Source organism: Stomoxys calcitrans, chromosome 5, assembly GCF_963082655.1.
Source record: "Stomoxys calcitrans chromosome 5, idStoCalc2.1, whole genome shotgun sequence".
In the NCBI taxonomy this organism is placed as follows: domain Eukaryota; kingdom Metazoa; phylum Arthropoda; class Insecta; order Diptera; family Muscidae; genus Stomoxys; species Stomoxys calcitrans.
In genome coordinates, this window is record NC_081556.1 from 6,092,621 (window position 1) to 6,158,437 (window position 65,817).

Here is a 65,817-nt window from a genome sequence, read left to right on the forward strand (position 1 = left end):
AATGTAGCCTCATTATTTAATAGATTCGCAAAAGTTTCGATGCATTCAAAAAATTTGAAATTTTGCAGATTTTTGAAAATTTCAACCACTTATAGCCTTGGCTAAAAAATTGTCGAAAAAACTTTTTTTCGATTTTCTTAAAAAACTTTGGCGAATATTATTCGTCTTCAGAAACGGAATTTAGAGCGTATTTTGGATTTTCGAAATTTCCATTTTTGACTAAAAATCGCGGCGTTTTCGTTGCAGAAACATTCGATATTTGAAATCTGATAAAAGATTTCGAAATGTTGCCTCAATATTTAATAGTTTCGCAAAAGTTTCGATGTATTCAAAAATTTTTAAACTTTGCAGATTTTTGAAAACTTCAACCACTTATAGCCTTGGCTAAAAAATTGTCGAAAAAACTTTTTTTCGATTTTCTTAAAAAACTTTGGCGAATATTATTCGTCTTCGAAAACTGAATTAAGAGCGTATTTTGGATTTTCGAAATCTCCATTTTTGACTAAAAAACGCGGCGTTTTCGTTGCAGAAACATTCGATATTTGAAATCTGATAAAAGATTTCGAAATGTTGCCTCATTATTTAATAGATTCGCAAAAGTTTCGATGCATTCAAAAAATTTGAAATTTTGCAGATTTTTGAAAATTTCAACCACTTATAGCCTTGGCTAAAAAATCGTCAAAAAAACTTTTTTTCGATTTTCTTAAAAAACTTTGGCGAATATTATTGGTCTTCGAAAACTGAATTAAGAGCGTATTTTGGATTTTCGAAATCTCCATTTTTGACTAAAAAACGCGGCGTTTTCGTTGCAGAAACATTCGATATTTGAAATCTGATAAAAGATTTCGAAATGTTGCCTCATTATTTAATAGATTCGCAAAAGTTTCGATGCATTCAAAAAATTTGAAATTTTGCAGATTTTTGAAAATTTCAACCACTTATAGCCTTGGCTAAAAAATTGTCGAAAAAACTTTTTTTCGATTTTCTTAAAAAACTTTGGCGAATATTATTCGTCTTCGAAAACTGAATTAAGAGCGTATTTTGGATTTTCGAAATCTCCATTTTTGACTAAAAAACGCGGCGTTTTCGTTGCAAAAACATTCGATATTTGAAATCTGATAAAAGATCTCGAAATGTTGCCTCATTATTTAATAGATTCGCAAAAGTTTCGATGCATTCAAAAAATTTGAAATTTTGCAGATTTTTGAAAATTTCAACCACTTATAGCCTTGGCTAAAAAATTGTCGAAAAAACTTTTTTTCGATTTTCTTAAAAAACTTTGGCGAATATTATTCGTCTTCAGAAACTGAATTTAGAGCGTATTTTGGATTTTCGAAATTTCCATTTTTGACTAAAAATCGCGGCGTTTTCGTTGCAGAAACATTCGATATTTGAAATCTGATAAAAGATTTCGAAATGTTGCCTCAATATTTAATAGTTTCGCAAAAGTTTCGATGTATTCAAAAATTTTTAAACTTTGCAGATTTTTGAAAACTTCAACCACTTATAGCCTTGGCTAAAAAATTGTCGAAAAAACTTTTTTTTGATTTTCTTAAAAAACTTTGGCGAATATTATTCGTCTTCGAAAACTGAATTAAGAGCGTATTTTGGATTTTCGAAATCTCCATTTTTGACTAAAAAACGCGGCGTTTTCGTTGCAAAAACATTCGATATTTGAAATCTGATAAAAGATCTCGAAATGTTGCCTCATTATTTAATAGATTCGCAAAAGTTTCGATGCATTCAAAAAATTTGAAATTTTGCAGATTTTTGAAAATTTCAACCACTTATAGCCTTGGCTAAAAAATCGTCAAAAAAAACTTTTTTTCGATTTTCTTAAAAAACTTTGGCGAATATTATTCGTCTTCGAAAACTGAATTAAGAGCGTATTTTGGATTTTCGAAATTTCCATTTTTGACTAAAAATCGCGGCGTTTTCGTTGCAGAAACATTCGATATTTGAAATCTGATAAAAGATTTCGAAATGTTGCCTCAATATTTAATAGTTTCGCAAAAGTTTCGATGTATTCAAAAATTTTTAAACTTTGCAGATTTTTGAAAACTTCAACCACTTATAGCCTTGGCTAAAAAATTGTCGAAAAAACTTTTTTTCGATTTTCTTAAAAAACTTTGGCGAATATTATTCGTCTTCGAAAACTGAATTAAGAGCGTATTTTGGATTTTCGAAATCTCCATTTTTGACTAAAAAACGCGGCGTTTTCGTTGCAGAAACATTCGATATTTGAAATCTGATAAAAGATTTCGAAATGTTGCCTCATTATTTAATAGATTCGCAAAAGTTTCGATGCATTCAAAAAATTTGAAATTTTGCAGATTTTTGAAAATTTCAACCACTTATAGCCTTGGCTAAAAAATCGTCAAAAAAACTTTTTTTCGATTTTCTTAAAAAACTTTGGCGAATATTATTGGTCTTCGAAAACTGAATTAAGAGCGTATTTTGGATTTTCGAAATCTCCATTTTTGACTAAAAAACGCGGCGTTTTCGTTGCAGAAACATTCGATATTTGAAATCTGATAAAAGATTTCGAAATGTTGCCTCATTATTTAATAGATTCGCAAAAGTTTCGATGCATTCAAAAAATTTGAAATTTTGCAGATTTTTGAAAATTTCAACCACTTATAGCCTTGGCTAAAAAATTGTCGAAAAAACTTTTTTTCGATTTTCTTAAAAAACTTTGGCGAATATTATTCGTCTTCGAAAACTGAATTAAGAGCGTATTTTGGATTTTCGAAATCTCCATTTTTGACTAAAAAACGCGGCGTTTTCGTTGCAAAAACATTCGATATTTGAAATCTGATAAAAGATCTCGAAATGTTGCCTCATTATTTAATAGATTCGCAAAAGTTTCGATGCATTCAAAAAATTTGAAATTTTGCAGATTTTTGAAAATTTCAACCACTTATAGCCTTGGCTAAAAAATTGTCGAAAAAACTTTTTTTCGATTTTCTTAAAAAACTTTGGCGAATATTATTCGTCTTCAGAAACTGAATTTAGAGCGTATTTTGGATTTTCGAAATTTCCATTTTTGACTAAAAATCGCGGCGTTTTCGTTGCAGAAACATTCGATATTTGAAATCTGATAAAAGATTTCGAAATGTTGCCTCAATATTTAATAGTTTCGCAAAAGTTTCGATGTATTCAAAAAATTTGAAATTTTGCAGATTTTTGAAAATTTCAACCACTTATAGCCTTGGCTAAAAAATCGTCAAAAAAACTTTTTTTCGATTTTCTTAAAAAACTTTGGCGAATATTATTCGTATTCAGACACTGAATTTAGAGCGTATTTTGGATCTTCGAAATTTTCATTTTTGACTAAAAAACGCGGCGTTTTCGTTGCAAAAATATAAGATTTTTGAGATTTGATAAGAGATTTTGAAATGTAGCCTCATTATTTAATAGATTCGCAAAAGTTTCGATGCATTCAAAAAATTTAAAATTTTGCAGATTTTTGGAAATTTCAACCACTTATAGCCTTGGCTAAAAAATTGTCTAAAAAACTTTTTTTCGATTTTCTTAAAAAACTTTGGCGAATATTATTCGTCTTCGAAAACTGAATTAAGAGCGTATTTTGGATTTTCGAAATCTCCATTTTTGACTAAAAAACGCGGCGTTTTCGTTGCAAAAACATTCGATATTTGAAATCTGATAAAAGATCTCGAAATGTTGCCTCATTATTTAATAGATTCGCAAAAGTTTCGATGCATTCAAAAAATTTGAAATTTTGCAGATTTTTGAAAATTTCAACCACTTATAGCCTTGGCTAAAAAATTGTCGAAAAAACTTTTTTTCGATTTTCTTAAAAAACTTTGGCGAATATTATTCGTCTTCGAAAACTGAATTTAGAGCGTATTTTGGATCTTCGAAATTTTCATTCTTGACTAAAAAACGCGGCGTTTTCGTTGCAGAAACATTCGATATTTGAAATCTGATAAAAGATTTCGAAATGTTGCCTCAATATTTAATTGTTTCGCAAAAGTTTCGATGCATTCAAAAAATTTGAAATTTTGCAGATTTTTGAAAATTTCAACCACTTATAGCCTTGGCTAAAAAATTGTCGAAAAAACTTTTTTTCGATTTTCTTAAAAAACTTTGGCGAATATTATTCGTCTTCGAAAACTGAATTAAGAGCGTATTTTGGATTTTCGAAATCTCCATTTTTGACTAAAAAACGCGGCGTTTTCGTTGCAAAAATATAAGATTTTTGAGATTTGATAAGAGATTTTGAAATGTAGCCTCATTATTTAATAGATTCGCAAAAGTTTCGATGCATTCAAAAAATTTGAAATTTTGCAGATTTTTGGAAATTTCAACCACTTATAGCCTTGGCTAAAAAATTGTCGAAAAAACTTTTTTTCGATTTTCTTAAAAAACTTTGGCGAATATTATTCGTCTTCGAAAACTGAATTAAGTGCGTATTTTGGATTTTCGAAATTTTCATTTTTGACTAAAAATCGCGGCGTTTTCGTTGCAAAAATATAAGATTTTTGAGATTTGATAAGAGATTTTGAAATGTAGCCTCATTATTTAATAGATTCGCAAAAGTTTCGATGCATTCAAAAAATTTAAAATTTTGCAGATTTTTGGAAATTTCAACCACTTATAGCCTTGGCTAAAAAATTGTCGAAAAAACTTTTTTTCGATTTTCTTAAAAAACTTTGGCGAATATTATTCGTCTTCGAAAACTGAATTAAGAGCGTTTTCGTTGCAAAAATATAAGATTTTTGAGATTTGATAAGAGATTTTGAAATGTAGCCTCATTATTTAATAGATTCGCAAAAGTTTCGATGCATTCAAAAAATTTTAAATTTTGCAGATTTTTGAAAATTTCAACCACTTATAGCCTTGGCTAAAAAATTGTCGAAAAAACTTTTTTTCGATTTTCTTAAAAAACTTTGGCGAATATTATTCGTCTTCGAAAACTGAATTAAGAGCGTATTTTGACTAAAAAACGCGGCGTTTTCGTTGCAAAAACATTCGATATTTGAAATCTGATAAAATATCTCGAAATGTAGCCTCATTATTTAATAGATTCGCAAAAGTTTCGATGCATTCAAAAAATTTGAAATTTTGCAGATTTTTGAAAATTTCAACCACTTGGCTAAAAAATTGTTGAAAAAACTTTTTTTCGATTTTCTTAAAAAACTTTGGCGAATATTATTCGTCTTCAGAAACTGAATTTAGAGCGTATTTTGGATTTTCGAAATTTCCATTTTTGACTAAAAAACGCGGCGTTTTCGTTGCAAAAACATTCGATATTTGAAATCTGATAAAAGATCTCGAAATGTTGCCTCATTATTTAATAGATTCGCAAAAGTTTCGATGCATTCAAAAAATTTGAAATTTTGCAGATTTTTGAAAATTTCAACCACTTATAGCCTTGGCTAAAAAATTGTCGAAAAAACTTTTTTTCGATTTTCTTAAAAAACTTTGGCGAATATTATTCGTCTTCGAAAACTGAATTAAGTGCGTATTTTGGATTTTCGAAATTTCCATTTTTGACTAAAAAAAGCGGCGTTTTCGTTGCAAAAATATAAGATTTTTGAGATTTGATAAGAGATTTCGAAATGTAGCCTCATTATTTAATAGATTCGCAAAAGTATCGATGCATTCAAAAAATTTGAAATTTTGCAGATTTTTGAAAATTTCAACCACTTATAGCCTTGGCTAAAAAATTGTCGAAAAAACTTTTTTTCGATTTTCTTAAAAAACTTTGGCGAATATTATTCGTCTTCGAAAACTGAATTAAGTGCGTATTTTGGATTTTCGAAATTTTCATTTTTGACTAAAAATCGCGGCGTTTTCGTTGCAAAAATATAAGATTTTTGAGATTTGATAAGAGATTTTGAAATGTAGCCTCATTATTTAATAGATTCGCAAAAGTTTCGATGCATTCAAAAAATTTGAAATTTTGCAGATTTTTGGAAATTTCAACCACTTATAGCCTTGGCTAAAAAATTGTCGAAAAAACTTTTTTTCGATTTTCTTAAAAAACTTTGGCGAATATTATTCGTCTTCGAAAACTGAATTAAGAGCGTATTTTGGATTTTCGAAATCTCCATTTTTGACTAAAAAACGCGGCGTTTTCGTTGCAAAAATATAAGATTTTTGAGATTTGATAAGAGATTTTGAAATGTAGCCTCATTAGTTAATAGATTCGCAAAAGTTTCGATGCATTCAAAAAATTTGAAATTTTGCAGATTTTTGGAAATTTCAACCACTTATAGCCTTGGCTAAAAAATTGTCGAAAAAACTTTTTTTCGATTTTCTTAAAAAACTTTGGCGAATATTATTCGTCTTCGAAAACTGAATTTAGAGCGTATTTTGGATTTTCGAAATTTCCATTTTTGACTAAAAAACGCGGCGTTTTCGTTGCAAAAATATAAGATTTTTGAGATTTGATAAGAGATTTTGAAATGTAGCCTCATTATTTAATAGATTCGCAAAAGTTTCGATGCATTCAAAAAATTTTAAATTTTGCAGATTTTTGAAAATTTCAACCACTTATAGCCTTGGCTAAAAAATTGTCGAAAAAACTTTTTTTCGATTTTCTTAAAAAACTTTGGCGAATATTATTCGTCTTCGAAAACTGAATTAAGAGCGTATTTTGGATTTTCGAAATCTCCATTTTTGACTAAAAAACGCGGCGTTTTCGTTGCAAAAACATTCGATATTTGAAATCTGATAAAAGATCTCGAAATGTTGCCTCATTATTTAATAGATTCGCAAAAGTTTCGATGCATTCAAAAAATTTGAAATTTTGCAGATTTTTGAAAATTTCAACCACTTATAGCCTTGGCTAAAAAATTGTCGAAAAAACTTTTTTTCGATTTTCTTAAAAAACTTTGGCGAATATTATTCGTCTTCGAAAACTGAATTAAGAGCGTATTTTGGATTTTCGAAATCTCCATTTTTGACTAAAAAACGCGGCGTTTTCGTTGCAAAAACATTCGATATTTGAAATCTGATAAAAGATCTCGAAATGTAGCCTCATTATTTAATAGATTCGCAAAAGTTTCGATGCATTCAAAAAATTTGAAATTTTGCAGATTTTTGAAAATTTCAACCACTTATAGCCTTGGCTAAAAAATTGTCGAAAAAACTTTTTTCCGATTTTCTTAAAAAACTTTGGCGAATATTATTCGTCTTCAGAAACTGAATTTAGAGCGTATTTTGGATTTTCGAAATTTCCATTTTTGACTAAAAATCGCGGCGTTTTCGTTGCAAAAACATTCGATATTTGAAATCTGATAAAAGATCTCGAAATGTTGCCTCATTATTTAATAGATTCGCAAAAGTTTCGATGCATTCAAAAAATTTGAAATTTTGCAGATTTTTGAAAATTTCAACCACTTATAGCCTTGGCTAAAAAATTGTCGAAAAAACTTTTTTTCGATTTTCTTAAAAAACTTTGGCGAATATTATTCGTCTTCGAAAACTGAATTAAGAGCGTATTTTGGATTTTCGAAATCTCCATTTTTGACTAAAAAACGCGGCGTTTTCGTTGCAAAAATATAAGATTTTTGAGATTTGATAAGAGATTTTGAAATGTAGCCTCATTATTTAATAGATTCGCAAAAGTTTCGATGCATTCAAAAAATTTGAAATTTTGCAGATTTTTGGAAATTTCAACCACTTATAGCCTTGGCTAAAAAATTGTCGAAAAAACTTTTTTTCGATTTTCTTAAAAAACTTTGGCGAATATTATTCGTCTTCGAAAACTGAATTAAGTGCGTATTTTGGATTTTCGAAATTTTCATTTTTGACTAAAAATCGCGGCGTTTTCGTTGCAAAAATATAAGATTTTTGAGATTTGATAAGAGATTTTGAAATGTAGCCTCATTATTTAATAGATTCGCAAAAGTTTCGATGCATTCAAAAAATTTGAAATTTTGCAGATTTTTGGAAATTTCAACCACTTATAGCCTTGGCTAAAAAATTGTCGAAAAAACTTTTTTTCGATTTTCTTAAAAAACTTTGGCGAATATTATTCGTCTTCGAAAACTGAATTAAGAGCGTATTTTGGATTTTCGAAATCTCCATTTTTGACTAAAAAACGCGGCGTTTTCGTTGCAAAAATATAAGATTTTTGAGATTTGATAAGAGATTTTGAAATGTAGCCTCATTAGTTAATAGATTCGCAAAAGTTTCGATGCATTCAAAAAATTTGAAATTTTGCAGATTTTTGGAAATTTCAACCACTTATAGCCTTGGCTAAAAAATTGTCGAAAAAACTTTTTTTCGATTTTCTTAAAAAACTTTGGCGAATATTATATTTCTTCGAAAACTGAATTAAGAGCGTATTTTGGATTTTCGAAATTTCCATTTTTGACTAAAAAACGCGGCGTTTTCGTTGCAAAAATATAAGATTTTTGAGATTTGATAAGAGATTTTGAAATGTAGCCTCATTATTTAATAGATTCGCAAAAGTTTCGATGCATTCAAAAAATTTTAAATTTTGCAGATTTTTGAAAATTTCAACCACTTATAGCCTTGGCTAAAAAATTGTCGAAAAAACTTTTTTTCGATTTTCTTAAAAAACTTTGGCGAATATTATTCGTCTTCGAAAACTGAATTAAGAGCGTATTTTGGATTTTCGAAATCTCCATTTTTGACTAAAAAACGCGGCGTTTTCGTTGCAAAAACATTCGATATTTGAAATCTGATAAAAGATCTCGAAATGTTGCCTCATTATTTAATAGATTCGCAAAAGTTTCGATGCATTCAAAAAATTTGAAATTTTGCAGATTTTTGAAAATTTCAACCACTTATAGCCTTGGCTAAAAAATTGTCGAAAAAACTTTTTTTCGATTTTCTTAAAAAACTTTGGCGAATATTATTCGTCTTCGAAAACTGAATTTAGAGCGTATTTTGGATTTTCGAAATTTCCATTTTTGACTAAAAAACGCGGCGTTTTCGTTGCAAAAACATTCGATATTTGAAATCTGATAAAAGATCTCGAAATGTAGCCTCATTATTTAATAGATTCGCAAAAGTTTCGATGTATTCAAAAATTTTTAAACTTTGCAGATTTTTGAAAACTTCAACCACTTATAGCCTTGGCTAAAAAATTGTCGAAAAAACTTTTTTTCGATTTTCTTAAAAAACTTTGGCGAATATTATTCGTCTTCGAAAACTGAATTAAGAGCGTATTTTGGATTTTCGAAATCTCCATTTTTGACTAAAAAACGCGGCGTTTTCGTTGCAAAAATATAAGATTTTTGAGATTTGATAAGAGATTTTGAAATGTAGCCTCATTAGTTAATAGATTCGCAAAAGTTTCGATGCATTCAAAAAATTTGAAATTTTGCAGATTTTTGGAAATTTCAACCACTTATAGCCTTGGCTAAAAAATTGTCGAAAAAACTTTTTTTCGATTTTCTTAAAAAACTTTGGCGAATATTATATTTCTTCGAAAACTGAATTTAGAGCGTATTTTGGATTTTCGAAATTTCCATTTTTGACTAAAAAACGCGGCGTTTTCGTTGCAAAAATATAAGATTTTTGAGATTTGATAAAAGATTTCGAAATGTTGCCTCAATATTTAATAGTTTCGCAAAAGTTTCGATGTATTCAAAAATTTTTAAACTTTGCAGATTTTTGAAAACTTCAACCACTTATAGCCTTGGCTAAAAAATTGTCGAAAAAACTTTTTTTCGATTTTCTTAAAAAACTTTGGCGAATATTATTCGTCTTCGAAAACTGAATTAAGAGCGTATTTTGGATTTTCGAAATCTCCATTTTTGACTAAAAAACGCGGCGTTTTCGTTGCAAAAATATAAGATTTTTGAGATTTGATAAGAGATTTTGAAATGTAGCCTCATTATTTAATAGATTCGCAAAAGTTTCGATGCATTCAAAAAATTTGAAATTTTGCAGATTTTTGGAAATTTCAACCACTTATAGCCTTGGCTAAAAAATTGTCGAAAAAAACTTTTTTTCGATTTTCTTAAAAAACTTTGGCGAATATTATTCGTCTTCGAAAACTGAATTAAGTGCGTATTTTGGATTTTCGAAATTTTCATTTTTGACTAAAAATCGCGGCGTTTTCGTTGCAAAAATATAAGATTTTTGAGATTTGATAAGAGATTTTGAAATGTAGCCTCATTATTTAATAGATTCGCAAAAGTTTCGATGCATTCAAAAAATTTGAAATTTTGCAGATTTTTGGAAATTTCAACCACTTATAGCCTTGGCTAAAAAATTGTCGAAAAAACTTTTTTTCGATTTTCTTAAAAAACTTTGGCGAATATTATTCGTCTTCGAAAACTGAATTAAGAGCGTATTTTGGATTTTCGAAATCTCCATTTTTGACTAAAAAACGCGGCGTTTTCGTTGCAAAAACATTCGATATTTGAAATCTGATAAAAGATCTCGAAATGTAGCCTCATTATTTAATAGATTCGCAAAAGTTTCGATGCATTCAAAAAATTTGAAATTTTGCAGATTTTTGAAAATTTCAACCACTTATAGCCTTTGCTAAAAAATGATCACTATTTGTTCAACCAAAACCTTTGAAATAAAAATGCCAAATGCTTTGTTTTATTCAAATTGCGATTTCTTTTTTTGTAATTTATTTTATGACTTGAATAGTTGATGTGTTTGTTGTTGATTGACTTTTTAAATTGTAGTAAAATTGTAACATTTTAAGAGATAGTTTTTTTTTCTTAAGACTTACAGCTAAATTGCATTTTTTCAATCAAGAGATCGTTTGGTTTTGTGGCATTATACCGTCGATATTATGACCCCTATTCTTCTAACAAAAGTAGGAGTAGGTTACAATGAAAGCAGCAAGTGTATAATAAGCTTCCTTCTTAAAAAGTCGTAGAAATAAATAACTTTTAAATTGACAAACTATGTAGAAATTGACAATATTTGGCTTTGTTTTGGGAAATAAATATTAAAATTGGGAAATGGGGGTGTTTGGGGCTGTGGGCTTGTCCTAAATATCTAACTAGATTGCACATAAAAATAAATATTTTAACATTTTTACATTTAATGCCTCGGTATGAGGTCGGGTCGTTATCACTAAGGCTAGCTAAAATGCTTGCAAGAATAGGAGTCTCATTATGAATTTTATTATTTAGTTAATTATTTTATGTAATTATTATTATTAAGCATTATTTTTTAGGCTTTGTTGATTGTTAAGACTTAGGTTTAGAGCAATTCAAGCATAGTTTTTGTTTTTCGTTAAATCACTTTATCTTAGTTTTTATTCCGTTTTGCTTTTGTTTAAGACTGACTGTCAAAGCTAAAATATGTGGCTATAAATTAGGTACCATCTACATATGTATGATTTATTTCTCCTTGATCATTGATTTGAAAATGTTCAGTTTTGTTGTTGTTGTTGTATATGCGTATTGTAAATATATGTGTATTTTATTTATTTTCTGAGAATTGCACTTTTAAATTTTTTTCGATTTTTTTTGATATTTTGCAGCTACATCCATAGAGAGCGGATGTAGCGATCTTTCCTCTTTCTTAATAAATCACAAACACACAAATCTTAGACAAGTGAAAAAAGTTAAGTAAATAAAATGTGCGCTAAAATTTTCAAATAAAATCGACATAGTGTTAAAATTGTTATTTAGTTTTGTTGGTGGTGTTGCTGTTGATGGTAGAAGGTGCCGTAATTTAATAATTCTAAGAGATTCACATTGGACAAGTTGCAAGTTCTTGTATAATTTGTATATGTATGTATATGTACTATGTATGCAATATAAATAAAATGTATATAAGATCATATGGAACATTCCACCATATTTCTTTCTTTCTCTCTAAAAAAAGCAAACTAAAGATGAACGATGCTGGAGGCTGTAGCATTTGTCCAGACTATCGACTGCTGTAGAACTGATTAATGCCCAAAACATGTTTTTCCTCGTGGTATTTCTGTAGTATGTGTGTTATAACAGACGTGGTATCATTATCTCCACCCCAAACACGTATAGTATGTTCGTTTTCCAATATTGCTAAAAAGGCTGAGAGACAAGGAATAAGTAACTAGTAACTTCTACTGTCCCCTTTGATGCTTTTTAACTACTTACCCAGAAATATTTTGGGATTGCTTAAATTGAGTTGAACTTGTGGTAATTGTAATATTGTTTTAAGTATAGGAGAATCTTGAGACAAGCCCTCGCGTAATTCTACTAAACTACCAGTGCGATTGCCACATAACCATTCACAAGCTGCCGCCTTATTGTTACAAGTCTTTTTTAAAGCCTGTATGACATCGGATTCCTGAAAACCCATCTCCACTAAAGTTTCCACAGCATCCGGAGTAGGCGGAATGTCACGATAACTATATATGCGCACTATTTCTAGTAAAGCAGCAATGTTTTCCACAGTACTCTGAAAATAAAAATTTAAATAATTGCATATGTTAGGCTAGGACAAAGAGGGTCCGACAGCGGACCCTTTTAGACATTTACGCTTTAAAAAACTAAACAATTTGTAAATGTTCACATTCATAGCGGAAGCACAAAAAGGAACTGCTTCTGTTTGCCGGTGTAGGACACATATCAATAGTTTCCTCCTGGGCAAAACTTGGGGTACAGACAAAGAGACATTATTAACCACTTATAAGCGATTTGTTGACCAGTATTGGAATATGCGGCGCCAACGTGGACAACAGGAGTGAGTCGTACACAATGGAGAATACTACAGACCTGTCAGAAAGCAGCCCCAAAGATCATCACGTTAACCAGATGACAAATATCGACCATGTACAATATCCTCAAAGATCACAGTATTTTACGGTTCCTGGTTAAAATCGGGACATACATCTTGAACGTCGGCATCAAACCTTGCCCTGAAGGAGTTGAGGCGGCAGCATCTGCCGGAACGTAATTGACGGGGAAGGTCAATTTCTTCATGTGCAATGGGAGGCGGTCGTTCTCCAAGGATTACATTCACCCGGTAGTCATTTAACGCATCTGCTATAGTGTTTGCATGAATGTTGTTTAGACCTGCTTGATATGCTGCTGGAAATCTTTTGTTGTTGTTGTAGCAGTGTGTTGTATACTGAGGCGTCAGCCCTTGCCGATGAAGGACTTCATCGGGTCCATCCGGTACGTACAACCGTGCCATGGGATTGTACCTATATGTAAACTTATAGCGAGTGTGGCTGCAACAACAACAACAAGAGGTTAACCTCCCCTGATCTAAAACTCTTTTATTTTGATCTTTAAAATACTTTCGTGATTTTTCGATCGTATTGCAGATCAAGATCATTTAAATTCAGCGCTTTCATATAAAAGTTTAGCAAGAGTATGCTGGTGGCATGGTGGTCGCGATTTCTGATACGCCATGTATCTTAACCAATTGTCTATTGCGCTTGTGAGGGCTAGGTGACTTATTGAGCCCTGTTTCAGAATAAATGATATTTCCTCGAAAAATAATGAAACTATCTAAAACTTTAAAAACGAAGTGCCTCTCTGTCTATTTCTTCGTGGAAAAAACTTGTGAGTTCCTCTGGTCGTATTCAAATTATCAAAGTGTTGATCCAGCTACCGTTATTCATTACCCTTATCCATACTTACATCACTCGATAGTATTCCTGAAGGCGAGGCCATTGAGTTTGTTCGCGGTATACCCATGACTGCTTCCTCAAGTGGTGTATCCTCACTTTGACGCTGTATAAGCCATTCAAGTGCCGATGAGTACACATTATTGTGCAATTTCAAAGCATATTCAGCCTTTTCCTTCTTAAAGCCCATATCAACAAGGCACTGTGTTGTATCGTTCTGATAATTTCGTTTGTTAATAAGTTTTTGCTTAAGCATAGCTATTAAACGTTTGGCATAGGGCCCAGAACCAATGACAATGGCCGAGGATTGAGCCAAGGATATAAGCACTTTGCGTACATCAAATTGTAGCTGAAAATAGAAAAAAGCGATACAACATAATGAACATGGTTCATAGAAAGCGTTTAAAAACATACATTTGATTGTTGAAAAATTTCGTTTATATCTACCATGGGTACATCGCTTGTTCTAACAGGCAGATTGCGGGTGGCTAAGTCTATATCCAGATCGGGCGGGGAACGAGTCTCGCGCGTTTGCGTTATCAAATGTTGCAGGTGCTTGCGTTTAAGAACTAAAACTATGCTATCATTATTGGCTATACCCACTTGGTCTAAGGTTTGACTCTCATTCAACTCTGAACCTTGATAGTCGGCTTTCAGCAAACGATATTTAGAGCTTAAAGATTTTGCATCTATTGCAAACATTTGCATGGTGGCCAAATCATCAGATAACTCAAGTAAAACTTCGTTTTTCAGTTCTGCCAAACGTCTATGGCGATCGGTTTGAAAGACCAGCACCCTGGCCGAGGGACAAATAACACGAACCTTGATGCGATATTCTCTGGACGTTGAAGGGGAGCACCTTGTCATGTCATCAACTTTGACTAGGGTGGTGTTCGTATTGGACGAAGAAGCTGCAGAAGCTCGACGAGAATTTTTTCTGCAAGACAAAATAATAACGTATTTGCTACTCAATCAAGAAGAAACTCATACTTGGCGAAAAGATTTTTTAATTTTTGCATTTTAACAAAAAATTTAAATATAATAGAACTTGAAAGAAATTTGACACAAGCAAGGAAAGAAAGTTTGTAAAGATAAAAAAAATACAAGGTCTTGATTTCAATCAAAATTAAGTTTTGCTGTTTTACATATAAATATACATATCTATATGTATGTATGTACACATGCATGCAAGTTTTCACTTTACTCCTTTAACACTGAATTCGTTATTAGTTTGCCAACTTAGAACTACATACTTACTTGGCTGATTTGACCGGTGATGAGTGCAACGAACGCGTCGCATGATGACATGGAGGTGAAGGCGAATGATTTTTTCTCTGTGCCCCAGACGTTGTATGATGGCTGCGACCGGGTGAATTTGGCTCAGATTCTTCAGGATTATCCTGCAAACGATGAAATCGTGGTGTATCACTATTTGTTGATTCCTCTTCCTCATCTTGATCTTCCTTGTTAGCTGCCGTCCTCTGTTGTTTGGAACGAGCTAACCATTTAGCACGTCTTTCCGCAAATTTCTCGCGTACCCATGGAATCATTATTTTGTTCACAGGGCTTTGGCACCAGCACAACTTTACAACTTTTTAATCATCACTTCTATTTGGCTCAGATATTATTAAGATGCATGCATATACATGGCTTTATTTCATTGTTCAACTTTGCATTTTACGTGTTTTATTTCAACATTTTGCAAAGTTTGTTTTTCATCATCTTTAATAATTTATACTTGTGTTTTTCTGTTTACAAGAAGTCCAGCAGAAGTCCTTAAAGGACGAGAAAAAGTCTAAATATGCAAACGTAAACGTAACGTAGATGTAGACTAACGTGTCGTGGTTCGCTTTATGAATACCTTAAGCTGAGTTTTCTGTTCAGTTTTTCGAGCGGAATGCTGTCAAACTCCATATAAAAAAACGTCGGCGGAACGTCGCGGAAAAGTAGTGCTCAGTTTATAGTGAGGAAAATTGCAAAAAATTACTATAGTGGCAACACTTGAAACTATTGCCGACAACATTTTAGTTCGTTTCATTTCTTTATTAATTTAATAAAAATATGTACAAAATGGAGTAAACCATTAGTGCAGATAAAGAAACGTGTTTTGGAATGGAAACAAAAACATTTGATTTCTGTCGAATTTCGCTCGCAAAACAATCACAAATTTCAGCGGCAGAATAGAATACCAACCCTTAGTAGACGTAATATAATGGATTAGTTGAGCTGAAACGTTATGTTTTACCATACTAAAAGCTAAAAAAAAGAAATTAATTGCAAATTGGCTTGGCGTTTCCTTCTACAAATATGCAATCCAAAATATTTGTTACTCTCTACCATTGTAAATCTAGTTACATCTTTAGTAATATCTTATTTTGTTTTGCCTTGATTTCCAATCCAACGTTACATATACGATAGAATAATTAGGCATTTTCGCATCTTCCAGAGTACAAAGTCTGTTTAGACTTGAAATCATGACGGCGGACTAACCATAAACAAATCTTCAGAACAATATGGATCTTTCCAAGGCATTTTTCTCATGCTCATAGATTAGTTGATGGCGCTTGTGAATACAGATAAATGAGAATTTTCTAAGAACATGCTGCAAGTAGAATCCATTGTTTCCTTTCCTGTGAAGGAATCTATGGCGTAATTCACGTATATAGGGTTTCGACAGTGTGTATCTTTTTTTATTTCTTTTCTATTTGCTGTAAATTTGATTTTTTTTTTATTTTTTGGCAGAGTTGCTTGCTTTGAAGAAAAATAAAATATTTACCGACACTTATAAGCTTGACATTTGCTGTCAAGTTTTGAGAGCAGAAAATCTGACGTGCTACTACTATACATCTTTTTCTGAAAGAATTTGTTCTTTTTATAAAGTGGAGATACATTTTTTAAATATTAAAATTGTATTTTTTGTTATTAAATTTAGATTTATGTATTTTTTTATTGTTTTGTAATTGTTTAATGGTAATTAATTGTGACATTCACTAGACTTATAGGTAGGTACATAATAAATAATAAAAATTTCTGTTTTTATTGTCATGTCATTAATATTTACATTTATTGTTCTTAATATAGATTAATTCTTAACTATTCACTATGTTGCTATACAAGAAAATATTTTAACAAATTAAACTTAAATTATAAAAGATAGACAAGGAATGTAAGGCACACAGCTCTTTTTATATAAAAGTAAAATGCATTTTAATTATTCATTTTCTGGCAAATGGATACCACAGTTTAAGTTTAATTATGTAACTACATACATACATAAATACGCTTTATTTTAGAAGGTAAATTTAAATTTTGGCTGGCTATTTACAATTTTGTATTAATTATCTCCTCTTTGGAGGAAGATGTGTCCAGTTCATTCCACTTTTGTATTTTTCCAGAACCAAATATCCAGAAAACAATGGCGGGTAGAATGTATGCAGCAGCACCGATAAGGAATATATAATGCCATTGCTCAATAGTGTTCTGTAGAAAAAAAGTAGAAAAAATATAAGGAAAATGTTTATTTTGAATGAAAATCAGTAAAACAAGTAAAAAGGCGTTACCACCACCTTGGGTATATACGTAAATCACCTTTCGTCAAAATCCGGCGAAAAATGCAGACCTTATGTCCCATAGCAGCTATATCGAAATAGGTTCCAATTTGGACCAAATACTAATAAGTACAAGCCACTGTTCAATTGTATATAAGAAAACATTGATCTTTTTAGTAGCTATATCTAAAAATAACCCGATCTGAGCCATATACGAAAAGCCTAACATAAGTCACTCTATAAAATTTCAGTTAAATCGGATTATAAATGCGCCTTTTATGGGCTCAAAACCATAAATCGAGACAACGGTCTATATGGCAGCTATATCCAAATCTGGACCGATTTGGGCCAAGTTGCTGAAACATGTCGAAGAGCCCAACACAATTCACTGTCCTAAATTTCGGCGAACTCGCCTTTTATGGACCTAGGACCCTAAATCGGCGGATCGGTCTATATGGCAGCTATATCCAAATCTGGACCGATCCAAATCAGTCTGATTCAAGTTTTAAGCTCAATGATAAGGGGCCTCTTTTTATAGCCGAGTCCGAACGGCGTGCCGCAGTGCGACACCTCTTTGGAGAGAAGTTTTACATGGCATAGTACCTCACAAATGTTGCCAGCATTAGGAGGGGAAAACCACCGTTGAAATTTTTTTCTGATGATCTCGCCAGGATTCGAACCCAGGCGTTCAGCGTCACAGGCGAACATGCTAACCTCTGCGCTACGGTGGCCTATATGACAGCTATATCCAAATCTGGACCGATCTGGGCCAAATTAAAGGAGGATGTCGAATGGCCTAACACAACTCACTGTTCCAAATTTCCTCAAAATCGGATAATAAATGTGGCTTTAATGGGCCTAAGACCCTAAATTGGCGAATCGGTCAATATCAAGATATATTCCGATATAGCCCATCTTCGAACTTAACCTGCTTATGGACAAAAACAGAATCTGTGAAAAGTTTCAGCTCAATATCTATATTTTTAAAGACTGTAGTGTGATTTCAACAGACAGACGGACGGACATGGCTAGATCGTCTTAGATTTTCACAATGATCAAGAATATATATACTTTATAGGGTCAGAAATTGATATTTCGAAGCGTTTTAAACGGAATGAGAAAATGAATATACCCCCATCCTTTGGCGGTGGGTATAAAAATACATAAAGTAAGGCCAGACTGATTTTATAAAACCTCCTTCATGTTGTAATTGTTGTAGCCACATTCGCATGTAGATGTAGCATTCCTCGCCAAGCTCCTTTAAGTGAGCAAGTTCGTTTCGATCCGTAGGACCGATCGCCGAGCAAACATTATGATCATTGATTATTTAAAGACGTAAATAACACGCCTTGTCGTATTGAGCATCATAAGCATTCAGTATTTAACCCAGAGGCGCACGGCTTCGCACTGAGACTCTGCGACCCGGCATGGGATAGCTGTGAGCATCACACAGATCGGACCTCACTGTTCCAGCCTAGGTGGTACTCATTGCGAGAAGCATAGCTGCGAGCTACCGCGCGCGTCCACAGGTTTCAGAAAGTGGAATGCTTCATACGGAGTAACTGCAACGGCAGTCGGGGGCAATCCGCGGTATCAGTGAGAGGCTGGGGGGTGCCAACTCTTGCACAAATACTGAGTGCCTATGATGCTCGATATGGCACGACAAATAATTGGCGCCCAGTTCCCGCGGGGATCGGTCCTTTTGTCCGGAACGAGTTTGCTCATCTACAGGAGCTTGACGGGGATCGCCACCCTCACATGAGAATGTGGCTACAACAACAACAACTCTGCACTCGAATCGCTAATTGTCTGCGATTGCAATTGCAGCAACTCCGTATGGAGCATCTCACTATCCACAACCTGTGTACGCCCCTGGTAGTTCGCAGCTAAGCTTCTAGTGATAACGACGAACACCACACAGATCGGAGCTCAAAATTCCAGCTTATGTGGTGCTCATAGTTATTCCGTAACCTCCATGGTTCAAGTACGTGAAGTTCTGTGGATCATTTCTGCTTTTAGGCCAAACTATAAATGACTACTTACGTTTTCTTTTGTGAAAGCCGCCACAATCATTGGCGAGAAGATTCCCGGTGTTGTACCCACACAATTGATAATGCCATATAATGTTCCGGCATAGTTAGGTGCCAGATCTTGACTGTTTTGCAAATTGGAAGCCGTAGCAGCACCATTAAAGGCCAATGATATTGTCATTATGGCCACACACACATAGGGATCTTTACCAAAGAATGCCAATACAACCAAAAATAAGCCAGGAATAACATGAGCTGGAAATGAAATTTAATAAAATGAAAGACAATGCTGTCGAAACTTTAAGGGTAGATATAACTTACAAGGTAAACAGAAAACTTTTCTCATTTTGGTAACCGTTAGCCAATTTTTGCGTCTAATCCAATCGGCTACGGCGCCAAAACCAAAAGCACAAATTAAGCGCGCCAAATGAGGTAGAGATGAAAGAAAACCAGCCGAGGACAAATTAAAACCTAAAACTTCGCTCAAGAATTTAGGTGTGGCTGTAATCAGGAAGAATAATCCCCACATGCTGCCATAATGCAAGAACAACAAGGACCAGAAGGGCATCGATACCAGAAGTGATTTGTAAGGAGGATAACGCTGAAATAAAATATAAAATATAAAAAAATATATTTCGCATTAATCAAAAGGGAAGCGATTTGGGCTGATTTAAGCAATGACCAGCCACAAAAGGCAAACATAACGAATAGAAAAAATTACAGTTTTTAGTAAATACTTACCTTCTTATTTGACACCGTTTCACCCAGACTCTTTTCTATGTACTCCCTTTCGCTAATACTGATTGTGGTGTGCTGGGCAGGACTATCGTCTACCACTATAAACCATGCTGCACATACAATTGCCACAAAAATTCCCACCATATAGAAGGCCCAGTCCCAGCCCATATTTTCTATGATAACACCACTAATGGGCCATGTTATAACCGTACCAAAAGTGCCACCCATCAGCGAGGCTACAAATTTTCCTTTTTCGTCGGGTGGAGCCCATTTTGAGACCAAATTATGACAGCAAGGATATACCACACCCTGTAAATTGAATAATTAGTGAAAAATAAATGTAATGAAACATTTCGAGGGTATTTACCGTTAAAAAGCCAATACCAAAACGTATCGCCCATACTGCCCATTTATCCCATGATGCCGCTAGGGGCGTTAGAGCCGTTAAAACTCCAGCCAACAAACAGCTATATCCCGCCACTGCTTTTCCACCAAAATTTTCGGCCAACATGCCAGCAGGCAATGAGGTGATCATATAGCCATAGAAAAAGGCTCCCAATAGCATAGCCTGATCACTTTGACTCCAATTGTAGCGTGGACCATACTGTGGGAAAAATTACAAATGAGATATATTGTACATAAAAAAATAACAAAGTTTTACCCGAAATTTTATTCTTTGCTCAAAAAGTTTTACTTAAAATCATAAATTTTAGCCATGGCATATTTTTAAGATTTTTTATATTTGTTTTAACATTAGAAAAAGGCGGTGGACTTGCATGAGCTCTTCTAAGATAGCTTTATCATAAAACCATAAATGTAGTAATACCTAACTGTTTGCTCTAAATATTTGCACTTCGAGCGGATATAGAATTATATGGTTATAAGTCGTAAACAAAGAAAAAATATTTACTGAATAAATACGTAAGATGTTGGTAAACTCTTTAAATAGAAAAACATTTAAGTCAATAGAAATATTTTCAGGAACATATCGAAATAAAGTAGATGCCAATGTTAAAGATACATATGTCAATGTTAAAGACATGTAAAATTTCCCATGATCATTCCATTTATGCTAATGGGATACTTTTCTCATATCAATGAGTGCTTTTATGGCGAGTGCGAACTTGGTAGAAAAGTTTTACCATGATTGGGTACCAAGGCGGATTTAAAAAGGTGGTCTCACGCGAACAGCAGCTGACCAGGTTTGACGGTCATGATTGGCTACCCACAAATGTTGTTGTTGTTGTAGCAGGGAGTGGCAGCCCTTGACGATAAAAGACTCCATCGGGCCAATCCGGTACGGACAACCGGCTGCCACACACACAAATGTAGTCATAATTAGTAAGCAGAACCACCGCTGAACATTTTATCTGTTGTTCGCGACGGATTTTGAACCCAGGCGTTCTGCGTCATAGGTGGATATGCTTAATTGTGCGCCACGCTGACCTCCGATGTTAAATCTTAAAGACATGAATAGTAAAATCTGGGGAAAGCTTGAAAATACATTATAAAGGGTGATTCACGCACATTTCAAGTTTGGTTTCACTGTCAAAAATCTTCAATTTGGTCCATGGCGAAACAATTAAAGGTGGTCTCATTTGTACAACAACCACAAATCATATGGTGCAATCCGCCATCTTGTCATCAAGCTCATCGTCGTTTTGCCAACACACGCAATCAAATTTGTGTGCGTGTATGTATACGTGTGCGTGCATGATCGGAGAATATGAGAGAAAGAAGATAACAACAAAGAAAATGCGAAAAAACTGTCATCTTAATACCGTCAAAGCTGGCCGGCTACTAACAGCTGTTCGCGTGAGACCACCTTTTGAAATCCGCCTTAGCATGACATGTGGTTTCAACAAGACGGTGCCACATGTGCGTTTTAACCCTTAGCCTTTAGACTAGTTTTTGTGGAGCTATGATAAAGCTCATGCTTATACATGACATAATTACCAGCTGAGTACTTAATTACGCTGAGTACAATTTTTTCTCGCCAATTGCACTGTTAGTTGGAGTTGGATCAATCACTGATTTTGACAGATAGTGCACTCAACATTTTGTGGTTGTGCAATGCCACTACCTGTAAATAAATATATCTTGGTCTATACAGACAAGCCAACTTCAATTGGAAGGCAACACTGAAGCATTTATTCGTGAGATACTGGCCGATATGTTGAAAGAGTATGCCAACACTGGACTAAGCGGTTAGAACATTTCAGGCACTGATACGGTCAACATTTTTGTATTTTTTTTTAATGAAAATCTTTCCTATAGCTCTAAAAAAATCAACCTTTAGAATATATATGATATAACTAAATATTTCCTCAAATGAGATCGGCAGACTAATCCCTTCAAATGTTTTTATCCGGATGTTTGTCGAAATACATTTGTTTTCTTTCACTTTGAAAAACGTTTTATAAAATAATATGCTTTTAGAAAATAAACACAAGTGTTTAAAAACGTTTGACGTTAAGAGTTAGGGCAAAACCATAACAAATTGAAAAATGTTAACTTGTTGAGCATTTAACTTTGCCTTGTAAATGTGCTTTTATTACACACGCCTTTAAGAAAAATTAATAGTATTAATGCTAAACACATGCAATATGTAAAGATTAGGTATATGGAAAAGTTTATTAGGGAAAATTTTGAACACATAGATGGCATTGTATTCATTAATATGAATACGAGATATGATGAAAAAATTACCGTTATTTTCAATTTTTTCAAAAAGAATTTCCTTATTCATCAATAATTATCTTGACCCCTTTAAAGTAATACTAACAGCGTCCTTCCGTTTGTAACTCATCGAAGTAATGATCTGAGAACCAACATATGTATGTACCAACATAACAGAAAAAAAAATGTGAAAAGCGAACATACGTAAAATGTGCCAATTTTTACTAACGACACCTGTTGAGGACTACAAACAACTAAAATATAACTGGGTCAAAAAAATCAGCAAGTTTTTTTGCTTTAAAATCTTTAATCTAAAAAAAGTAATCGGCGAAAAATATCGCGAAAAGAGAATGTAGTACCAGCCTTAAGCTAGCCATAGACGAACGATTTGTTGGTGTGATTTGCAAATTTATTGCTGCGATTTATTGCATACCGTTTCTCCACACACGCTCGAACAAATCATAATTCGGCTGACGTTGAAGAGTAAGCATATGCTACGAAGCGGATGATGTTCATTTTGTGTTTGAACTTCGGTTTGTGCTTTTCTTTTCTTTTCTTTTTTTCTTTTGATAGGAAACTTAAAAAAACATGTGCGACGATGCAGCGGCTGATGCAGCTGCGCTTTTAATTATATATACATGTTTCGACATAGAACATAAAAAACAAGAAAAGAAAAAAATCGAAAAAAAAAGAAAAAGAAAATGGAGTGAAGAGTGGCTGCTCGAAAGAAAAAAGCATTCCCATGTAGCAACGCTCAAAAATATGGAAATGCTTACTCCAAGGGATTATAAAAATTTTTTACGCATGGATGTAGATACCTATGAAGAACTATTAAGGTGGGTAACGCCAGCAATAAAAAAGGAGGACACAGTGATGCGTGACGCTATTACGCCAAATGAAAGACTTTCAGCGACGTTACGCTTCCTTGCTTCTGGGCAAAGCTATGAGGACCTTAAATTTCTAACCAAAATATCGGCCCAAAGTCTTGGTGGAATCATATTGGAGACGTCGAAAGCTATTATTGCAGCACTAAAACCATTTATTAAGGTAAGTGAAAATGTTAATATCAAATTCTGGTTGCAGTTTATTTTATTTTTTTATAAATATTTTATTTTTAGATGCCACGCAACTCTGATGAATGGAAAACAATTGCCAATGACTTCGAAAATAGATGGAATTTTAACCACTGCGTGGGAGCCATCGACGGAAAGCATGTGAATATAGTGAAACCGTCTAAATCTGGCTCGTACTTCTACAATTACAAGAAAAACTTCAGTATTGTGATGATGGCACTGGTGGGCGCAAATTATGAGTTTTTAATGGTCGAGGTTGGAATAAATGGAAGATGTTCAGATGCAGGTGTTTTTGCTCAGTCGAAGTTAAAGCAAATGTACGACGATTATGGATTGAATTTGCCAGCCCCGGAAATGTTACCGTTAACCGAAGATGTGGTTCCCTATGTTATTGTTGGAGACGACGCCTTCCCACTTTTAGAGAACCTCATGAAGCCTTACAGTCGGCACAACTTAACAGAGGAGGAAATTATATTCAATTACCGACTATCGAGAGCTCGACGAATAGTGGAAAATGCGTTCGGAATTTTAGCGAACCGTTTTAGAATTCTGCACACAACAATTAATTTGTGCCCCGAAAAGGCTTCAATTATAACTCTTGCCTGCTGCTACTTGCATAATTACTTATGTTTTAAAAATTCAAATATATACTTGAAACGCAGTGAGAATGAAGAGAATTTAAATTTGACTGACTTGGAACCAATTGCTCATGGTAATTCGTCAAATAACGCGAAAAATGTTCGGCACAAACTGAGCAACTATTTTAACAGCGTTGGTGCCGTACCCTGGCAGTACAATGCCTCCTAAAACCAGTCACCATTAAAACCCAGCAAAAAAATGTCCTTGAAAGTAATTAGATGGGAGCTATTAACAAACAAATATTTTATTTACATTAAATCTCTTAAATCTATAAAAATAAAAAATAAATAAATTCATTAATTCAGTTTTAGTTATTAATTACATTAAATACTTTGGGGGTTAGTCGATTTAAACACACAAAAAAATGCTATTCATATTCTAACGTGTCAAAAAGCTGCTGAAATGCATTTTCTGATGGCACTACCTCGTCAGGTATTATATGCACGGTTTCATCTAAGTGGGTGCTGTGGTGGGATGACACTGTTGAATAAGCAGGTGAAGGTGTTGGTGTCGCATATAACGGCGTTGCCGATTCATCCGAAAAGTGGAAGCGACTGGGTGGCCTTGTTGATAAAACTGGTGAAGGTGATGGTGTTCCATGAGGTGAAATTGCGGAAAAAGACGAATATGTTGAGGAAGCAGACGCGTAAGGCTTTGAGTTTTGGTTGTTGTGGTGAAAATTGGACATAGGTTTCCGTGGTTGCACTTGCAAGTAAACTTGTTGTTGTACTTGTTGCTGCCCAAGGCTCACGGAACTTTGTAGCGTCAGATTGCCTAGTTGCGCGTACACAAGGGCTTCGTCCATCACCTTTTTTGCATATATTTTTTGCTCCGGCCTTAATTTGCGGAATGTTACTGCCCACGCTTCACCATAAATATCTGCCTCGTCCTTATTTGCTTTTGGGACAGTTTTTTTCAGATGGTCGACAGCCGTTTCTAGAAAATCTGTCGGATCGAATTTTTTTTTCTTTGGTTCCTAAAAATGAAAATATTATGCATTTAGAGACTGAAAATAATAAATTACATACACAAATAAATATTCTATTACACAAGCACAATTTACTTACCTTTTCAATTTCTGCGTCAAACGTCTCATCAAACGTAGAAATGCCTTCCAACTGTGTCTCTTGGTCGAGCAAAAAATTAAGATGGTCAAAATACCACAGCGACGGCACGTATATATCCTCAGCACCTGCACCTGACCTTTCGCTTTTGCGCATCTTCTGCAGCTCCCTTCTGTACGTTGTTCGTAGGCAATTATATTTTTTTTTTACTAGGTCCACCGAAGCATTTTTATCAACCTCTTTCCATTTTGTTACGAGTTTTTCCCATGATTTTTGTTTTTCTAATTTGTCTTTATATTTTTCACTTTTTGTTTGCCAAATGGCATTTTCATTTTTTAACACATCAAAAAATTCTATCATAAAGTCTTTGCTTGCCATTTTTTGTGTGCACTACACGACCTTTCGTTACAATGGTTGAAGAGCAACTGAAATGGCAAAATGGCTTAAAATTTGCGCAGTAGCCCACACACGTATGATTTGTTTGCCAACAAATTGCAAGTTTTTGAAAATTTTCAAAAACTTGCAATTTGTTCGCAAACTACCCCACAGACGTAAAAACGCGACCACAAACCCAACAAATTGCTCGAATTTATCGTTCGTCTATGGCTAGCTTTAAGGATTGGTATTCTATTCTGCTTTCGGAATAGCCGCAGAAATTTTTAATTATTTCGCGAGCGGAATTTGATGGAAATCAAATGTTTTTGTTCCCATACCAAAACACGTTACTTGATCTGCACTTATTGTTTTCTCTATTTTATATATATATTTTTTCTCAAATATATGAAGGAAAAGGAACCATTGATACCAAAAAACAAACGACAATGATGCAGGCAATAGTATCAAGTGTTGCCACTATAATAGTTCTTTGCCATTTTCCTCACTATAAACAGAGTATTACTTTTCCGCCGGTTTTCAGCCAACGTTTGACCGACGTTGTTTTTATATGGAGTTTGGCAGCATTCCGCTCGAAATACTGAACAGAATACTCAGCTTAACGTAAGTATGTTATCGTTGAGATTTTTGTAGTGTTTCAAAAAGGTAATCGTGAAAACATGTGTTTTCAACTGTGAAATACGTGCATAGTATCAGCCATTACAGGGGAAATCAAGATAAATCGGTTATAATTATCTTTCCATTACTACTTTGCACTGCAATTCTATCCACAACATCTGACTTGCACTGGATAGGACTACAATAAGACACGGCAATTCACGGCATATCTTGTTAATACGCATTACTTACATCTGGCAATACTTCTGTGGAGTTGGCATCTGTGTTCTCAACCATAGCTATGATATTTATGGACAAGTTGACACGCATCATGTAGCTCATGAGGCAGGCCATGAATAACATAACAGCGATGTTGAAACGCTTCGGTACTATGTTTACTGAAAAACAAAACAACAAATTAGTAAATTAAAAGTAGCTATTAACGCTTAGCGGGTATATAAGGCAATAAATATCCAGACATCAAGTAAGAGCTTTAACGGTACTTTCCTAGGTATTAGGGGGATTCGCATGATGCAATACAAATCATGGGACCTTAAATTTAATGGTAGTTCACACTTATCAATAATGAATGTTCTGCTATAGACTAGTGCTAAGTTCATTTACACGAACATTGTTTATTTATTGTTGGCGAAGAAATATGCCACATTTTAATATTAAGCTGAGTATTCTGTTCAGTATTTCGAGCAGCTGAAAACCGGAAAAGTATAACTCTGTTTAAACTGACTGAAATTGCAAAAAACTACTATAGTGGCAACACTTGAAACTATTGCCGGCATCATTTTAGTTTGTTTTATTGGTTTCAAAATAATAAGTCCAGATAAAAAACGTGTTTTGGCATGGGAACAAAAACATTTGATTTCTGTCAAATTCCGCTCGCGAAATAATTAAATATTGCAGTGACTTTTCCGCAAGCAGAATAGAATACCAACCCTAAAGTTCTTAACAGAATGTGCTCGTTGAGCAGCGTCGCGTTGCAAGTCTGCAAAAAAATGTTTAAAAAAGATAAACATTTCTTAACTCCGATTTGACTGAAATTTTGCACGTAGTGTTTTGGTATCATTTTCAACAACTGTTTTAAGTACGGTTCAAATCGGTTCATAATCTGGTATAGCTGTCATATAAACCGATCTTGGATCTTGACTTCTTGAACCATTAGAGCGCGCAATTCTCATCCGATTTGGCTGAAATTTTGCATGAGGTGTTTTGTTATGACTTCCAATTACTGTGCGAAGTATGCAAATCGGTACATAACCTGATATAACTGCCATATAAACCGATCTGGGATCTTGACTTCTTGAGCCTCTAGAGGGCGCAATTCTTATCCGATTTGACAGAAATTTTGTACAACGGCTTCTCTCATGACCTTCAACATACGTGTTTATTATGCTCTGAATCGATCAAAGGCTTGATACAGCTCCCATATAAACCCATCTCTCGATTTTGCCTCTTTAGCCCCTACAAGGCGTAATTCTTGTCCGAATGAACTGAAATATTACACAATGACTTCTACAGCAATCATTTATGGTCTGAATCGGACTATAACTTGATGTTATCTCTTTTTTATATATTTTTTCTCAAATAAATAAAGAAAAACGAACCACTAAAACCAATAAAACAAACAAAAATGATGCCGGCAATAGTTTTAAGTGTTGCCACTGTAGTATTATTTTGCTATTTTCCACGCTTTGAGCAGAGTTTTACTTTTCCGCCTATTTTTAGCCAACGTTTTTTTATATGGAGTTTGACAGCATTCCGCCTGAAAAGCTGAACAGAATACTCAGCTTTAGGCTTGTGAATTGGGATGACAAGAAACGGCTTATTAGTTGCAATTACTTTTAGGCAAATTTTCCCAAAATTGTATTGGTTGGCTTTTCCACATTATAAGCATGTACGAAAATGCCATTATAGGCATGTTTTATTTAGATATAATGTACAGCCATAATTTTAACCATTGGCATTTGAAATGGTGTGTCGTGTTTTTCTATGAAATTTGTCACCAAAGGGCAAAAACAAATAATATATTGCAACAATAACAATGTCATCTCAATCGCATTTGAAAATAACAATAATATATTGTCGTTTGTTGATAATTAGTTATGGTCTAACGCAAAAAGGCAAACGGTTTCTATGACATGATAGTTTTATTATATTTTCATATGAAAAAAATGTTGGTGAACCTTAAATGTTTTTTTATTTATTAAAAATATTTATTTTGTATTGCGTGTTGATAAAGTTATTATAAATAAGATTTCCAAAGTTTTTTTTTTATAATGAAAAAGGAAATGTTTTGAAATAAACTCAGATATTTTGAAAGCTTTGTGGGCGTTGAGTAGTAGACGTGTCATTTAATATTTCAAAATAAATTGTAACTAAGAATATTATTAGAAAATTACTGTGAATTCTAATAATTAAACCAATTAGGCGCAAAGATAATGTCACCTTAATAACGTATAATTAAAAAATAATTGATGTTTATATTCAATAAAATTCTCATTTCTTTATTTATCTCAGAGAATTTTCATGGGCTGATGTAAAAAACATTGTCTGATATTTTAACTTAGATCGACCGTTTGAGGCCATACTCGACATGTATATTGGGAGACATTACATAACATTGCACGCAATATTTTATTCGATTATAATAAGTGGTAGGCTCTGTAGGTGCTCAAAAAGACTATTTGGAAGATTAGTTGATATAAAGCCTAATGTGTTATGAACCGTTATTAATCATATTATAACCATGCAATTCACATGAATCCTAAAAAAGTAGTTCCCGTTTTTTCTGGCAGTATTGTGGCGGGTACCTTTTTTGCGCTCCACTGCAACAATTTTTTTTCTCGTTTCGCTCCGCTCCATTTCATTTGCTTTTAAATCGACTTTTCATTTCTAAATTTTCTTCTTACACACACCGTGCCTTATGAAGTCAAATATTAGTTTTGTCATTACGGTTACAACGTCAATCAATATTCAACTGTGATTTTGTATGCCAGATTCGTAATCTACTCCCGAATACCTTTCATTTGAGCCCCATATTGATAAGGACGTTCAATTTGTCAATGGGGTTAGGCGACTTCCTGGGTACTTGGACCAATATTTAATACCATATTCGTATTCTACTCTTCAATACCTTTCATTTGATATACATATTGTCCTTATCGGTCCACTTTTTACTTTGGGTGGGAGAGTCCGCCCCCTTCCGATATCAACAAATTATATTCCTTCTTCCTGACTATATTTGTAATCTACTCCCGAATTACTTTCATTTGAGTCCCATATTGTCATGCTCGTCCAATAAACCTATTTTAGGGTTGGGGCGGCCCTCCAGTTGCTTGGACCCAATTTTTAATGCAGTACACTTTTATTCTTGCGTAGCACTATTGGGGTAAGGGGAGGGTCCGCCACCTTCCGATTCCAAAAAATTATATAGCTTATATTTCCCTCCAGACCAACCTACACAATTTGTGAAAATTTCAAGGCAATCGATTCAGCCGTTTTGGAGGCTATGCGGAACAAACAAAAACAAATTAATTTTTATAAATAAGATATAAGATTTTACTCTGATTTGGCAAATATTGTTTGTCGGGAGAATTTGGCCTACCTATTCATTTATTGGTGAATGCTGTATATTGGTTTTATTTAAAAACGTTAAAGAAGTTTAGTTCACAACTCTGGCATAATGCCCTGCAAAGAGGATTGAAATATCAGAGACATTTTTGTGCTCTCAAAATTTGACAGCAAATGTCAAGCTGTCAAGGTGTCGGCAATTACATTTTTTTTTCTTCATAGGAAGCAGCGCTGTCAAAAAAATTAAAAAATCAAATTTACAGCAAAAAGAAATTAAACAAAAGAAAGAAAGACTAAGACTGCAGAAACCCTATACACGTGCATTACGCCCTAGTTTCCTTCACGGGAAAGGAAATGATGCATAATTAAAAAATGCAAATGACGCAAATAGCATATTATTGAGAGCAAAATAGTGCTTGCGGCATGTTCTTAGATAATTCTCATTTATCTATATTCACAAGCGTCACCAGTCTATCAGTCAATCAGTGCGAAGTTCAAATTCGTTATCTATATATAATTTACCTATGTCTATATATAATGTATTTTTTTTTATTTTAAAACTTTAAAGAAGTTTAGTTGACAACTCTGGCACAATGGCCTGCAAAGAGGATTGAAACAACAGAGACCTTTTTGTGCTCTCAAAATTTGCCAGCAAATGTCAAGCTTATAGGTGTCGGTAATTATTTTATTTTTCTTCAAGGCATGCAGCTCTTCCAAAAAAAATTAAAAAAAAAAATCACATTTACAACAAAAAGAAAAGAACCCCTACATACGTGCATTACGCCATAGTTTCCTTCACGGAAAAGGAAATAATGCATAATTAAAAAATGCAAATCATTGAGAGCAGAATGGTGCTTACGCAATGATCTTAGATAATTCTCATTTATCTATATTCACAAGCGTCACCAATCAGTCTATGTGTGAAGTTCCAATTCTTTATCTATATATAATTTATCTATGTGGCCTGCTCTATATCACCTAACAAACAAACTTTTGTAAAAACCGACAAAATGTGGGTTTTTATTGTTTTGTATTTAGGTCCGCATGACTTGAATGGCAAATATGTACTCAACATGAATGTTATATATTTCGAATCAAGCTTAACTATTAATAGACACTTGTAGACTATTCCGCCAAAAACAATAATAGCTTAAATATTGAATTTAAAATAAACAAAGCAAGGTTTCATAGACTTTTGGCGTAGTTAAACATTTAAATGAGAAAACACTTAACTTGATGTCTGTCTTAAATTGATGTCTGTTAATACAATATAAATGTATAATACTTGGTTTTTAAAGATTCTATACTTACGACATGGTAGATTTGAGTAAACCATTTTAACTTATTTTTTTTTTGTTTTTACTAGTTTTTGGTATGAGGATTGAGGTATTTTAACGGTGGTCTCTTTCGGAGGTAATTATTTGTTGACTTAGTTTTGATTAGACATAGTACAGAAGTTTAGGTGCTGCCTTTATAGAAAAAATATCTGAAAATAATAAAAAAAATTGAATCCAGTTTAAGCTTATTATAGGTATTTTTGATTAGGTTTAATTGAACACAGATAAAAATAATTTTGAAAAACAACAATTTCGGTTGCAAAACAACTACGCAAGTTGTTAATTTTCCTGCAACAATATATTTTGAATCTCAACGATCCAAAGTACAAATTTGTTGTTGAAAGGCACTCTTTGGAAACCAACATATAACGACAACAACAATATATCCATAAGCAAGACAAAAAACCAACCAACCAGCCCGTCGGATGTGCTTTGCTTCGGGTGGTGGTGTTTTTATTTTCTTTGTTCGGGTTCGCGCTGCTTTGCGTCGTTCGTTTTACAGCTGCTCTCGGGTTTTTCTCTGTCACTCTCTCTACTATTACCCTTAAAAACCATTTTTAATAATTTTGTTGCCGCAGAGTATTGAACTCACGAGATCTCATGTTTGATAGTCTGGCACGCATCCTCTAGCCTACCGACGTAATCTTCTTTACGATGAAATAAATCAATACGTACTGCTGCACAGTAATAAGTGTCTCAATTAATTAAATTAAAAAAAGGTAAAAACCACTCTAACAAATTTTTTTCTGAATACGAAATTTATATTTTTTTGCCGAATTTTATAAAATAAATTTAATTAATAAAAAAATTAATTTTTTTGTCCGACCGAGGGACTTGAATTTCGGTTTGCAAGTCATGAATGGCATGGGAGTTTTATGCGCTACATGGTTGCAAACTTCTCCCCAAAGAGGTATTTCACAGCGGCACGCCGTTCGGACTAGAGCTGGCAAATTATCGATGGCACTATCGACATTTAATTTTTTTGACTGAATATCGGTTGATATTTTTCCGATGGATACTATCGCAAAAGTTAAATTTTCTGCAAAACTAAACAAAAACCAGTAAGGAAAGGCAAAAGTCGGGCGGTGCCGTCTTTATAATACCCTACACCTACCCTATAGGTACAAAGTGGGAGCTATGTCTAATTCTATAATAACTACGGTTCACAAATGACAACATTATTGACAACAAACATATATATGGGAGCTATGTCTAAATCTGAACCGATTTTTATGAAATTCACCTGTAATGTCGAAAGTCATAAGAAAATTCTTCATTCCAAATTTCTGGGGAATCGGTTAACAAATGACCATTTTATCGAATTATTACTGCAAATCGGACGAACATCTATATGGGAGCTATATCCAAATCTGAACCGATTTTCCAATTTCGACAGGCTTCGTCTTTAGGCCAAAAAACATGTCCATACCAATTTGGAAGACGATCGGATGAAAATTGCGACCTGTAGTTTGTACACAAATTAACATGGACAGACGGAAATAGCTTAATCGAATCAGAAAGTGAGTCAGAGTCGATAGGTATACTTATCAATTGGTCTATCTCTCTTCCGTTTAGGTGTTACAAACTAATTCACTAAGTTATAATATCCTGTACAACAGTAGTGGTGTAGGGTATAAAAAAACAATCCCACACTGAATGTATCCTTTAAAATACATTGCACCTATAGAAGGCGCAATTTTTATCCCATTAGACTAACATTTTAACAATGATTTCTCTTATGATTTCCAACTTACTGTATTAACCTTGGTTTTATTTGGTCTGCGCATTAATATTGCTTCCATATAAATCGGCCTCCTGATCTTTACTTCTCATTTTCATGTGAAATATATCGATATTTATCATTAAAACCATCGAAAATATGGAATGTTGCGTTTATCGATAGTTTGCCAGCTCTACGCTGAATGCCTAAGTTTGAATCTTGGCGAGAACCTCAGAAAAAAATTTCGGCGGTGTTTGTCTCCCCATAATGCTGGCCACATTTGTCTAAACCATTGGGCTTAAACTTGAATCGGACCTCACATTTGGATATGCGAGAAGTTAAATGGAAAGTTCATAGGCAAAATTGCATTTGCACATTAAAATTTTCTTTCCCACTATTTCTTATCATATATACAAACAAATAGAATTTCTTAGAATCACTTCAGTGCAAGAGGAATAATATCTAAACCAATTAGCCAGACTTTGAAGTGTCATTTGTTTTTCATCTAATCTTTTTAGAGCTGAACGATTAAATTAAAAAAAATAACTTTTAGATATTGACGTATTTTCCTAATATTTTTTCCTTGTACTGGTCAAGTGATAATCAATCATATTATTGCTGATTATTTTCTATACGAATCTTTGTTAAGATTTCAATAACGCTAATAAATCTGCCATATAAGTGACGTTTGATAGACTAATCATTTAATAATGATTTGATATGATTAAATTTACAATGTATTAATTTATGGCCCAAAAAATTTTCAAGAGTCTAAGGTAAACTACAATGCGTGGAAAAAATTCCTATTCACCTTGCCTATTAGAATTTTTGCTGTAAAACTTTGAAATGACTATTATTCTTAGTATTAAAGTGAGTAATACAAGACATTCCTTGGTAAGAGGGGATTTAGGGCGCTGAAAATGTATTATCATTAGTAACATTAGATTAACGTTGTCAGGCGCTTAAATCTAAAACATTTTTGTGGTAAAATGTTTCTAAGAAAGTTAGAATTAGGATAGATGTATATATATATCAGCAAGGAATTTTTCTGATTGTGTTTCACTTGTGAATGTTCCAAGATACTTCGGCAATAAAATTCTACCCCGTATTTTTATACCCCCCACCATAGGATGGGGGTATACTAATTTCGTCATTCTGTTTGGTACTCCTCGTAAAATCTGTCTAAGACCCCATAAAGTATAAATATTATAGATCGTCACGACATTTTAAGCCGATCTAGCCAAGTCCATCCGTCTGTCTGTCGAAAGCACGCTAACTTTCAAAGGAGTAAAGCTAGACACTCCGATTTGGTTAAAATTTTGTATGGCGTGGTTTTTTATGACTTCCAACAACTGTGCTAAGTATGGTTTAAAGCGGTCCATAACCTGATATAGCTACCATATAAACCGATCTGGGATCTTGACTTCTTTAGCCTTTGGAGGGCGTAATTATTATCCGATTCGGCTGAAATTTTGTATAACGGCTTCTCCCATGAACTCCAACATACGTTTCAAATGTGGTCTGAATTGGTCTATAGCCTGATACAGCTCCCCTATAAACCGTTCTCCCTATTTTACTTCTCGAGCCCCTAAAAAGCGCAATGCTTATTCGATTTGGCTGAAATTTGACACAAAAACTTCTACTGTGGTCTCCAACATTCAATTCAATTAGCATAGCAATTCTTTTCTTTAATCCTTTGTTTGTTTAAAAAGAGATACTGGGAAAGAACTTCAGTAATGCGATCCTTGGTGGAGGGTATATAAGATTCGGACCGGCCGAACTTAGCACGCTTGCACTTGATTTTTTGTATCAATCAACACGTAGGGGATGTCCCCTATGAATGCAATGGATTACGTTGGCTAATGGAAGTTAGGAATTGGAGGGGGGAAACGAATGTAGTGTTTATTGACATTTGTCTTAAATCTCTGGATTTCATAGTGTGTGGGAAAATAATTAAGAATACTCCCTATAATGCATTGTCCGGTCTGCTGTACAATTAATAATAAACGGGTATGAGTTCCTAGAATGTCTGATATTTCTGACAAACATCCTTACATCAGGAATAAGAAGACGAATATCAGATGGACACACACCAAGAAAGTACCGATAGAACAGCGCCAAAAGAACCCACATTGCGACGATGTTCAAGGGAGGCAATAGAGTTGGATACTCTATTGTGCCCAATCAACGCCATCGCTCTCCTCTGTAAACGGTCGAGTAGAGCCAGAGTTGATTTTGAAGCTCCCGCCCATACATGTGAGTTGTATTCCATTTTTGGCTTTATGACAGTGGTATGGATGTTAAGAAGATCAGAAGGAGTGAAGTAATTCTTGCAACATTTAAGAAAGCCTAAGCACAAATTCATGGTTAGCCCAACGGTCATCGCTTTGTTTTTTCATAAGCTTCTGATTGCTCAACATTTATACCTTTGATAGACAAAGATGATCGTAATGGGTCAACGAATCGTTTGTGTGACAACAAACAGCTCTGAGTCTTCCGTGCTACTTTACTCGATTCATTCAACTCCACTCAGCAATGACCAGCAAATCCTGGCTGAGTGTACCGTCCATAACCCGCCTCTTGTCCTTAATCCCTCGGAGACTCGGCCTAGGGTCGAATGAGTACAAATAACAGAGATAACTGTCATCCGAAAATGAGTAGATTGGATTCGATGTCTGACTCAACAGATTGTTGATGAAAATAAAAAAAAGAGAAGGAGAAAGAATAGAGCCCAGGAGTACCAGACCCTATCAAATGCTTTAGAGATATACAGAGCCACATCCTTACTCTCACCCAGAATTTACTAATAGAAGGTTAGGTCACATGCGAGAACATAAAGCGGATAAGCTCCATTAACATCATTAAGGGTGTTAAATCTGCCGATTGAAAATGTCATCATATAGGAGAAAACGTAAACAAAGAATGAATTTAAAAAGGAACATGCCAAGTACAGCCAAATATTAAAAGAAAATTTATGTTGGCTGATCGCTTGCCTTAATCCTATACAGTGAATCGTGACTCTCACCAAACTGGTGGATTGAGCGACTCCAACGTTCCGACAGAAATGCAATTAGTTCGTTCGTAGAGCGATTTCAGCCGAACCCATACTGTTGGTCACTCAGAAGGCCATTAGACTCTAAATACCTCACAAGATGGTAATGAACCATGCTCTTCATAACATTTCTATGGAATTCACTTGTAATGTCGATTGTCATAACAAAATTCTTCCTGCCAAATTTCGAGAGAATGGGTTAACAAATGAGCATTTTATTGCATTATTACTGCAAATCGGACGAACATATGTATGGGCGCTATATCTAAATCTGCACCGATTTCGAGAAAACTTTATGGATTTCGTAAAAGTCGTCGAGGAAAGTGTTGCACAAAGTTTTGGAAAGATTGGTCAATAAATGTGCTTGCAGTGGCTCTAGGAGTGAAAATCGGGCGATATATATGAGAGCTACATCTAAATCTGAATCGACTTCTATAGAATTCACCTGTAATGTCGAAAGTCATAATAAAATTCTTCCTGGAAAAATTTTTCAGCGGTGGTTATCCCCTCCTAATGCTGGCGACATTTGTGAGGCACCGTGCCATGTAAAAACTTCTCTCCAAATAGGTGTCGCCCTCTATACAGATCCGGCGATAAAATGGAGGCCCCTTATCGCTGAGCTTGAACTTGATATGTTAGAAATTTGCCCCTGTTCCTAAATGGACTGTTCACAGGCAAATTTTATTTTGCAATATATTTACCCTAATTAAGAGGATAGTTTTTGTATATGTCAAATGCTTAAAAAATGCATTTATTTCTTATATTGGCTTATTATTAATATTTTCAATTTTTTTCTCATTATTAAAAATCTTAATAGGGAAAAAAAACTAATAAAAAATGTTAAATTATTTATTTGGTTTAAAGTTACGCTTGGTTGCCTACATATACTACGGTTCACTATTCGTATAATTAGAGATAACTTCATACTGAACATTTTATCTGTATTGTTTTAATCAATTCCGTACTTGCGAAATCAAGTTAATGGAATCTTTGTAAAATACCACAGCTCTTATTAAGATTGTACTATAGACAAGGAGAGGGGAGGCCACAACCAGTCTAGGCGACTTATAGATGGCAGTAGCAGCTAAAAAATAAAAAAAAAATATTTTATCATTTCAAACAAGATTATTAACTATTAAAACCTGGAAGAAAATATTTTTTATTTTGCTAGCTAGAATATTAAATATTGTTTGTTGCCATCTATCTGTTGGTACATAGACATACCCACCCACCATCTTTATCACGGTGTAACTATACGCCTGCACTAGAAATTATTTAACTTTGGAAAAAGTTTATTGACATTGAATTTTTAAAGCACCCAGCAGACACCGCAAACATTTAAATGCAGAAGTTACACAAAAAAATCCCAACGTCATAATTTTACTACACCACCCCTTCCCCCCATAGTGCTACCGCTGACTTGGTTGGTGTGAAAACAATTGATTTCGTTACCATAAACACCTTTCCATGGGTTGGTTGTCAAGTGGTTAAGTAGAATCGTAGATGTTCTCTGTCACGGTTTCTGTTTAGAAGCACGTGTGACTTAGCCACACTAAATATGGGCATGAAGATTTCATTTTCAATTCCATTTTTGTTCTATAAGGGGTTTTGCTATTCGAAATTTCATGCACGCATTCCAATATTGGGTTTGCTATAGTCGACCATGCAAAAATTAGCATAATTTTTAACGATTTTATTACTTCCGAATTTATTGCAATACCAAGGAAGTTGACTTGAAAAATGATAATAAAAAAAAATAAAAAATTTCGTTTTATGTATTTATCATTAAAACAGGATGGATTAAATATTTTAGAGCTTCATCATATGACATTAAATGAGCATTTAAGTATATAAAACAAATTCTAATATAAGCACTAGATAACCTAGACAAAGATTTGTAGATATTTGAAATGTCAAAACAGGGATACAATTATTAAAGGGTGATTTTTTATGAGTTTAGTTTTTCGGGGTGGCAGCACTACTTGATAATTGCGTCCAAACGACATTTTTGAATTGGAAAATATTCAGTATACTCTGCCATTTTATCATGATGAAACTCACAAACGAGCAAAGATGTAAAATTTGGCCATAAACAATCCATGAAGCAACAGGGGTTAACATCTTCAATATCAATGAGTGCTGCCAGAAACAAGTTTAAGTCCAACGATAAAGGACCTCCTATTTTCAGTCAAGTCCAAAACCTCCTTGGAGAGAATTTTTTATATGGCATAGTACCACACAAGTATCGGAGGGAATAACCACTGCTGACATTTTTTATGCTGTTCTCGTAAGGTTGCGAACATTCTAAACTCTGAGCTACGGTGGCCTCCGAGCAACGACTGCCAATCAATGAAATTTGTTATCAAAATTCGTGCCCTGTGATAACAGCTCCATGGAAATCCACCATTTTATCGAAAATTAGGCTCATTTTGGCTAAATGAATATGTAACAAGTAAAACGGCGTTAAGTTCGTCCGGGCCGAACTTTGAATACCCAACACCTCGGTTATATACGTAAACCGCCTCACTGTCCCAAATTTTGGCAAAATCGGACAATAAATGCGCCTTTTATGGGCGAAAGACCCTGCCTTTAGAGAAAATTTCACTGAAATTTTGTCTTTAGAGAAAATTTCACTGAAATTTTGTCTTTAGAGAAAATTTCACTAAAATTTTGTCTTTAGAGAAAATTTCGCTGAAATTTTGTCTTTAGAGAAAATTTCACTAAAATTTTGTCTTTATAGAAAATTACACTGAAATTTTGTCTTTAGAGAAAATTTCACTGAAATTTTGTCTTAAGAGAAAATTTCACTGAAATTTTGTCTTTAGAGAAAATTTCACTGAAATTTTGTCTTTAGAGAAAATTTTACTGAAATTTTGTCTTAAGAGAAAATTTCGTCTTTAGAGAAAATTTCACTGAAATTTTGTCTTTAGAGAAAATTTCACTGAAATTTTGTCTTTAGAGAAAATGTCACTGAAATTTTGTCTTTGGGGAAAATGAATATTTTGTCTTTAGAGAAAATTTCACTGAAATTTTGTCTTTAGGAAAAATAAATATTTTGTCTTTAGGGAAAATATATTTTCAGTGTTTCATTTGAGATAGAGATGTTTCGAGCTAGCGTTTATATAAAGTGAAGACATATACGCAGTAAATTTGTCATATTTATTCTCATTTATAGGTTTTTGTGTACTTTTAAATTCCTTATTAAAAATATTGACACAGTTATAGCTAAACGTGTCATCCCATACACTAACTGCCTTCAGTAAATGTTTGCAAATAAAAATTAATTTTTTAATGTAACACGAGCCAAATGACACAAAAATAAGTTGTATACAAATGCGTGTGTGAGTGACTTAATAACTGATAGAGAGAGCTAAACAGGAATAATAACTTAATTATAATAATTATTCAATAAGGCAAATAGAGTTGATTTGCAAAACGAGAGTAACCAGTGGTAAAAACCAAACAAAGTTTTAAAGATTATGGTCATTAACCATCAGAATAAATGTTGCGAATAAAAACAAAACATCACGAAATAAAACAAAAATAAAAAGAGAAGGTGTTGATATAATGGTGCTTAAAGTTTTAAGTAGTCTATAATGGTTAATTTTTTTGAGTACAAATTGCACGAATTGTCACAAGTTTTTCCAAGCCTGGATTTGCCAAAAAACAAAGGTTGTATGGAAAGTAGTTTTGCGGCAATTGCTTGCTTGTCATTTGTTCACAATTGTATGGTAATTTATTAAATTTCTATCTTATTTCTCCCATCAATTTTATACCCTCCACCATAGGTGTTCCGTTTGTAACACCTCGAAAAATGCGTATAAGACCCCATAAAGTATATATATTCTTGATCGTCATGATATTTTAAGTCGATCTTGCCATGTCCGTCCGTCTGTCGAAAGCACGCTAACTTTCAAAGGAGTAATGATAGGCGCTTGCTTAAATACTTCATATTAGTGTAGGTTGATTGGGATTGTAAATGGGCCAAATCGGTCCATATTTTGATATAGCTGTCATATAAACCGATCTGGGCTCTTTATTTCTAGAGCTTCTAGAGTGCGCAATTCTTATCCGATTTGATAATCTAAATCAGTCTATAATCTGATATAGCCGCCATATAAACCGATCTCCCGAGTAGACTTCTTGATCCTCTAGAGGGCGCAATTCCTATCCGATTTAAGTGAAACTTTACATGATGTGTTTCGTTATAAATTTCAACAACTTTGCCAGGTATGGTTTAAATCGGTCCATAACCTGAAGCTGCTGCCATATAAACCGATCTTGGGTCTTGACCTCTTGAGCTTCTAGAGGGCGCAATTCTTATCTGATTTGGCCGAAATTTTGCGAGAAGTGTTTTGTTTTGACTTCCAAAACTTGTGTCAAGTATGGTCTAAATCAGTCCATATTCTGATATAGCCGCCATATAAAACGATCTCCCAATTAGACTTCTAGAGGGCGCAATTCTTTACAAATATGGCTGAAATTTTGCATATGACGTTTTAGCATGACTTCCAACAACTGTTCCAAGTAAATCGGTATATAATCTGATATAGCTGCCACATAAACCGATCTCCCAGCTTGATTTTTTGAGCCTCTAGAGGGCACAATCATTACTTGATTTTGCCTGAAATTTTGGAGATGTTTTTTCTATGACTGGTGTTTTTCTAATTGAAATTGTCATTCAAAGAACTTGACGAATGAAATCCATGGTGGAGGGTATATAAGATTCAGCCCGGCCGAACTTAGCACACTTTTACTTGTTTCAAACTACCATTTTCATAGCAGTTTCTGGAATATAGTATTAATTCTATAAATATCAAAATCTTCTTCAATGTTTCAACAAAAAACCATGGATAATAGTTTAATCCAGTGTTTAAAAAACAAAAACCACCTATGGCAATATATCGATCACCTCCACTTCATTCATCACTTGTCTGACCCGAGTGTGTGGCATTTGTTTTGATGCTTCCTCCCTATAGTATTTTGAAGTGATTTGCAAAGCTGGCCCGGGCAGCAACAAAAACCAAAAAGACCAATTAAAGCAGATGTCATGCGTTAAAATTCACATTTGTTTTCAACCTTTGTTTTTTCTATTTGACTGTTTTTATTTTCTGCTATTTCGTTTTTGTTCAAGCCCTCCGAAAACAAAACGGTGTTTATACCATGGTTTTGTAGAAATTTCTATGGGAAAAATATCGAAAAAAATTCCATGACAGTCTATGTCAAATAGCGTGGCGTGGTGTGTTGTTTTTTGCATAAAATGGCAATCGATTAATAATTTTTTGTTTATAATGTGGTTGTATTTGTTTAATAGCTTGGCTAGGATAGGTTTTTGTCGCAATATTTGAATCGAAACAACAACAAGATTTAGGCATAATTCAAATGGCTTAAATGTTATGAATATGCAGAGAATCATTAAAAATTCACAAAAATATAAGCAAATGATGGTTGATTTGGTTGTTTTGTTGTTGTCAAGTAATCTTAAGGTATAACAGCAAAGATTTTTCAACAACTAACATTTAAAACCTTGTGAGCTGAGAGCAATACAGTTCCCAAAGTGTAATTACAAGATGTTTCTAAGTTTTTTTTTTCTTTTAATTGAATTAATTTTCTTTTTTTTTTAAATTGCTTATAATTATTTTTTACACGAATCTCATTTCACAGCCTTAGATGAATGCTGTTTTTAAGAAAATTGAAGAATAATTTTGCAAGAATATTAGTTTTGAGTTAATAGCCAAAATGATGATAGCATTTGCAATGTCATGATAGCATCATTTGGTTTAACACGAGGCATTTAAAGGGGAATTTTTATTAAGTTCGTTGTAATGAGCAGTTCACTAGGCTGACAAAGTAAAAGTTGTAAATAAAAGTTCATATGATTATCAAAAGGAGATTTGAAGAACAACTTTAGGGAAGAAGTCTGTAAGGTTCAAAGCTTTCTAAAGAACAAGAAGTCAAATTGGGAGTTTAGTTTATTTTAAGGCATTATTCGCATATACATTAAAAAATGTTTGTTGAAAAATACAATTTTTTACTTAATCAAAGTTTTTGGATAGCAATTCCGAACCCAAGCCAGAGTTTGAAATATTATCTTTAAACTAGCATACGGACACAAACCATCTGTTTTTGTGCTACTTTTTATATTGATTCTTTCATTAATTTTCGAAGAACGCATACCCGATGATTGGAACCTCAGCATACTTTGTCCGTATAAAAGAAAGGAGACAAGAAGGAATGTCCCAACTACACAGGAATAAGTCTCCTTCCTATTGCATACAAGATACTCAAGGTACCAGATATTCACCTCGGCACCGCCGCAACCGAAACGAATGACACCAATTTTTAGATAAAGCGAAGAATAATACTGGCAAACAGATGATACTTTGGATTGAGTAAGCAGTTTAGAATCAAGGTCACCTCTCGACAGACAAAGATTACACTATACAAGACACTGATACTACACGTGTTGTAATATGGTTCTGAGGCGTGGGTACTTGTGAAAGCAGATGAGGTGCAAGCAGTGCTTGGAGTATTTGAGAGAAAGATTCTTCCTAAAATATATGGTTTGAGTAAATGGAGAATATAGGCAACGTATGAACCACGAGCTGTATGACGACTATAGCAAAGTTGCACGCATCAAAATACAACGGCTGCGTTTGGCTAGATCATGTTGTCAGAATGGATGAAGAAGCTCCAGCAAATAAGTCTTTTAATGGCAAACACGGTGGTACGCACAAACCGGAAAGACCAAAAGCCCGATGGAAAGATCAAGTGGTGGGAGACATCTTGAAACTTGATTTCAGAGAGTTTAGAATGAGCGCAAAAGATCGAGGCGCTTGAAACGCTATTCTACGTTCGACTAGCGGAACAAATGTTCTGTCAAAGCCAATTAAAGTATGTATGTAGGTATCTCTTTATAGGCAAACAAAGGATAATGGATAAAAATTGCCATGATATGTGAGCTATATCATATTATGGACCGTTTCGACCATACTTGGTTTGGATGTTGGAGACAATAGTAGAAGTCATTGTGCAAAATTTCAGCCAAATAGGATAAGAATTGCGCCCTATAGGGGCTCAAGAATTATAAACAGCAGATCGGTTTATATGGAAGCTATACTAGGTTATGAACCAATTTAGACCATACTTGACATAGTTGTTGGAAGCGAAAACACTGCGTGCGAAATTTCAGTAAAATAGGATAATAATTGCATTCTCTAGACGCTCAGGAAGTAGATCCGATATCGATGTATCAGGTTATGGATCGATTCGTACCATATTTAGCATGTATATTGAAGGTCATAGGAGAACTCGTTGTACACAATTTCAGGCTTACGAATTATAATCAGGAGATCTATCAGGTTATGAACGGATTTAGACCATACTTGGCATAGTTGTTGGAAGTCAAAATAAAACACCTCCATTCATCATTTCAGCCGAACTGGATGAAAATTGTTCCATCGAGAGTCTCAAGAAGCCAAGATCCTAGATCGGTTTATATGGCATCTATATCAAAACATGGATCCATATGGCCCGTTTGCAATTCCAACCGAACTACATTAATAGGAATTACTTCTCTAAAATTTCAAGCGCCTATTGTTGGGACGGACACAAAACCAGAACGGAATTCCTAACTTAGATTTTCTTTTTCGAGGCTACTTTTTAGTACTTGGGTCGCACAACAAGCCGATGACTGCCAAAGGTGTATGTCCATAGTGGCAGGGGGCGGATTACCCACCACCGAAGGATGATGGGTATGCAACACATCGAAATATCCATGTCCGACCCTATAAAGTATATACATTCTTGATCGTCGTAAAAATCTATGTCCGTCCGTCTCTCTGTTCAAATTACGCTACAATCTTTACAAATAGAGAGATTAAGCTGAAACTTTGCACAGATTCTTTTTTTTTTTCTCCATAAGCAGGTTAAGTTCGAATATGGGCTATATCGGACTGCCATGATCATTGAGCTTAAACATTTATCGGACTGCACTTATTGATATGAAGGAAGTATACCCTGTTCCTTGGTTATAAATTCAGTAGGCGAGCTTTTTAGTGTTGAACAAGTGCTAAAGCGTGCTAAGTTCGGCCGGGCCGAATCTTGGGAACCCACCACCCTGGATTCTGCTAAGATATGGGAGTAATGTCTAGTTATAGACCGAATGGGATCGTACTTGGCGCAGTTGTTGAAAGTCCTAACAGAACACTATATGCAAAATATCAGCCAAATCGGATAAAAATCGCGGCTTTATATGGGAGCCAGGGACGTAGCCAGGATTTCATTTTGAGGGGGAGGCACCCCAAATTTTTTGTAAATTGAAAATTTCCAAAATTCTTCTGTTGCTGTGAAATTTATGAAATATTCATGGGAAATTAAATAGTAGTAGAAGATATATCAGGTCACGTATGAAAATAAAGATCGTAGTGCTAGAAAATCTTCTCTACGTTCAGCTAGAACAGTAATTATATTTTTTGATAAATTTTAATGTTAAGTTTGAACGTTTGTTTTTGTGAAATAGTGTTTTAACCATTTTATTTGCTTTATTGTATCTGCTAATTTTAATAGAGCCTATCGAGCTAATAGTGCCACACCACCGTGGTGAGCACCATTTATACTTCAAATTAATCTTTACTAGCTCATTATAGAAAATTGAAAGTCACAACAATTTGCTACAACAACCTCAAAATATCGCAACACAATCAAAATCTTATCGATGTTTAAGCACTTCGAAACTCAAATTACAGTATAATGGCTAATTTGGCAATTTGTCACAATAATCACTACTTTATTTTGACATTTTATTTAGCAATCAAGGAAATCATAAAGTAATTTAAAATGTATTTGAACAAAAACAAAACAAAACTACACATAAAGAAAATTCAATTAGCTTATCATTAAATATAGTAGCAGAGCCAATATATTGTAAATTGGTAAAAGTTTCACAAAGCTAAAAAGGGATTTGGAATTCTTAGGGTAATTATTTCCAACTATTTATGACATATATACATCACTGATTAAAAAAAGATTTTTTATTTAAAACAAATAGCATGTTATCGATTTTATAGTTATCGAATTAAGTCAATATGCAATATAGAGAAATAGAAAGATTCTTCATATACCTATTTTGTGTAAATCAAAGCATTCCTCCTTCTTACCACAGAAACTTTTTAATAAAAAAATCATATATTAATAAAATTTCATAAAACAACATTTAAATGCTTATTTAATATACAATTACATTTCAAAAAGCCGGTACCATTGACAATATGTTAATTTACCACATTATCGATCTTGACCGAGTATCTATGTCGTAATTTTTCCAACATGTTTTTTCTCTTCATTTTGCTTTTAATTTTTATTTTTTTTTTTTTGCACAAGTTCAGTTTACAACTGCTACAAATTACGGAGGAGGCAAGTGGTAAACAACAAGCAGTTGGCAACAAAAGCCACCACTCTCGCTCAATTGTGACAACATGTTAGGTGAAGCGACGTCATAGACCTTTGTAATGTACGTAAAGTTATGCGACAAACGTAAAAAAATGTGGTTAACGATACTAGTAGGTATCTGGAAAAATGATTTAAACTGTTACAATTATGTCATAAACGTTTAGTTTGTACGCATTATAAATCTAGTTATAGTCAATCAATGGCACAAAGAAAAATCACGTGACTGGAAAGAATGATTGAGTTTAAATGGTAAGTTTCATGTCACTTACTATAACAGAGGGTTGCTTTTTTTAAATACATAACACATATACATAATAAGAGATGAGATTGACCTAAATTTATGGCTAATATGTTAGACTAGCCGAACCGGGCCCGCTCCGATGCGCCTTCTCTTACTATATATGGAACAAAATTATACTTTGAATATTTATTTTCGACAATTCAAGAGCTTTAAGTGAAAATCATGCTACGAAAATAGTAAATATATATCACTTGAATAACAGTAGAACAATATAAATGCCTTAATCTAATCCCATATGATTCGCTCGAAGGGGTTTAGTTTGAATGTTGGATGTACTCCACTCTTAAAATCCGATTAATGTTCAATTTAGGAGAGTTTTCGGGGGTGAGGTGGTCCCCCAGGCACTTAGCTCTGAATCCAAATATATTGCCATTGGATTAAGGCAATTTAATGGGATGAGGAGTCCCCAAACAGTTGGTCGAAAATTTGGTTATCACATTCGTTTTTTAATCCACAATATCTTTCATTTGAGCCACATATGGCCATGGTCGGTAAACTTGTACTTTTTGCGGGGTGGTTTGGGGAAGGGGCGGTGCCCCAAATACATGGTCCATTTCTATGTCAGATCCGTATTCTACTCCCAAATGTATTTGTTTGAACCCAATAGTAAATAATTGCTGTTTGTGGGTGTTTTGGAAAAGGGGTAGACCCCCAGAAAATTGGATCCGATAGTGGGCATCAATTTTGTGCTCTAGTCGCTAATACCTTTCATTTGAGCGCCACATTGACATGGTCGGTAAATATGTACGATTTAGGGAGCGGTGTGGTTCGCCGAACACTTAGCCCTAAAAATAAATCAGTATCGTGCTCTACTTTCAAATATCATTAATTTGAACCCCATATTGCGATTGGCCTCAAAATTGGATATCAAATTCGTTTTCTAATCTCAAATATCTTTCATTTAAATCCCTTATTGGAAAAGTCAGCAAATATATCCGGAAAACTAAAAACTATGGTGAACAAATGCGTACTATTTTGGGATTGTTATGGGGGTGGGACGTCCCTTAGACAGTGGTCCGAATGTTGAAATCACATTCGTGGTCTACTCCCAAAATACCTTTCATATGAGACCCATATTTTCATAGTCGGCAAACATGTCCGGTTTGGTGGTTGTTTAGGGGGAATGGGGCGGCCACTCAGTGACTTGGCCCTGAATACATATCTTAGATTCGTGTTATACTACAAAAAATCTCTTATTGGAGCCACATATTGCAATGATCAGCAAATACGTCATATTTGGGTGATGTTATGGGGGTGGGGTGGGCGAATATTGACATCAGATTCGTGCTTTTTCATTTTTCATTTCAACCTTTCATTTGAGACTCATATTACTGTCGTCGTAAATTTGTCCTCTTTGGGGAAGGGCGGCCCCGCAAACACTTCCCACATTTCGATATTATATTCGTATTCTACTCTCAATTACCTTTTATTTGAGCCCCATATTGCCATGTTAAGTAAATAAGTCCTATTTGAGGTTTTTTTTTGGGGAAGGGGTAGAACCCCAGAAACTTGGGCCCACATTTAGATATCAGATTCGTATTCTACTTGCCAATACTTTTCATTTGAGTCCCATTTTTCTGGATGCATTGGGAGCCCTTGCAATGCTTCTGGGTGATCTTCACTCCAATATCGAAAATTCTATTCTATTCTCAATACCCAGCTTTTGATTCATGCTGCTTCTGTTGCGTCCAATATATATAATAACATATATAGGAGCTATATCTTAACATGGACCGACTTTGATAAAATTTTTCACACAAAATTTGACGTCAAATAAAACATCTCATGCTAAATTTTGTAAAGATCGGACCGAAATTGTGATCCATATCGGATGAACGATATATATGGGAGCTATATCTAAATTTGAACCAATTTTGATAAAATTTTGCATACATATTGGGACGTCAAATAAAACATATCATGGTAAATTTTGTAAAGATTAGACCAAAATTGTGGCTACTACAGCTTAAAAAGTCCATATCGAATGAATGATATATATGGGAGCTATATCTATATTTGAACCGAAATTAACCAAATTTAATTTAATTTAGTTCTGAGCCCATTATAAACATCTGTACGGAATTTTGAAGGTCTAACTTACTCCCGTGATTTGTTGCCTCACATCCCTGGCTTTGGCCCCACAGTGCATAGGATGTGTGTAATTCCAGCCAGATTATGCATGCAAGCTGATGCATACGCCTCATCAGCGTGTCAACCTGTAAAGCATTAGTTCCTATTGCCTTGTTGTTTTTCAGCTGGGTTTAAAACTTTAATCGGACTGCACTCATTGATATGTAAGAAGTTTGTTCATGGGCAAAATTTTCAATAAAACACCTTCTGTGTGTGTGTCCCGCACTGGCAGTCAGAAGGAGTTCCACTTTGGGTTCTCATTTATTTGAGAAACTGTCAGATTAAGCGGATGTGAACATTCGCAAGTTGTTGGGCTTTTTAAAACGATCTGGATGGTTCACCGGTAGGAACTAGAAGGCATCTTCCTTCTTCTGTTCCTGTGGTATCACAATGGACGAAAACGTCTAAATCAGTCTGATGGTGGACTGGCACTTAAACCTAACCTAAGCCATCTCTCAATCTGGGTCATTGTACTCTACGACCTAGTTGCTTGTAGTTGTGTTTCCACATATGATTCTAACATTGACCGTTATATTTGAAACTGTAAAATATAACGGCCATTAAATTAGCTTTCGCCACTTAAATTGCATATTTAGATTAGATTTTCGACTACACATTGCATTGCCTTTAGTGTTATCTAGAATTGTAGTTGTGTTTTCCAATTTTTGCTGCTGACGTTAACATTGACCGTTATAATATTTGAAAATGTCAAATTTAACGGTCATTAAATTAGCTTTCGCCACCTCAATTGGGTATTTAGATTAGATTTTCGACAACACATTACATTGCCTTTAGTGTTATCTAGAATTGTTTCGGTGGCATTGTGGTTGTTGTTTTTTGGTTAGTTGTTGCCTTAAGCCACTCACACTTGATACGATTGTCCCATAGCAGACATGCTATTGCCAAAGTTAGTTTAACATGTGAAACTTCCTAAAAGGAAATGTGAATAACATTTTTCATCTGTTGTCAAATGGCGGTGAATGAGTTTGTACCAACTGCTAATTAATTGCTATAGCATATCATGCGACAACGATCAAGGCCTTTAAAATTGCAAATTACAGCAGATATTGACTTAACAAATTGACAATTTCATCTAGGTAATGATTAAATAAAATTAAACACAAATACTGCTACTACATCAACAAAGAGTTGTTTTTGGAATCAACGTAAACAAATTTCTTTTTTGTGATGTTATTAATTAGGGGGTTTTTGGAGAACAAATTCATTAGAATTTTATTTAGCACGCGTAGTAAGCGGTTGTAGCATACGAATATTGCTGTTAAACAAATATGAAAGTATTTTTGTTTTTGACGTGTTATTGACTTTGGTTAAGAAGCGGTTTTTTTTTTATTTTCCTTATAAATTGCAAATAATTTGATATTAATGCTGTCAATATTTGATTAACATAAGAAAGTACAAGTCGCCATACTGCCTAAAATATATAAATATACAACATTTTTAATTAGAACAAAACATGTACTAAGGGAAAGTAAAGAAGTAAAAAGGCATTAAGTTCGGCCGGGCCAAACTTTGAATACCCACCACCTCGGGTATATATGTAAATCCCCTTTTGTCATAATCCGGTGAAAATTGGATAACTTATACACACAAATACGGCACGGACATTGAGTGGTCAAAAAATATAAGTGACTGTTAAATTTTGTAAAACAAAATATTGGTCTTTTTGGCAGCTATATCCAAATATAAACCGATCTGAACCGTATAGGACACGGATGTCAAAAATCCTAAGAAAAGTCATTGAGTCAAATTTCAACGAAATCGTATAATAAATACGCTTTTTATAGGTCCAAGTTTTTAAATCGAGAGATCGTTCTAAATGGCACCTATAACCAAATCTGGACCGATCTGGACCAAATTAAACAAGGATTTAATATTCATCCTATTTTATTATAGCTACACTACTATTTATGTATATCTTAATAGGGCCTGGTCTCGTTCATATTTTATTCAAGTCCCAAGAACTTATATACAAGTAAGATTTTTATACCCACCACCGAAGGATGGGGGTATATTCATTTTGTCATTCCGTTTGCAACACATCGAAATATCCATTTGCGACCCTATAAAGTATATATATTATTGATCAGCGTAAAAATCTAAGACGATCTAGACATGTCCGTCCGTCTGTCCGTCTGTCCGTCTGTCTGTTGAAATCACGCTACAGTCTTTAAAAATTGAGATATTGAGCTGAAATTTTGCACAGATTCTTTTTTTGTTCATAAGCAGGTTAAGTTCGAAGATGGGCTATATCGAACTATATCTTGATATAGCCCCCATATAGACCGATCCGCCGATTTAGGGTCTTAGGCCCATAAAAGCCACATTTATTATCCGATTTTGCTGAAATTTGGGACAGTGAGTTGCGTTGGGCCCTTCGACATCCTTCGTCAATTTGGCTCAGATCGGTCCAAATTTGGATATAGCTGCCATATAGACCGATCCTCAGATTTAGGGTCTTAGGCCCATAAAAGCCACATTTTATATCCGATTTGGATGAAATTTGGCACAATGAGTTGTGTTAGGCCCTTCAACATTCTTCGTCAATTTGGTCCAGATCGGTCCAGGTTTGGATATAGCTGCCATATAGACCGATCCTCCGATTTATGGTCTTAAGCCCATAAAAGCCACATTTATTATCGGATTTTGCTGAAATTTGGGACAGTGATTTGCCTTAGGCCCTTCAACATCTTTCTTCTATTTGGCCCTGATCGGTTCAGATTTGGATATAGCTTCCATATAGACCGATCTCTCGATTTAATGTTTTGGGCCCATAAAAAGCGCATTTATTGTCCGATGTCGCCGAAATTTGAGATAATGATTTGTGTTGGGCCCTTCGATATTTGTCTTCAATTTGGCTCAGATCGGTCCAGATTTGGATATAGCTGCCATATAGACCGATCTCTCGGTGGAACAATGACTTAAACTTATAAGCATTTGGTCTAAATCGGATGATATCTATAGAGCTGCTATGGGGCATAAAGTATGCATTTTTCACTGGATTTTGACGAAATGTGGTTCACATATATACCCGAGGTGGTGGGTATCCAAAGTTCGGCCCGGCCGAACTTAACGCCTTCTTACTTGTTAGACATTAAACTGTTTTTTATGGGATTAAGACCCTATATTGGAAGATCGGTCTATATGACAGCTATATCCGAATATAGTCCGATCTGAACCATATTAAGCTCGATTATCAATTGGCTCAAAATAACTCACTGTTTCACATTTCAGCGAAATCGGGTAATAAAAAAAGCTTTTATGGACTTCAGACTCTTTATCGGCAGATCGGTCTATATGGCGGCTATATCTAAATATAGTCCAATCTGAACCATATTTGGGTCAGATGTTATTTGCCACTGTCACTTAATGGAATGTACATGAACAAATTTCCAAAAAAATAATTTGCATTGTATTGTTTATAAGCCACCAAAATAGAGCTGGCAAACTATCGATAATCGCATCATTCAATAGTTTTAATTATAAATATCGATAGTATCGATACCATCGTTACTTTCCCATTACCTATATTTCAAACGAAAATGAGAAGTAAAAATCAGGAGATCGATTTATATAGAAGCGATATCAATGAACAGACCAAATAAAACCAAGGTTAATAAAGTCAGTTGGAAGTCATGAGATAAATCATTGTACAAAATGTTGGTCTAACGGATGAAAATTGCGCCCTCCATAGGCGCAATGTATCCTAAAGAATACATTCAGTGTCGGCTTGCTTATTTTTGTTTAGTTTTGCAAAAAATTTTACTTTTGCGATAGTATCCATCGGAATAATATCAATCGATATTTAGTCAACAAAATTAATATCGATAGTATCGATAGTGCTATTTTTTTAAACTCCACACCAAAAGCATTTGCTTTTGAGTTTTTTTTTTTAAATAAAGTTATTCATGAAGAAGTTAAAGCTTAATATTGTGATTGCGTTATATTTAGCTGGAAAATCATTACCGGCTATTGTATAGATCGTATCAAAGTTCTGAGTCGATCTAGCCATGTCCGTTCGTCCTGGCGAGACCATAAAAAAAAAATTTGGTGGTTTTCCCCTCCTAATGCTGGCAACATTTGTGAGGTATTATGCCATGTAAAAATTTCTCTCCAAAGAGGTGTCGTACTGCGGCACGTTGTACGGACTTGGCTATAAAAAGGAAGTCCCTTATTATTGAGCTTAAAACGCTCTGAGTCGATCTAGCCATGTCCGCCCGCCTGTCCTGGCGAGACCATCAAAAAAATTTTTTCAGCGGTGGTTTTCCCCCTCTTCCCCATGTAAAAGCTTCTCTTCAAAGACGTGTCGTACTGCGGCACGCCATACGGACTCGGCTATAAAAAAGGAGGTACCTTATCGTTGAGCTTAAAATTGAATCGAATAGCACTCATTGCCCCTGTTCCTTAGTGGAATGTTCATGGGCAAAATTTGCAATTTTGGTCGAACGCTTAAAATTTCGCCTAAATGCTTTATATAAATGTAGGTCGTTGGGGGTTGCAAATGGGCCATATCGGTTCAAATTTAGATATAGCTTCCATATAAACCGATCTCCCGATTAGACTTCTTGAGTCCCTGGAAGCCGCAATTTTTGCCCAAATTGGTTGTATGCAGTGTTCTGTTAAGGCTTCCAATAACTGTGCTAAGTACGGTCCAAATCGGTCTATAACCTGATATAGCTCCCATATAAACCGATCTCCCGATTAGACTTCTTGAGCCCCTAGAAGCCTCAATTGTTGTCCGATTTGGCTAAAATTTTGCACGTGGTTTTCTGTTATGTCTTCCAACACTAGTGCCAAAGCTCCCATAAAAACCGATCTCTTGATAAGACTTCTTGAGCCCCTGAAATTGGTTGAAATTTTGTATGCAGTGTTCTGTTATGACTTCCAACAACTGTACCAAGTAGGGTCCAAATCAGTCTATAAACCGATATAGCTCGCATATAAATCGCACTCTCGATCATCCTTGTTCGGTTCCTTGAACCTTTAATTTTTGCTGGTTCGACAGAAATTTGGTATGTAGAATACAATAATGCCCTTCAACTAAATTTATTATGTATAAATATTTAGCAGAATCCATGGTGTTGGGTTGCCAAGATTCGGCCCGGCAGAACTTAGCACGCTTTTACTTGTTTACATCTCATTGTGACTGAATTTTAGTTTCCTATCATCTGGTCCCCCACATTTGACTGTTGCTTAGTGTATTTGAAACAAAAACAAATATTTCACAACCATTTTGAGCTTCCATATCATTCAAGGAATCAAGAAAATTGTTTTCGATACATTCCCTGATATAGAGTATTAAAAAGAAATCTTACCTCCAATAAAATAATTGGACAAATGTGTTTATGGCCTTTTATTACCCTGCACTGTGTTATCACATAATGGTGTTTTTGGCTCCACGACAAAACTGCTTTGGCATATAATCAACAAAAAAAAAAGCATTTCCAATTGACAGTTGGTAATACAGAAGTTTTTCCTATCAGAGATAAATTAGATGACTATGACAATTATTAGACAAATTGAAAAACCACATGCCACACACAATCTGAATGCGAATTTATGATTATATCGCTAATACAAAAAATAATATTTAATATGAAAAAATTCATTACGCCACAAAGGGCACAAGTTCCACGACTAAACGGCGACTTCAGAAATTTATTTTTTTTTCTGTTCTTAATTTTGGTATGTGCTTAAGTATTAAGCCTACACTCAACCAAATGTGTTATTCAAATCATCAAAAACGTTGGCAAAAACAGCAGTTTTGTCTGCTGAAAATGGGAAAGCAGACATTACTGCTGTCTCTGCAAAGATAGAGCTGCTGTATAAGCAAACATTTCCTTCAGCTAAATCAGCAAACAAAATCTGCTGTTTTAAAAAATTTGCAGCTAAAAAAAATAATTTGCAATTTTTGCCTGTTATATGTTTCGATTACTTTAGGCATTTTTTCAGAAATTTTGTTGGAAGAGATGAGTTATTTTAAACAAACAACAGACTGTTCAGAAGTAAGCCTGCTGCTCTGAAATTGCAGAAGTACTACTGTAATAGCAGAACTACTGCAACAATAGCATCAAAATGAACTACTAATATTCAGCTGACAGTGTTTGCTATTTTCAGCAAACTTTTTTCTATGAGTGTAAGCTTTATTTTGAATCGTTCGTTCGGTTAAATAATTTTATAAAGGATGTCACCGTAGAAGATAGATGCCGAACGCCTGTGTTCAAGCCACGGCGTGAATATCAGAAAAGATTTTACCCGTGGTTAACCCCTCACCCAGAAAAATTAGTCTGCTGATATCAGCAAACACTATCTGCTGATATTAAATTAAAAATTTTGAACTTTTGAACAAATCCATTCAACATTTTTTAACTTCTTAACATCAATTGAGTCATTTGCTATATATTAATAAAAAAAAGTTTTCTATTTTAGGCTTACATTTTTTGTTTAAAAGCATAAATATAATAGAAGTAGTTATTTTGTCTGCTGTTATTTAAATTCGATCAAAAATGAGCAAATTTTACAAAATTAAAAAAAAAATTAATTATATGCTTGCAAAATTGAAAATCAAGATTGAACATAAGAACTTTTGATATATTTACAACATTTTTAAGCTAATTTTTAAGTTTTTGAATTTGAAACAGCAGAAAATGTTTGCTATTTTAGCAACAAATTACTGCTGTCCCATTTTCAGCAGACTTTCTGCTGTTTCAGCAAATATTTTTGCTGTTTTTACAAAAAAAATTCTATGAGTGCTTATTAGTGCTGGTAACATTTGTGTGGTATCCCGTTAGTATCCACTGTTCCTTAATGGAACGATTATGGGAAGTAAGTAGTTCTACTTTAAGCAGCTCTCTATTTGAATTCAATTTTAAAAATGTGTTTTGAAACATTTGTGGCACATTCACAATTCAATTATCTAGAAAATTTCTGTTTTTTGCAATTTTACACAAAAGTGCTAATTTTATTGCACATGTACATGTAATTTTGCAAGGCAAGATGATATGGTGCTAATAAGAAAAGTCTACAAATGAGATGCTGCAATAAATTTATTGACATTCATTATAATGGGATGAAAGTGTTGCCAAAGAAATCAAGTAAATAGTTCATTGCGAGTCATGTAATGCAAACATTGTTTCATACAATATATAATTAGACATTATGTGGTGAAAGTTGGAAAAAACACTTCTCGGAAAGATCAACGAATTCATAATGATTTGTAGGGGATTTATTCTTGCTAGGAGATCTATGAATCACTGATCTGTTATAGAAAATTGAATAGGAAAGTCATATATAAATTCATAGTTCATTCATATAAAGAAACGAGATTTCCACTGTAAAATGATAGACATTTTACATATATAAAAAATAAAATTCTATTCCCACAAAGGAAATAAAAACAAAGAAAATTTTTCAATGGAAATAAAATTTCTTAAAATTTTCTATAGCAAAAGAGTTTGGGCAAAATGTATCTATAGACATAAAATTTTGACAAAACTGTATATAAAACTAAGTTTTTGACAAAATTTTCTGTAGAAAAAATATGTTGAGAAAATTTCTTCAGAAAAAAATTTAACAAAATATAGTATGGTCTAAATCGGTTGATAAAATTTTGGTATGATATCCAGTAATTTGTGTCAAGTATGGGTCAATCCTGATATAGCTGCCATATAAACCGATCTCCCGATTAGATTTCTTGAGCCTTTAGAGGGCGCAATTCCTACGCAATTTGGTTGAAATTTTGCACATGTCGTTATGGTATGTGCATGTGCCAAGTATGGTCTAAATCAGTCTGTAACCTGATATAGCTGCCATATAAAATTATCTGATTTGACTTCCTAAGTCCCATGAGGCGCAATTCTTATCCAATTTGGTTGAAATTTTGCATATGTTTTTTTTGGTATGTTTTTTGGTATGACTTTCAACAACTGTGACAAGTATGGTCTAAATCGGTTCATAACCTGACATAGCTGCCATATAAAGCGATCCCCCAATTAGAATTCCTGAGTCTCTTTAGGGTGCAATTATTACTCGATTTGCCTGAAATTTTTGATGTGATATTTTTCTATGACTTGTACGGCATGACAAGTACGTTCCATATCGGTCAACAACTTGGCAAAGCTTATAAATATTACAATAATTCATTCAAAGAACATGACAAATGCGATCCATGGTGGAGGGTATATACACAGAAAAAAATAATTTTGAAAAACAACAACTTTGGTCGAAAAATCAACTACGAAAGTTGTTAATTTTCCTGCAACAATTTGTTTTGAATCCTAACCAGCCAAAGTACAAATGTGTTGTTGAAAGGCACTCTTTGCAAGCCAACATATAACAACAACAACAATATATCCATAAGCAAGACAAAAAACCAACCAACCAGCCCGTCGGATGTGCTTTGCTTCGGGTGGTGGTGTTTTTATTTTCTTTGTTCGGGTTCGCGCTGCTTTGCGTCGTTCGTTTTACAGCAGCTCTCGGGTTTTTCTCTGTCACTCTCTCTACTATTACCCTTAAAAACTAATTTTAATAATTTTGGTGCCGCAGAGTATTGAACTCATGAGATCTCATATTTGATAGTCTTGCACGCATCCTCTAGCCTGTCGGGGGGCTAGAGAATCTTCTTTATCGTGAAATAAATCAATTAGTTCTGCTCCACAGTAATGAGTGTCTCAATTAATTAAATTTAAATAAATGTAAAGACCACTCTTAAAAAAATTTTCCCGTCTACGAAATCCATATGTTTTTATTCCGAATTTTCTAAAAGAAGTTTAATAAAAAAAAATAAACATTCAAATATGTTGCAAGTAAAGAATGGCATGGTAGTTCGCCTATTTCTACAACTACCTCAACTAGAGAATTTGTTAAAAGTCAACAAAGTTTCAATAATTTTGTCTGTCAAGTCCCTTGTAGAGACTTCCTTACGTACTTCAACAAATAATGTCTTCGATTCAATGCTCAAATTCGTTTCGTTGAAAATTTAAAGTTTCACATACAAATTTGGTAGTTGGTTTTTTCTAAGAGATATTTTTTCCTGTGTAAGATTGGGCCCGACCGAACATAGCACGCTTTAACCGGTTTTAATTAACCTAGAACTACAAACACAATACAAACATTAATATGATCATTAAAGCTAACGAAGAGTTGGGCAAAAGAGAGTAAATCAAATCAAAGGTAAGGTTTTTTATATTAAAGAAGTCCTTCTACGATAATTCAAAAGTTTATTCTAGAAAAATTATACAATTTTATTTAAATTTCTTTAAAGAGATTTTAAGATTGTATATCAAAAAGTTTGCTGGGAAACTTCAAAGGTAAATAAAGTAGTTAACAAGGCAGAGATAAAAGTATTTTGTTTTCTAGTCGAACAATAAAATATTGGCGACATTTACATTTCTTGGCAATTTAAAATTTTACTTATCCTCTTTACCCTCCCTTAGAAATGCGATTAGCTATACCGACATCTGTTAACCTAACACGCGCTGAAACTTTCAGAGCAAGTTATGATGAGAAATTGGAATCCGCCGGTAATTATCATTAACATAATGATTGTGAAAACGAATATGAACTTAAGCATCCACTTTATGTTGTAATATAATATAAGATGAACACATATGCCTTATAACAAATCCAAAAATTATAGTTTTAATTTTTAGTTGAATTTTTATTATAAGCCATTATAGAAAATTAGCAAAAAATATGAAAATTTCGGCCATAATTCAGAATTCTATACGATTGACTTAATATTTGGACTCATTAAATAATTAGTACCTTAAAAACAAAAAAAGTATTCCTGTTTGATCAGAAAAACGTTTTGTTATTCAGAGTGACCCTCAAACCACTTGCTCACGGCGGCAAAATTGAAAAATGACAAAAACGTGTCAAATTGCTAAGATTTTCTCTTTATATTCAATAAAATGAGTAATAACATAATTAAAATTCTACTTTTAAAAATAAATCCCCAGAAACTAAAGAATTATATATAAAGTTACTTAAGCGATTAATAATATTTAACAAACATTGAATTGAATAAAGGAAAGTTCATACAAAAATTTGATTTTCATTAAACATTGGCCAAAGCTTGATTTCCGTCGAAATTTTCAATTTCATAAGAATGTTCACAATTATTTTCTTAGAAAGCGTTTTTGAGACTAGAGCCTTCCTCTTCTCAACAAATCTAATTTACCAATAATTAGTTAAGTTTTGGCAAATTTTCTAGACTCTTGAATTTGACCCACGTTGCTTGCATTTACATTTTGAACTTAAACCACGATGCTCGCATTTGCTGCTTACAACAGGTATGGGATCAATAAGCAATATAACAAAGTGGGGTTGTGGTTTCGCGGACAGAACTTAAAAAAACCCGCTGACTGTTCAAAAAACTCTGAAAAATAGAAAGGATGACTGGACTGCACATAAAAGGCACATTAAGGATGACACCATCTGACTCACTGAATATGATTCTAGACTTAATGCATAAGCTATCTGGCGCCCCACCTGGCCAATATTTTCACAGCATGCCGGGGACTTGCATATACTCCGAAAGCCTGGCAGGAGTGGTATTTATACCCAAGCCCGGTGATACCAAAGGCCTACAGACCTTTTAGACTTACGTCCTTTTTACTCAAAATCATGGAACGTAATGTGGACACCATGATAAAGAGTAGGACATCCAGCGAATACAAATAGCATGCCAATGTCAAGGGAAGGTCGGTGGAGTCCTGCCCAAGGTTGTGGATAAAATAAAATAATCCTTCTATGCCAAAACGTACGCATTGGCGGTATGCATTGACATCGAGGAGGCTTTTTACATTGTGCGGACCTACACACTGATCCAATCCTTAGACCAGTACCGGGTGGACCCGGTCCTTAGACACTGGATAAAGGTGGATAAATGAATAAATTTTGAGTCCCATGACATAAATATAAGGGAGAAAGTGGCATAAGCCACGCCACAAAGGGGCATTTTATCGCCACTCCTTTGGGTGACCACCATAAATGGCCTATTACGGATGCTGATGACTGAGGAGGGATTTGAATCCGTCTGCTACTTAGACGATGTTATAATATTTTTAAGGGGTAAGGATCCGAACCAGCTATGTAGAAGGGTCTTGCATTTGACTAGGCTAGACCCAGGGGTCTCAACGTTAACCCAGAGAAGACTGCAATATGCCTGTTCAATAGGAAATATGTAGGTGGGCCAATTTAACGCACCACATTTGCTCAATAAGACGATTTCGACATCTGACAACCTCAAATATTTAAGTGTCATATTCAGAAGCCTACTGAGACAGCTCACAGATGTTGCGCACTATCTAGACACTCTGGAGACTATTCTAGATATCCGATCCATTGACATACAGGGTAAGTGTGACGCAAGCACTGCGGCTATGCGACTAAAGGCGATGGGAGAATGGATCGAGGATGGAAACAGCTTATACCATCGCGGTACAATCGAGGCAACGATAGGAAACCTGGATGGAAGGGAAGAGGTTTCCCATCGAATACCTGAGATGAACCTTGAGGTCGAGTGTGAGGCACTGCTCTCAGCGGCACAGTCTTGGATTGACGGAACACGAATGAATCAGAGCTAGAAGACAGAGTGGGCCTGGAGGTCTACAATGAAAATCCCTGGACTGAGATCTGTTTTAGACTGCCTGACGGAGACGCTGAACGCCTGGTTTCGAATCCTGGCGAGACCATCAAAAAAAAATTTTTCAGCGGTGGTTTTCTCCACCTAATGCTGGCAACATTTGTGAGGTACTATGCCATGTAAAACTTCTCTCAAAGAGGTATCGCACTGCGGCACGCCGTTCGGATACGGCTATAAAAACGAGGCCCCTTATCATTGAGCCTAAACTTGAATCGTACTGCACTCATTTTTTTTAAGAAATTTGATTTTATTACTTGTTAAAAAGAACATTCCGAATTGCCACACAGAGGAATAACGATATCACACAAATGGCATGTGTTTCTAAGCTGGTTAAAAAATGGGTCAAGCACTTTAGTAGAATCTTACAAAGTTCACTTTGTCTACGTTTTTCCTTTTTTTGCTATTCAACTCACGTATTCTTTGAAATAAAACACTTCGAAGAAAACATTAATTGTTTCATTTAGTGGATTTTTATCAACGGCTTTGGTTTTTAGTTTTTTCGATAAAAAAATGCTTTTTCTCAAACTTTTAAACGGCGAATATTAATAAGGCAAATCTTCTTAAACCTTTGCCATTACTACAAAAAAATTGAAATTTATAATAGCACTGTATTTTGTTGTTGTTATTGGTTGCCTTGCTGCCTGAGGTAGATTACCTTAGCGTATGTGTAACGCTGCACCAGAACAGGACTAGAAATCAAGCATACGTAACGGTGTACCAAGCAACAGACACTTGAAACTCTGATCAACGAATGAATGACTTTACACATAACACATGCCTCATAATTTAGGGAAATTATGGTTTTGTATATTAATTTTCTTGTTTGTTCATAATTTTTTTTCTACCCGATTGTGGTAGATATCTTTTTATTTGTGTTTTTCTTTAAACATCATCTCTATTACCTTCTTCCACAACACACCCGGAGATTACTTGTTTTGTGGTCAATTACAAAATTTTCACAATTATTTGTATTTGTTTATGAATTATTATTATTAGTATTTCTTTTTTTTTCTTAATCTAAAATTGTTAATCCGTTGCGTTTACTGTTCGCTTTTATTCGCTGCTTCGTTTGTCTGGCGTTTTAGCAAAGCTTCCATTCAACCGCACGCGTTAAGCATTCAACAGCGAATGAAGTTAAAAGCGCAAATTTCATTAAAGTTATAAACTATGGCCAAAACCAACACAAAATATATTCACACAAAGACACACACACACCATGCAGCTCACTTACTTGCACAAATACGGCGACAAAACCACCGCGCAGACAGCTTAACTAAAATCTTATAACCGTAACACAATAAACAAACACACTGAGCCAGAAACTGAGAGCATTTGGCAATATCTAAATACTACAGCGTACTCGCAATCATCTGAGTTAAGGAAAGCAAGAACAACAATAACAGCACATCAGTGATAAAAAAAACCGCAAAAAACATGAAAGAATACAACAAAATCGTCGTAATACCGTTAAATGCTGATTATAGATGAGATCGTAGTGTTGCCGTTGTAGTAATGAAGGCCAAAGGGTTAAAGAGAATCAAAACAAACCAAAATAATTATTAAGCTCATCTTGAAAGAGAAATGAAAACATCATTAGAAAAATTATTCTTGCCCTAACAGGCAAACATATTGAAAGTAATAAAAAACATTTAACAAAATTATTTCGAAAAGAATTAGGAAACAACGAAAAAGTAAAAGTGTAAGCCTGATAAATGATGGAATTTTCCTAAAGGCCAAATAATTGTGATTAAAGAAAACTACAGGGAGGCCAATGTTAGCAGAGAAACTTTGCGCTTACACCCATAGAAAAAATTAAGAGTCATTCACATTATGAGATGGTATACATACAAATTTCGTAGGGATCCGAAATAAGTTAACCCATGACAGAAATGAATTACGGCCAGAAACGATACTGTGAGGGGGAGAATCAAAGCGAGCGCGTAATGCACGTTGCGTAGCAACAAGTGAGCTACCGTTAGAAAACAAGTTCTTGACGGCGAAGGCCCTGTGCTCCCTAGATCAGAGCACGATGGCAAGTGACAGGGGAGAGAAACAAACTTGGGGATTCCCTCCCCCATATATGCCCTCTTTCGACCCCATCCCCGCCCAACTCACCACCAGTTTTTTTTCAAATAAGTAAGTTTCTTTGGCACACCCTGTACTTCTAAAACTAAAAAATTAAGGCTTTAATGACTTAGAGCCTTTGAATATGCACTAACCCTTGATAGTCTATGTCCTAGATCTAAAAAAAGGTAGAAATGCAACCTTAAACCTCCATTCAAGTATCGGTCCCCCCTACACTTGGCGTCAAATTATTAAGTTCGTACTCGACTCTTAAATACTTTTCATTTGATGCTCATATTGTCCCAATCGGTAAACATGTCCGTTTGGGTGGGTTTTGGGGTAGGGCGTCCCCCACGGTTATTTGAGCCAAAGTTTTATACCAATTTTTGGGTTACCATAAGTTTGCAAACCAAATTTCGCTTAAATCAGTGCATCCGAGATATATCGTTTCAGAAAAATTGGGTAAAAGGGAGGGTTCGTCCCCTTTCGGATATCAAAAAATGGGGTACCCTATATCCATCGGCGTGCCAAGCTCTACCATCTGTGAAAATTTCATGATAGATTGTCCCTATATACTTAATCTAATTTCATTTAATGCTCCTACGAGGAGATTGCGTAATACTGAGTTTTTTTATGTGCCTTACCATAGAACAAATTATGCCATGAATGAGCCGATTATAAGAACCCTCAGAGAGGTTAATAGAATAAATCTTATTTATGATATAGATTTCTCTCTTAATATTAATGAATTTAAAAGATTTTTAGAATTAATTTACTATTAAGCAATTGTCTGTAAGGATTATAGTCCATAGACGAAATAAATAAATAAAATCGGTTCAGGTTTTATAGGCAACGTACAAAAAAAGGCGCAACAGTTATTACGCTTCGGCTTGATTTGACTGGTTGCCTGGTCTTTATTTACATGTCATATCAGACTATATGCAGTCTGCAACTTCTCTTCATAGACGATTATCCATAAGAATTTGCTTTGGTTTTGAATGAAAGATGAATGAACTTCAAGCATCTTCATTCACTAATTATCTGGCTTCTTGAAAAACATTTTTCTGACTTCGACTGACTATTATTCACTTCCAACTCCAAATTTTAGTTGGATTGGAAGTGAATAATAGTCAGTTGTTAACGATTGTTTTATATTATTAAAGGCTCCCTAAATGTCCATAAACACAGCCAACAAGAATTTCTTGCTTTCAAGAGTCCTCTGTCCTCGTTCGCGTACTTTATTTGCCAGCAGAAGAGAGCGGACGAGCACCTGAGAGTAGGCAACATTTTGAGAGTTGTAATTGAGAGCATGCAAGTTTTTACTGGAGGTTTTTTTTTCCAGCAGAAATTTGCAGCATCGAACAGCTGTTTTATGAAATGCAGCTTTTTAGTTCAAACAAAACGCAAAAGAGAGTAAAGGCTGTTCTTACTCCCTTGCAAATTTTTACTAGCAAATTTTTACTGGAAAAATACGCGAACAGACCTACTATAAAACACCGTGTTAAGCGACCTGCACGCTGGCACTGGAGTGGTATGATTCCTCCAGTCTACTTATTGAATTTTGAAAAAAAAAATTTTAACTCAGAAAACAATCGTCATGTCATTCAAACTTTAATTTTTTCATTAAATTTTAGTGCAAATTCTTTGATTATTTATTTTGCATAGAAGAAAATTCCCAAACAAAACAAATTCAACTGTTATGCCTCTCAGAGTGAAATCACCATATATCTTTCAACATTTCTAGCGCTCAGCTTAGAGTGCTTAAGAACATGCCAACTACTCTCATATTTTCTCTCTCTCACACACATTGTAATATATTGCAGTAAGCTTACAAATTAAGAATACAGCGGCAACTCTGCAAATGCCATATATGTAAATATTAAAACGTCAAACAGCCGGGGTTTATTATGCCTTAGAATATCTGATTATGGTCGCATAATAAAAGAACCACCAACAATAATACTATGTATTTTATATCGCATGCTATAATTTTATTTTAACACATATATTTGTATATCTAAGGAAGGCAACAAAGAATTTATGAGGCAAAAAATTACGATACTACGAACTTGGAACTACATACTTTCCAAAATTGTTGAGGTATTTTTATTTCAAAAATAATTAACATATAAATGTTAATTCCATTATATATGTGCTATTTGACCAAAAAATGACAGTCAAACAAAATGCGCGAGCGAAATTGTTTGCGGTTTTTTTTTGAAGATTTTTAGTTTAAATTATTTTTTTTTCTCAAAAATCCCCAAATTGTTTTTTCTTTTGATTTGGGCAAATTAATTGTGTTTCCAAGCAACTGGTGTTAAGATAAAGGTGCAAATTTTTGACACTGAATCATTGGAAGTCACATGTCTTTTGAGCCAGAATAGCCAAAAAAATGAAACAAACACACATATACTATGTACATGTATATATAAATCAGGTTTAATTAATTGACGTGTTTGGATGAAGTTTCCAATAATTATGTATGACGCAAATTGCAAATACATAATTCCATTGTACAAAAACAAAGGCTAATAACTCCTATCAGTTAACTATTTAGTGCCAAATATCATTGTCCAAACTTCATACAACACCAAAATTTAAAGAATGGGATTATTTTTATGCAAAAATAGGACTTTGAAATGAAAGAATAAAACAAATGAACCCTAATAATATTCTTTTCCAAGAAATTTGTTAGCACTGCCATTAAAAATCATTATCAATTTGAAAATTTGTGGCCATTAATAAAATTTTGATTCCCCTCATTGCTGCATAGAAAAACAAAAACTGTTGATTAATTTACAAGCGGCTTTGTCATAAACTAATTTATTGATGTCATTACTGTGTGTGTATGTTTACGGTTCCTTAAGCAAATCTCTGCCATTTATTTCTGAAGATAAGCCTTAGATAAAAATCTGATAAATACGAATGTACCTACATACATATTTATGTCCATATTTACTTTAAAGTAGAAAATCTAAGTCAAATAATTATGGTGGTGGCATAAAGCGTGCGTTGAAAGCGTGTTTCCATTATAGTCGCCCAAATTGGCACAAAGATAACAACAACAACGAAAAACAAACATTATGTAGAGCAAATATTTACTGTAATCAACAACTTGAGAATTCTTATACACAAATGGGTATTGAGGCCTATTTTATATATTGTAGGCAACTCTATTAATAGGTGTTGACATGCCCTTGACAGTGTTGCAGTGATGTATACACATATCCGTTTCCGTTTATTGGTCTCTAAGCTTTTTTACAAACACAAACACATGCCTGGTCGTTGTTATCATGTCCGTTGATGTATGCAAACTGAAGTTTCGAAGCAATAAATACCAAAATCTCATTATAATAATAATCATTGACAATAATAATACCCTTATTAGGGGTGTAAATATTAACGAAATAATTATTTCCGAGAAATGTTATGAACAATTGAAGACAAACGCGTGCTTATAATCCATTGAAAAAGATAACTGGTGAATATGTTTAATATTGTCATATTACAAATATCTACTTATTTGGCATTAATTGCAGGTGTGGGACTGAGTACTTCCTGATGACCTATTGCTTGTACACACTGGTAACACAAGATGTTGCAAAATCATGCACCAGTGGTATCATTAACATAAACAGGCGTAGAAAATATTGACAACGTATGGGGGATGACTTTGTGAACGCGCGTTGTCAATTTCATGCACCCACCTTTATGAAGTGTGGGTTTTATATGGCATAGTACCTTACAAATGTTGCCAGCATTAGGAGGGGAAAACGACCGCTAAAAATTTTTTTGTCAGGATTCGAACCCAGACGTTCAGCGTCATAGGCGGACTTGCTAAGCTCTGCGCTACGGTGGCCTCCTAATTCTCAGCAGCACACCATAAATGAATTGAATGCTGAACATTGTAGAAATCATTGTGTGATATTTCAGTCCATTCCATATGGCAGCTATATCAGGTTATGTACCGATTTGCGAGACACTAAGCACAGTTGTTGGAAGTCATAACAAAACACTTCGCGCAAAATTTCAGCCAGATCGGATAAGAATTGCACCATCTAGCGGCTCAAGAAGTCAAGATCCAAGATCGGTTTATATGGCAACCATATCGAAACATGGACCATACGGCCCATTTACAATCCCAACCGACGTACACTAACAAAAATTTCTAGCGCCTAGCTTTACCCCTTCGATAGTTAGCGTGCGGCG

The 65,817-nt window shown here is 34.4% G+C and overlaps 4 protein-coding genes across 6 annotated transcripts; 1 reads left to right on the forward strand and 3 right to left on the reverse strand.

The window, feature by feature from the left end:
- Nucleotides 1–11,289: 11,289 nt before the first annotated feature.
- LOC106095501 (ubiquitin-associated domain-containing protein 1) lies at nucleotides 11,290–15,323 on the reverse strand. 2 transcript variants are annotated; one of them, XM_013262739.2, is made up of 5 exons: nucleotides 14,801–15,323; nucleotides 13,958–14,480; nucleotides 13,557–13,892; nucleotides 12,063–12,366; nucleotides 11,290–11,996 (listed from the first exon to the last, which is right to left on the reverse strand). In XM_013262739.2, exons 1-5 carry the CDS (start codon nucleotides 15,091–15,093, stop codon nucleotides 11,851–11,853), a joined length of 1,602 nt encoding a protein of 533 aa, XP_013118193.2. In that variant the 5' UTR covers nucleotides 15,094–15,323; the 3' UTR covers nucleotides 11,290–11,850. The 2 variants fall into 2 exon arrangements, with proteins under 2 accessions (XP_013118193.2, XP_013118200.2); XM_013262746.2 differs by lacking the exon at nucleotides 14,801–15,323 and adding an exon at nucleotides 14,534–14,634.
- Nucleotides 15,324–16,567: 1,244 nt separating this feature from the next.
- On the reverse strand, nucleotides 16,568–60,686 carry LOC106095404 (sialin). 2 transcript variants are annotated; one of them, XM_013262652.2, is made up of 8 exons: nucleotides 60,447–60,686; nucleotides 31,201–31,375; nucleotides 26,557–26,702; nucleotides 20,227–20,463; nucleotides 19,863–20,168; nucleotides 19,443–19,722; nucleotides 19,135–19,376; nucleotides 16,568–17,023 (listed from the first exon to the last, which is right to left on the reverse strand). In XM_013262652.2, the coding sequence occupies exons 2-8, from the start codon at nucleotides 31,223–31,225 to the stop codon at nucleotides 16,865–16,867; spliced, it is 1,395 nt and encodes a 464-aa protein (XP_013118106.1). In that variant the 5' UTR covers nucleotides 31,226–31,375; nucleotides 60,447–60,686; the 3' UTR covers nucleotides 16,568–16,864. The 2 variants fall into 2 exon arrangements, with proteins under 2 accessions (XP_013118106.1, XP_013118099.1); XM_013262645.2 differs by lacking the exon at nucleotides 60,447–60,686 and adding an exon at nucleotides 60,200–60,422.
- On the forward strand, nucleotides 22,905–24,550 carry LOC131997748 (uncharacterized). Its single transcript, XM_059369248.1, has 3 exons — nucleotides 22,905–23,021; nucleotides 23,112–23,585; nucleotides 23,657–24,550. Exons 2-3 carry the CDS (start codon nucleotides 23,127–23,129, stop codon nucleotides 24,416–24,418), a joined length of 1,221 nt encoding a protein of 406 aa, XP_059225231.1. The 5' UTR covers nucleotides 22,905–23,021; nucleotides 23,112–23,126; the 3' UTR covers nucleotides 24,419–24,550.
- LOC131997749 (uncharacterized) lies at nucleotides 24,525–25,894 on the reverse strand. Its single transcript, XM_059369249.1, has 2 exons — nucleotides 25,318–25,894; nucleotides 24,525–25,226 (listed from the first exon to the last, which is right to left on the reverse strand). Exons 1-2 carry the CDS (start codon nucleotides 25,690–25,692, stop codon nucleotides 24,618–24,620), a joined length of 984 nt encoding a protein of 327 aa, XP_059225232.1. The 5' UTR covers nucleotides 25,693–25,894; the 3' UTR covers nucleotides 24,525–24,617.
- Nucleotides 60,687–65,817: the final 5,131 nt, after the last annotated feature.

Coding starts and splice junctions, on each gene's coding strand:
- LOC131997749 (XM_059369249.1), bottom strand. CDS start 25,692: ATGGCAAGCAAAGACTTTATGATAGAATTTTTTGATGTGTTAAAAAAT. Junction 25,227..25,317: donor TTGACGCAGAAATTGAAAAG/GTAAGTAAATTG, acceptor TTTCATTTTTAG/GAACCAAAGAAAAAAAAATT.
- LOC106095501 (XM_013262739.2), bottom strand. CDS start 15,093: ATGATTCCATGGGTACGCGAGAAATTTGCGGAAAGACGTGCTAAATGG. Junction 13,893..13,957: donor AAATTTTTCAACAATCAAAT/GTATGTTTTTAA, acceptor TTCTATTTTCAG/CTACAATTTGATGTACGCAA. Junction 12,367..13,556: donor CAGGAATACTATCGAGTGAT/GTAAGTATGGAT, acceptor TTTTATTTTCAG/AGTACTGTGGAAAACATTGC.
- LOC106095404 (XM_013262652.2), bottom strand. CDS start 31,225: ATGGTTTACTCAAATCTACCATGTC. Junction 19,723..19,862: donor AAACGGTGTCAAATAAGAAG/GTAAGTATTTAC, acceptor ATTTTATTTCAG/CGTTATCCTCCTTACAAATC. Junction 17,024..19,134: donor CGGCTTTCACAAAAGAAAAC/GTAAGTAGTCAT, acceptor TTTTTTCTACAG/AACACTATTGAGCAATGGCA.
- LOC131997748 (XM_059369248.1), top strand. CDS start 23,127: ATGTGCGACGATGCAGCGGCTGATGCAGCTGCGCTTTTAATTATATAT. Junction 23,586..23,656: donor CACTAAAACCATTTATTAAG/GTAAGTGAAAAT, acceptor TTTTATTTTTAG/ATGCCACGCAACTCTGATGA.